Source organism: Thunnus thynnus, chromosome 2 (genome assembly GCF_963924715.1).
Source record: "Thunnus thynnus chromosome 2, fThuThy2.1, whole genome shotgun sequence".
Classification (NCBI taxonomy): domain Eukaryota; kingdom Metazoa; phylum Chordata; class Actinopteri; order Scombriformes; family Scombridae; genus Thunnus; species Thunnus thynnus.
In genome coordinates, this window is record NC_089518.1 from 10,876,678 (window position 1) to 10,948,766 (window position 72,089).

The 72,089-nt window shown below is 39.5% G+C and overlaps 2 protein-coding genes across 2 annotated transcripts in view; one reads left to right on the top strand and one right to left on the bottom strand.

The window, feature by feature from the left end:
• Nucleotides 1-363: 363 nt before the first annotated feature.
• On the top strand, nucleotides 364-46,042 carry hk2 (hexokinase 2). Its single transcript, XM_067602852.1, has 18 exons — nucleotides 364-656; nucleotides 11,313-11,475; nucleotides 14,088-14,236; nucleotides 15,394-15,513; nucleotides 17,671-17,766; nucleotides 20,073-20,172; nucleotides 20,654-20,837; nucleotides 26,562-26,723; nucleotides 27,780-28,013; nucleotides 29,494-29,798; nucleotides 29,914-30,062; nucleotides 31,509-31,628; nucleotides 34,411-34,506; nucleotides 36,745-36,844; nucleotides 36,943-37,126; nucleotides 40,108-40,263; nucleotides 43,555-43,791; nucleotides 44,073-46,042. The coding sequence occupies exons 1-18, from the start codon at nucleotides 594-596 to the stop codon at nucleotides 44,215-44,217; spliced, it is 2,763 nt and encodes a 920-aa protein (XP_067458953.1). The 5' UTR covers nucleotides 364-593; the 3' UTR covers nucleotides 44,218-46,042.
• A 15,580-nt stretch (nucleotides 46,043-61,622) lies between these two features.
• Nucleotides 61,623-72,089, bottom strand: part of npffr1l2 (neuropeptide FF receptor 1 like 2) — a 12,061-nt gene continuing 1,594 nt past the window's right edge. Inside the window, exons 1-3 of the mRNA XM_067602861.1 lie at nucleotides 69,219-72,089; nucleotides 63,679-63,778; nucleotides 61,623-62,965 (exon numbers count right to left, since the gene is read on the bottom strand). The exon at nucleotides 69,219-72,089 is cut by the window's right edge and continues 1,594 nt beyond it. Coding sequence (XP_067458962.1) covers nucleotides 61,957-62,965; nucleotides 63,679-63,778; nucleotides 69,219-69,561 — 1,452 coding nt within the window. The 5' untranslated portion in view covers nucleotides 69,562-72,089 and the 3' untranslated portion in view covers nucleotides 61,623-61,956. The remainder of the gene's footprint in view (nucleotides 62,966-63,678; nucleotides 63,779-69,218) is intronic.

A 72,089-nucleotide genomic window follows, 5' to 3' on the forward strand; every position in this document is an offset into this window, starting at 1 on the left:
AATCCATTAATGGTTTCAGCTCTTCTAATTTTAACTACTTAGGCTACTGTTTGGTAGTTTTAACCCGTAGCAATGCACCGTATTTTATAACATGATCATATGTTTTGTTTAAAAAAAACTGTTTAAAAATGTATAAGTATGAAGTAACATAAAATGGAAATAAAGTACACGTAAACTGAACTTAAATACAGCACTGGAGTAAAGACTACACTACACACCCATGACAACGTATGAACTAAAGTGTCTTTTATTGCAAGGCTCTTGTGGCCTAAGTAAAGTGTTCCTATTATTTTGTCCATCCTCCTGTACATCCATGAGCAGTAAACGGGACCACGCCGCGCCTACTCTGCAGCCAATCAGCGTTTTGAACTCGGGATGACGTCAGCGAGCGACCAACTCGAGGAAGTTGGAAGTTTGTGACAGTACGACTCTTGTTTTTAGCGACAGTTTTAATTCACGTAAAGAAACCGAACAGGCAAAAGTATTGTTTTTGTATGTATTATCTTAAGAAGGCGGCCGTGTAGACAAACTTTGTGTTCCTTGAAGAAGGAGGACAGACAGGACGTAAAGTCGCCACACATCACTGACTAACGATGTTAGCGTCGAGCCTACTTGGGAATTACTGCGCCGAACTCCATGATGACCAAGCGAATAAAGTAAGTACAGGTATAAAACACTCAAGTAGGTTTCCTTTGAGGACATTTGCTGTATCATGACGCAACTCTTCGCCGTTTAACGTTAGCTCTACTGTGAGGAAGTTCAAACAGGGGTTAAGCACGTAGCTCGGCTACTAGCACGTATGAAGCTAGTGACGTCTCCACGTCAATTGTCTGCTAGTCCAAATATCCGCCCCAAGCGACCCTAATTATCATCACCTGTGTGCCCAGAGGTGGAAACGTAGGAACGGCTTACCAGTGGACAAAATGTAAACAATTTTGGGCTCAAGGAGAGGCCATCTTCAGGAACATCTTGGGAAAACAAGATATTGTTGTTAATACTCTCACTTGTAAAGGATTAAATCAGACGCAAAGCCAATAGCTTTGTCTTTAAGTTAAAAGTGTGTTTCTGCAGAGATAGGTTTGGTTTAGAATATATTTTGTGACAAACAAATATATTGAATACTATCTAAATGTAAACATTTAACTTTGGAAATGTGTTATCTGCTGTAACAAAAAATACAAGTTAGTTTGCCTTGAAACTTATTAAAATAATGTAAATAAAACTTAAGGCTGTGATTACTATCACATCAAACTAATTTGGCAGGGCAGCAAACATCTCAAATATTTTAGACACAATAATGTTGAGGTTCAACCAAGACGAAAAAGGTAAACAAGTGGATCACAAAGGCCCTGGCACATTCATACACTCAACTGTAAGATAAAATAAATTCTGGTTTAACATCTCTCAAATGTTTTGGAGGTAGAAATCTAAGTAAAACGTGCAAAATTGTACCTGTGTGTGTGTATATGTGTATATATATATCAGTGGAGGCTGGTCCATAGAGGCAGAGGAGGTTGATCCTCCTCTATTTTTTGAGAGAAAAAAGGGAGATCAAAATATAAAAAAGAATATTTGGTTGAAATAAACCATTACCAAATCTCAGTATTTATAAATTATTTTTTCTCTCTTCTTTGGAAAAAATCCATTATTGAAATTCTGTTTAAAATGCTTCAACAGCAGCAGTGGTGGTGGTGGGGTGGGGGTGGGGGTGGAGGGGTGCAATTGGTGGAGTAGGAGTGGGGGACAGAGGAGGACGGGTGCCTGCTGTCCTCCGCAGGGCGGGATCTCTTACATTGGACTTAATGTATTTCATTTTTTTTCATGCTAATCTGTGATTGTCCAAGACACATAAAATGACGCTCCAAGGGAGGATGTCCTTCCTAACCAACCAACAACCAGAATGCAATATTGACATCGCATTGGTCCAATGATAGTTTCCAGATTTCATCTGTAATTCTCTCCACTGTAAGGCAGAGTAGCAGCAGTAGATAACGAGCAGTTAGCAACAGTTAGCTTGTTTTAGCAGCCTGAAGGACTCTTTATATATCCATGGAAAGACTATTAAGGACTGTTGTTAAGCTAACCGGAGAAATTATCTGGTCTGTGCAGTGCAGCAGCTGCAGGACGCTGCCGTGGAGGTTGGAGAGAGAAACAACCAGGAGAGTTAGCTTGTTTGTCATTGTTGCTAATGATATCAAACTGGTTAAGCAGCAGCCACAAAGTTCTGTTAACTAACAAACAAGATGACCAACAGTCACAAATGGATGTTATAACATGGATACTTCATCTCCATGATAGAAAGAAGAAGACATCAGATAATGTGAGTCAGATACAGCTTCTCTCTCTCTGTCTCTTTGGTCGCTAATTTCATCTCTGATGGTTAAATGTCTCTGTGTGGCTTTTTTTGTGAAGAATGCAGCAGAGATCATGTAATGTGTTGTGGGTAACGTTAGTTTGCTTGTTGAAATTACAATGCGCTATCTGGACTCATTCATTCGTTTTTATTTGAGTGGTTGTTCAGTCACCTGTTGATGTGTGATTAGTGAATGAGTGTGCAGGAGGTCTGGCTGCTTGCTTGTGACAATTTCTTCAGTTTGTTTTTAAGCTGAGTCGTATATTGAGTAATAAGCTTAGTAAGTAACTAGAATAACAAGTGTTAACTAATGGAGTAACAGATCGTAGTTGATGTGTGTTCGGTACTGATCGCCCCCAACGGTTCGGCAGGCATATGAACTGCGGATTAATTACAAAATTTAATGTCTCATTTAAGACAAAGTAAACAAACTGCTGTAAGTACAAGTCATGGGCAGACAGCGTCTCGCTAACAGGGATTTTGAAGAGCAACGATCAAACCAGCATCTAACGGGTCCAAAGTGACATTTGAATTATGTTTACCTGCTGTTTAATGTGCCGCAGCTGAGCAGCTAATTAGCATCTAGCTGCTAACTGACGTTAGCGGTGAATGTTTGTTATCATCAAGTTTTGATGACGTGGACAGAGGCTGTTTCATTCACTGTTTAAAAGAGGAAGGTTTCATGCCTCATATTGCAATAACTGAGCATTAAATATTTTATATATTTTATTTTATTTAAACATTGGACATCTTAAATGTTTGTTTTCAAGACCATGGGCAAAAGTTCCTTGCTGTTTCTGGATGTAAGTCTGTTACAGAATAAATGGAAAACAAAGTTTTATTTGTCTCTCCCTTTTTTTTTCGCTGATCCTAATAATGTTCTGATCCGTGACTCAAATCTGTGATACAATCCGAACCGTGAGTTTTGTGTTCATGTTAACACCCCTAGTGTTAAAACAGCAGCAGTTTCCCTCGGTTCACCTGCTCACAGTTTTTCAGGTACTTGGCAGGTCAGTTGTTCCTGCATCTTGGAGAAGTTGCCACAGTTCTTCTGTTGATTTTGGTGTCTCAGCTGCTTCTATCTCTTCATGTAATCCCAGACTGACTCCATGATGTTGAGATCAGGGCTCTGTGGGGGTCAAACCATCTGTTGCAGGACTCCTCGTTCTTCTTATCGATGAAGATAGTTTTTTATGACTCTGGCTGGATGTTTGGGCTTGTTGTGATGCTGCAGAATAAATTTCGGACCAATCAGATGCCTCCCTGATGGTGTGGCATAAAGGATAAAGATCTAAACATCTAATGTGCCTAAAACTTTTGCACAATACTGTATATATATATGTGATTCTATCTATCTATCTATATATATATGTATATATATATATATGTGTGTGTGTGTGTGTGTACAATTAGTATATTCAGCTATAATCATTTATCTTACTGACTACGTTATTTTCTGTGCTTAGTTCATATATCATTTGATTCGCTAGTTTTCTTTATGAAATGACAATAATGTTAGTGGGTAAATACCCCTAGCTTCAAGCTTAGCCTAGCAGTTAGCTTTGTGCATTCGCAGTCAAAGCAGCCTCATTAAAACAATGGTGTGTGATGACTGTTCCGCAGTTGCAGACAGGATGTCACTACTAGGGAAATGTGTTCGTGAGTTAGAGTAGCTTTTTTTGGCTAACGTCACTTTAGATGTGACGGGCACTCCAGATAGTTGTATCCCTGCTAATGATAGCACTAGCGTAGCCTTGTTGGCTGTGATAGGAAATGGGTGTGTACTTTGACATGCAAACCAAAAACTGCAGACTGACAGGCTGTTGTTGTGTATATTTCTGCTGTTAAATCCATCCCTATCGAGTAAGAAATGTCCAAAGTTTATCATCTTTATCAACATACATTCTATTGCGATCCCGTATCAAGATTGTTTTATCGCCAAGCCCTACATTAAGGACAAGCAAAAAAATGGCTGTGTAATTCTGTTGCCTAAAACTGTGTTGATGACAGACATCTGATGGCAGCCTAATGATAATTTGTCAGGTTAAGATCATATTAATTAGTTACAGTCAGCTCAGATTATTAAAGTTGGAATGCAGAAGTTTTTGGGAGAGTTAGACTTGTGAGAATCAGAATCAGAAAACAATAGTTTACAATAAATCATTTTATCTCGATTATCTTGTTTTCATAATCGTTGGAAGCCAATATCGAAAATGAAATTCGATTAATCGCACAGCCTTAGCCATTTGACATGCCACAATAGGAAAAGCACAGGTGTGATTAGTAACATTAATGATGGCTGAATTCCAAGCTTAATTTAGCTGTGTGTCAAAGAATGTCCGTCGGACAGAAACAGACTCCCAAAAAACAGTTCCATCGTGTGTCTTTTCACACTCGCATCACTTGTCCATGTTCGGAAACATCAAATGGAAGAACTGTGAGGGACTTTTACAAAAATACTTCAGTTAATGTCCATTTTATTCATGGTCACTTCTGTGCTGGAGCGAACCCTTTTATTTAAAAGCTTAATATTTATAATTTAAGAAATAAAAGTGTGCCAGCGTTATTTTGAAGTTATTTATTTATTCATTCACTCATTTTGTTCAAGCTGTGAAGACAAAAAGAAAATTAAATAAAGTCCAAACCATGATCTTCTGCTGTGTTTAAAATGTATACAGTGGAAACCGCTGATAGTGATCACAGTTACAGTGATCAGCTGCCTATATGGATCAAAAAGCTCGGGACAGAATCATTCCTGTACAAAATTTGTGCTGTTTAAATAATGAACCTATAGTAGTAGTTCGCTTACAGTGTTTATTTTGGATCTCTTTATACATGATGGAAAACATATGGAAAAACATTTAAAATTACGGTAAACCTATTTTTTATTACTTTCTTCCGATGATAAGCAGCTGCAGCACCATTATTGCCCACCTGAGGTTGCTGCTGCGTGACAAACGTAGTCTCCTTAAAGCTTACGACAATAAAAGGGGGAAAGACATCTAAGGAAAGGATCACTGCTCTCTTCACCTGTTCTTCTGCCGGGGAAAATAAGTAACTTGTCGTTGGCAAAAGTCAGAACACGCCGCTTCGAAATTGTGCGCACACTGTGTTTGAAACAGCTGTACTGTATTTTGAAACAGTCAATTAAATTCATTAATAGTGAAGCTGTCCGTTTCATTACTTTGTATTCATGTTGGCTAATAAATTTACAGATGTCATTTAGATGGTATTCTGCATGAGAAACAAAGAAAAAAAAATCGGTTATAATAATCATCCGCTTATAGTGATATTTGACCCGGACAGACATGATCACTAAAAGCAATTTCCACTGTACTTATATCCTTCTGCAGTTTCTTGTCCAACTGCAACTTCTTATTTTTTAACTTTCATTGACACTTGTAAATGGACATCCTGCAAAGGAGAAAATGTGTCAAAGAGTAGATGATGATATTGGTAAGTTGGTTCTCTTAAGTTGCCTACACCATAATTTTAAACATACATCTGATATTACCTAGTATAGTGATAATATAACCACGGCCAGTGATCAGAATGCTCATTTATTAACAAATAAAGACAAAACCATGAACAGGGACAAGCACTGCTCTTCACTTTCCCAATCAAGCCGGATGGGGGATCAAACTTCTAGTAATAAGTTCGCTCTTGTAACCTTTAGACCATCACTACCCGCTGACAGGTAGAGATTTAATCTGTCGCCAGTTTTGTGCCAAGCCATCTCCCTCACCTTGTGAATTGCAGCAGTATTACCCTTTTTGGTGAAGACTACTTTATATTCTTCATATAGTTTCATCAGAAGGGTTTGTTCTGCTGCTGAGAAGAACACTGCTCTAGTTTTCCCTTTTTTTGCGACATAATATCCTCTTTTTGATAAACGAATGGTCTGGGCACACTGTAAGCTTATTCCAGCCTGGCGAGAGGTAGTGTTGACTAGACAAGAATAAGCTGCGTTAGTGGAACAGCTTGAGCCTAAAGTGAAAGCTGACTTTTGCACAACTCCATTACATAAATAAATGTCACCAACTGAAACAAAACGTTGCATTTATCCCTGTTCCTTTGGTAAATGCCAGGGCCATGTTTTGTTTTCTTCCACTTATTCTTTACCCCCTAGCTTGTCTGCAGTGTCAGACAAAACATGTCAGGCATAAGCTGGACATTTCAGAATGTCATGACATTAACTGGAAAGGTCTTCTTCTCACCTCATTTTGCCAAGCTAATTCTTGCTAAACTCTCTTCATTATATCAAGGGTTTTTTCATTATTCTACATTGTAGAACAATACCGAAGACATCAAAACTATGGAATAAAACATATAGAATCATGTAGTAAACAAGAAAGTGTTAAACAAATCAAAATATGTTTCATATTCGAAATTCCTAGAAGTAGCCTTAATGACAGCTCTGCGCACTATTGGCAATATCATAACCAGCTTCATGAGGTCGTCACGTGAAATGAACTTCTGAATGAGAAGGTGTGTCCAAACTTTTGACTAGTACCATATATATGTATATGTATGACCTGGCTCAAGTGGCCACAACAAAAGGGAAACACACCATGGCAATGTTTAACAAAAGAAGCCGTATTAAACCAAATTAAGCCAAATTAAAGAAGTAGGTAAATGTAATTAAAGCATGGGGTGTTGATATCAGTAGCGTCAGTGATGCATGGTATGGCTAGGTGTAAGGTGTGTGTGTGACTGTTGTAAGGTACGAGAAAGTAAAACGTATCAAAACTAAGGCAATATAACTAAACCAAACCAAAACAGGTGCCTGTGGAAGTGAAAGGGGGAGATCATGACGATATTTAATTGGTTTGATCTAATTAAATTGACCAAAAGTTCTGGTTGGGGGGATAATGTCATATTCAGACCTCCTACAAGTCAAAGCCAGTCTACCGTTGTCATTGTGGGTCTGATGCGTTGTATGCCACAGTTTTACAATATTACAGACTAGAAGCTACAAATACTGTCAAAAGAGCCAAAACAAGTGTAATATTCCTTCTTTATTGATGCAGTTCTCGAAATGCCTACAGCTGAAGTTTTTTTTAGCATTCTTTATTTCATCTCCAAATTTATCCTTGCTGAGGTTTTGACCACGATGACATGATGAAAATAACATAATAGACTCGATTATCCAGCACTGCCTCATTGGTTAGTAAAAAGTATGTTCTAAATTTGGGAATAAAAGCTCATTTCACTTGATGCACTGAGCCCCTTAATGTTAGTTGCTGCCCTTTTTACACAGCCTGTTCAAGGCGGGAATGCTGCGCCTTTATTCCGCCTCGCTATTCTGTATAAAAGGTATGGACACGCAGCGGGGGGCAGAGTTGCTCCTCCAATAAGTCGGCTACGGAGGTAGTCATAGCCGGCTGGACGTCTGTGTGAAGCTTCAGGATAGCTGGCATGGCTGGACAGGGAGCTGACGCTATTGTGTTACACATCATGCTGGGATGCTATGTAAAAGCACACACGGTGGCATTATGCCGGTTTTGTTCAGTGAAAAAAAAATAAAAATGAAGGTGGCTTAGTGACGGATCTCCTTTACAGCTATAATGCGGTATATCTGTATATAAAAAGTGAGAATATATGAGATGAGAGTATAAAACCGCTTCTGTAAAACTGCAATGAACACCCCACCGGTCGGCAAGACCCACGTATATGTATTAACAGTAACGCCAAATTACTAACACTATATTGGCTAGCGTGCCAGACAAAAGACACTAGCGTTAGCGTTAATATTACTTATCATAAGCAAATCGATTATGTTTGATGGCTTGGTGCCGATGAGCCGAACACTCTTTTGACCTGTTCGCTTCCTTTGATAAAGTCGTGATTATTTCTTCGCGGTTCCAGGCTATTTTTGGGTGGGTGAGCCCTGCATGCCTTGCAGTAGAGGAGAGTCGTCTTATTCATTTATTCGACACCAAGCCAGTCTATTTTCCATTTTTCTATAGTTGAAGCTGCAACTTTCTTTGCCGTCTTATTCGTCTTTATTTTGCTTGCTGGCGGTGGTGTTGGTGACGGCCCAGGACTTAGGTTGCTTTCATCGGGTGGAGCAGTTAGAGTTTTTGTAAGGAGGTAGCGGTCCATCCTGGCAGCGAACTTCACTGCAGGTGCAGCAGGAGTGCAACACCTCTGTCAGGTATCGTAGTGCGTAGCGTGAACAAAAGTGCTGTTTGTGTTTGTGTGTTGAAATTGAAATTAAATGAATTGGATGAAAATAAAATGATGGCATCATGTAGAATTAGGATATCGACCTAAACTGGTAAAGATAAAATTATTTTTTTCGAATTTTGGGGGGCAATTTCTGCCCCTCGATCATGGTTTTTAGGGGCATTCTGAGATTTCTTGGGGCATTTTTGCCCTTGCCCCCCGCTAATTTCCGACGCTGTCTGTTGATCAAACACCTCCTTGATGTTATTGCATAATGGATAAGAATCTAAACATCTGAAATGCCTAAAACTTGAATGGCATTTACTCAGTGTGTTGCGTAGGTACATAGTCAGACCTTGAAAAGTCTGTCAGTTCCTTTAAATCTCGTCCTAAAACCTTTCTTGTGATCTTTCAGAGCACACAATTTTTATTTGAAATCATAATCTCCCTTTCATCTGTTTCATCTGAATGGCTTTTTCTCTAATTAGAAACATAGTCAGGCAAAACAGACTGTTGGCATGTCTGAAGCTGTTTCAGAGTTTCACCAGCATCATAAAAGAAAATGCACCCCTGAAGTGGTGATAATTTGCCTACTGTCAATGAGAATAGAGAGTGTAGAGCAGGGAGAGTTTGACTACTGGAGCTGCAGAAAAAAAAGTCCAAACAAATCTTGAAGTGCTCCATTTTGTACTACATTTCCTGTTTCTCACCTTGACGATGTGTTGGAGATTACTGCAAACTGCAAGAGGAGCTTGATTCTGGCAGCCCTCATCTAGCCATTTCACTGTGGCTGCATCCTCTTTTACCATTCCTCCCTGCAGTATTTAAGACTGATCCACTGGCAAATTAGTGCCCTAAAACATCCATATCTCGAATCACATCATTTTTAACTGCATCTGGTACTGCATCTCCTCTGTAGTTCCCCAGTGGTGGAACGAGTTACCAAACTCTGTTCGATCTGCAGAGTCTAGGGCTGTAGTCAACCAAAGAAAATGTTGGTTGACTAAAATCGTACATAATATTTAACTAATCTATTAGTCGCGCGGGGGGATATAACAGGACAGAGTGCACAGTAAACTCTGCAGCCACACATTTCTCTGTTCTGTATTTCTCTGTCTTCAGGTTATGCTAACCCATTGTTGCTAACTTTGGAGCTAACCTCCTTCACTTTTCCAGCATTTGGGGAAACAACAGACGTGACTTTTTAGCATTTATTAACTGACACACTGTAGTCTGTACTGTACATTTACTGCCAGACTGACAACTTACTACTAACCTTTTCCTCTGCTCCGCTCGCATCCACTGTCATTTCTCTGCCCCTCGCTCTTTCCTGCTCGCTACGCAAACATACTCCTCAACGGAGCCATGCGACCAGTGGTTTCCCAGGCAACGGCAGAGGTTGACTTACGTACCGGAACAGTGCTGCACAGAGACTCCCAAACGCTGTTGATATCAAATATAAAAAAATAATTTTTTTTTTGGCCTGGCGGGAGTTCTCGTTCTGACATTATGGAGAAACACAGATTCACTAGCAGAGTCCCTCTCAATCTTTTAGAAAAGACTAAAGACCAAGCTCTTTCGCGAACACCTCTGCACTTGATGAACTGTAGGGTGAAAAAAAACAAAACAAAAACAAGAAAAAACAAAACATACTTCTGTGCACTCTATGCACTCTAATCATTGCCTTGTAGCACTGCCTGTTGGCATCTATGTCCTATCCGGCCCAAACTTAAGCTTTATGGCGCTTACTCGTGTTGTTGTCTCCTGACTAGATCCTTGCTTGTGTTGTATCAGTCTCATATGTACGTCACTTTGGATAAAAGCGTCTGCTAAATGAAATGTAATGTAATGTAATGCAATGTAATCTTTAGAAGTTAGGTTATAATAATAAAAGCTTTTCAGTGGTTTGCAGATGAGACTTAAGTATTAAGAAGCAGCAGAGAGTGCGATTGCATTAACAGCATAGATAGTACTGCAAATTAGAGTGAAACAGAAAACAGTAAGGCTGTGTTTAAGTAACAGGAATGAAAGAGGGGAAGAAGTAATTTTGCCTAATAGTTGATGCCCACTAACTGCCTTTGGGTAAACAAAAAAAGAAGACAAAAAAGTGGTTTTGCGTCTATGTCAATGATATTTTGTAGGTGCGCAATGCCTCTAACATGCTGCTGTTTTTTGAATACTGCATTGTTTATGCTCCATACTGACATGCCATTGGGTTTTCATCAGCAGAGTAACTTAACACAACTCTGATATGACTGAAAGCAATAAGGCAGATATCTGAAAGTACAACCAGGGATGTAGAAAGAAACTTAACTTCAAACCACAAAAATTTAGTTAGAAGGTACAAAAGTAGTCTTTTAAAACGTCTTTCTCTCTGGTCTCCAGCACAGACACACAGGTGAGTCTGCAACACACTGCTTGTTTGAGGGTGGATGGGTGGGGGGAGCATGCCAGCAAGCAGGGCCGCAGCAGTGTGGCTCGCCACAGTTGTCCCCTGCTGTGAGGCTGTAGTGGAGATGCATTTCATTGTGTGTTGGTTTCAGTTGGCTCGGTGTGGCCAAAGCGGACCGACCTGGGCTAATGGCGAAACCCTATAAGCAAAATATACAGCCGGAACCCATCAAAGGAAAGCTACAATGCAAGTTATTTTCTCAATGCAGATTTGTCAAATTTTAATGTAATTTGTTAATTTGGATGATCACACATTCACTATTTTATTATTCACTTAGTGTACTGCTTATTCCTATATAGGACTTCTTTGCTCAAATGTAGCTCCTCTCAAATGGTTTAGGTGGACAAATACCTGCACTATCTTCAGCTGTCTGATGAGACTTTGATGGACGTGTCAATAAGATTTCGAAGGGAGATGGACAAAGGCCTGTGCAGAGACACCAACCCTACAGCTGCCGTCAAGATGCTGCCCACTTTTGTGCTCTCCACTCCTGATGGAACAGGTAATACACCTTTCATATGGGAAATCTCTGGATGTAACAGGTCTACTGAGCACAGTCAACCCACGTTTGACCCAGTCATATGAAACTGATGTCTTAGGTTATTCTCTGGTCGTTTTCATTCACTCAGGTCAGGAGCTGTAGTTCCATGCATATCACTGCAAAAACAAATGCAGTGTTGTATGCAAATGTATGCAAATACAGTAAATTCAAATAAAGTTAAAGGGTTAATATAAACTTAGCACAAAAAGTAAGGAAATTTGTGTTTGGTAGATTATTTCTTTGTTGTAACAGTGCTTCTAGGCAATAAATCTTACACTGTTGGAAAGCCTGTTTATTTCCCTTTTCCCACTGGCACAAACAGCACGCCCAAGCTGATCCCACAAGTGTTCAATGGGGTTGAGGTCAGGACTGCTGGCAGGCCAATCCATCCTCCCCACTCCCAAATTCTGGAGGTAGTCTCTGATAAACCCCGCTCTGTGGGGGCGAGCGTTGTCATCTTGGAGGATAGAGTTCAGTCCCAGACTGTGGAGATATGGGATTGCCACTGGTTGCAGAATCTCATCTCGATATCTCTCTGTATTGAGTTTGCCTCCAATGATGACAAGCCTCGTTTTTCCAGTGAGGGAGATCCCGCCCCACACCATCACACTGCCTCCACCAAAAGATGTTACTCTATCAGTGCAGCAATCAGTGTATATAGCTTTCTCTGCGTCTTCTCCACACCTTGTCCTGATGATCCAGCTGCCGCAGGCAGAATCTGGACTCATTGCTGAACATAACGTTCCTCCGCATGTTCAGGTTCCAGTGCACGTGTTGCCGAAACCAGCGCAAATGGGCCTGACGGTGAAGGGCAGTCATGGCAGGCCTCCTGGCAGCCCCATGAGACCGGAGATTGGCTGTGTGCAGTCTGTTCTGGATTGTCTGGGCAGAGAGCTGTCGGCCATATCGTCCTGCAAACCTTGACTGCCAATCTGCAGAAGACAGTCTACGGTACCTAAGTGCTGACAGGGTGAGCATATGTCTCTGACATCCCCCGTCATATGGAACTTGGCCTTCACTTTGGAGATGGTACTAGGGCTCACTCCAAATAATGCTGCAACTTGGTTTTGTGGAACACCAGCTTGAAGTTGCTCTATCGCATGGGCCCTATCCAGATCAGTCAAACGTGGCATGTCAATTCTTGGAGCAGACACCTATTGACCACTGTTGCAGGGCCCATGCTCAAAGGTGCCTGATTGGCACCTGATTGCCAGCATGTGGGGCTACCAGAAGCTCAAAACAAGAGTCAATAGCAACAGCAAAATAAGCTGTTTGGCATTGGCAGAGAAGATTTGGCAAATTTTTCATGGGCGCAACCCACATACTCAGCTCTGCTGCTCATCCCACAAATGCATGTTCCTTATAAATGTGGCACCATTTAAAAGGGAAATAAACAGGCTTTTCAACGGTATAAGATTTATTGCCAAGAAGCATTGTTACAACAAACAAATAATCTACCAAACACAAATTTCCTTACTTTTTTTGCTAAGTTTATTTTCTCACTCACCTCCTGTGGTAACTAGCTATGCAGATAGTCTGATGGTCACTTTTGTTCACGTTTTTAGTTGTGACGAGTTCAGTCAAACTGCAGTGGAAAAGGTAGTTTGGGGTTTTGCCAGAATTTCAACATGCTTGAAAGAATCAGCCTCATACAGAGCGAAGGGGCAGCAGTTTTGCACTGTAAAATAATATGATTCTGTCTGGTGATTCAGTCTTTACAGAATACACCAATGCATAAGTAACTTTCTGATCACACAGCTTTTGACAAACACTTACCTTGGCTTGAGTTAGGCCAGAAGTGCTATGTGGTTGAAGGTATTTTTTAAGAGAACAGTGAAACAGGAATTTTCTGAGATTTTCTTTTAGAGTCAGACACTGGTCTTGACTTGAAAATATATTAAATAAAAGTATTGATACTTGTTACTCTATACGGGATTGATAACCATGTTCACAGCATAAAAAACAGTACAATTGCATACTGCTGATTTACATTGATTTCACCAACAGGCTCTTGTTTTCCCATGTCAGTAATGTGTTTTTGCTGTGACTGTATTATTATGTGATTTTAAGGTACTCTGTGGAGTGGAGGGCAAATCACTTTTCTTACTTGTTTTTTGAAGGAAGGAGTGGAATAGAGGATAATACTGAGGTATTTGACATGAGAGACTACTTGAAGAATCTCTCCTGACACACAGACTTTAGAGTTGCAGTCATATGCTGAATGCATCGTTGTAAAGATTATACATTATAACATTTAGACATAAATGTTAATGTATATTCTTCTAAACATTTAGACATAAATGTGAATCTTAAAGCCATTTAGTGGTTGATTGACAGTTGGAGGTGGTAAAAAACGCACCTATGCACCAGCAAAAGGTGGAGAAGAAGAAGACTGCTAGCCTTCCTAATGTTTCATGAGGAAGGAAAGGCATTCAGCATGTTTGTTCTTGGATAACCTTGTTAAAGACTTACCTGCGATTTAAAGTATGCTAACTCTGGTTAAAATTTGAATTCCTTGTGTGTGATAAGTGATGTTGCATGAAATATTTTTTGATTGTTTTTTTTATCGAAAGAACAAGGTGAATTCCTGGCCCTCGACCTTGGTGGAACCAACTTCCGAGTGCTCCTGGTCAAAGTTATGGCTGGTGGCAAGCAAAAGGTTGAGATGGAAGATCAGATTTATGCCATTCCTGAACACATCATGAGAGGCAGCGGGTCTGAGGTTAGATGCATTACACATTACACACAGATAATATGTACTGTACACCACAAACGACAGTATTGTTGTTGCCGGCCACCTGTGGTCTAGATGCACTACCACAGAAGCAAGAAACACAGCTGTGCTGCTCTATGTATGTATGAATGAGACCAACTATAACACAGTCAGCAGGTCACAGTGCAGTCTCAGTTGAATTAAACTGACTATAACCAGACTATAATAAAAAGTCTGTTATCAGCTTCTTAAGTGTGGAGAACCAGGATGTACAACAATCATAACAACAAAAGATGATTAAGTATCACTTCCACATAATTAATAGCTAAGCATTAGTTCATCTGTAGTAGATAACACATTAGTGTGCAAAAGTTTTAGGCACTTAAAGTAAAGTGAGGATGCTTTCAAAAAGAATGCCATGAATAGTTTTTATTGATCAATTAACTTCATAAAAGTTCAGTTAACAGAAGAAACCTAAATCAAATCAGTATTTGTTGTTACCACACTTTGCCTTTAAAACAGCAGCAGTTCTCCTCGGTTCACCTGCTCACAGTTTTTCAGGTACTTGGCAGGTCAGTTTTTCCTGCATCTTGGAGAAGTTGCCACAGTTCTTCTGTGGATTTCGGTGTCTCAGCTGCTTCTGTCTCTTCATGTAATCCCAGACTGCGTCCTTGATGTTGAGATCAGGGCTCTGTGGGGATCATAACATCTGTTGCAGTACTCCTTGTTCTTCTTGTTGCTGAAGATAGTTCTTTATAACTTTGGCTGGATCTATGGGGTTGTGGTCATGCTGCAGAATAAATTTGGAACCGATCAGACTTAAGGCATCATTTTTTAATCTTTCATTGTACAGTTTCAGACAAAAATCTGTAGTTAGTAGCTTAAACTGTGTTGCATGTAAGACCATATGTTGCCTTTGATTAGTTTTATTTCAGTGCAGAAGAATTGGTAGTGGTATTTAAACAACCACACCACATACTATGAATGTTACTACTATTAATAATAATCATAATCATAATAGTAGCAGTGATTGTAGTTATAGCATCTATGCATAGACACACGCACACACACACACACACACACAAGCAGACGCTATACAGAAAATGAAACCTGCAATTTTTCAGCTCTTGGTTAATAAGAAAAGTGACCTTTTCTCTGTCCTGTAGTTATTTGACCACATAGCTGATTGTCTGGCTAATTTCCTGGAGAAGTTGGGCATGAAGGATAAAAAGCTTCCTCTGGGCTTTACCTTTTCTTTTCCCTGTAAGCAGACCAAGTTGGATGAGGTGAGTGATTTTAAAAATCATTTTGTCTCAAGTAATATTTCAACCATAAGTGATTACCATTATCTTGTAAACCTCATGTTGGTGAAAACACTGGTGACGTTAATATAACATAGTGAGTTTTAGTGCAGCTTTGGCCTTGTCCAAAACAACAACTGAAATTCATACCAACTTTCCGTAACAGGTTTTTTATGGGGGGGATTCTTTTAGATCCATCAAATCAACTAGAAACTTATTGGTTGTATCATTGCACATAATTATTTAAAATGTACATCAGCTGTAAAAGACAGGGTTATATGAATAATATACGAATGAGGAGGCATACTTTATATGCACCAGTAGGCAATAGGAGTATACCAGTGGCTACATAATTACATCATGACTGAAGGGATGAGCTGGAAGAAGCTGTTTTATGAAAGTATTGGATCTGAGATTTTGAGTCTTTAGCATTACTGGACTGTCATGGATATTTACTGTTTATATTTTATCCTATACAATATTTTAAATCTTCCTTTCACCTACAATTAATATGATTATTAAATCTTACAAAAACTAAAGAGGGAATTTAACTGTGGTAACATGCTGGTCCGTAAGTCATCATCTTATTACTTCACAACTCAAGTGGAATAGTGGGTTAGGGGTTACAAGTGAATGAATATTAAATTAAATTACTTTTTACATTACACAAAAGTTACACACACACAAAAGTGCGATTACAAAATGGTGGCTGGTAAAGAAAAAAAAAAAGAGTGGCTGGTAAAATTTTCAAATCGTACAGCTGTATATCGTAATAAATTTTCATCTGATACACCAGCATTAGAGTTGGGCAAAAAAGCTGATTACTGTTGTCTATTCTAAAAGATCTGGGAAAATAGTGCTCTTGGTCAGTGTAGTTGCTTTTAAATGTATTGTCCTTACTCTCTTTGAGATAGTTTTGGAAAATCATAGCTGTTTATCTTAAAGGACCAGTGTGTAGAAATAAGTGGCATCTAGTGGTGAGGTAGCAAATTGCAACCAACTGAATACCCCTCCCCCTTCCAAGCGTGTAGGAGAACCCATGGTGGCTGTGAAACTTGCAAAAAACGTGAAAGACCCTCTCTAGAGCCCATATTTGGTTTGTCTGTTCTGGGCAACTGTAGAAACATGGCGGTGCAACATGGTGTGTATCTTTGCATCCCGTCTGGATATTGTGTTTACTCATTTTAGTATGTGACAGTTGTCTTAATCTGTTTATATTGTTTATTTATTGTTGTAACAATGTTTATGCTGCCCTCTTAGCCAGGTCTCTCTTGAAAAAGAGATTTTAATCTCAACAAGACTTTTACCTGGTTAAATAAAGGATAGAAAGAAAGCATCAAGTATTGCTTGGTTTTTATTAAACATGGTTTCTAGATTTATATTTTAATTAGATATTTTTGTATCAGTTTGCTGTTTGAATTTTCTAGTCAACTTTAACTTTTAACAGAAAATGTAAACTTTGTTTTTTGTCAATTAATGATCATGATGTTCACTCACAGAAACCTTTCAATTCAATGGTAAATTGCAATGTCATTGACAGAGGTTTTTTGAGTTAATAATGTGTTATCTACTTTGGTTGAGTCACTCAATCAGGTTGTTAGTTGGTAAGGTCTCTGACAGAAACCATAATATTATCCTATATGAGGGTAGATGAGTGACAGTTGTGCAGCAGCATCATTCATAACTGACACAGTGCAGAGTATTTTGTATGTACTTCAATGCAATTAGGGATGATAGTGTTGTGGCATCATGTTTGATTCCCCAAAACGTCAGGAAAAAGGCTTCTCTCTGTGGTTTTAAAAAAAACAATCACCTAATTTGTTGATTATTACAACTAATGGACTGACCCAATTGCTGATGTGTTTCAGTGTGAAAATTTCAATATACTTGTACCTTCATCATATAGTGGCATTATACCTGTTGTAGCATCCATTCGTTATTATTCTAACTACCAATATATGCTTGTTATTTGCAGTGAAAGTGATGTAGGCTAGATATCCATCTGAAATCCACAATTGAGAGTGGCAAAACAATGTTACTATATTGTCCAATATTTAAATTCAAAACAGATGTTTAGCCTCCTGAAATGAAACTACCACATAGTGTTGATTTTGTTCTGTGCTTTGTTTCACTTATATTCAGAGTGTTCTGGTGTCTTGGACCAAAGGCTTCAGGATAAGTGGAGTAGAAGGACAGGATGTGGTCAGCCTCCTGAGGAAATCCATCAAAAAACGAGGGGTAAGTGTTCCACAGATCATTTTCATACATTTCCTTTCCAAACTTGTGTGCATTTGCACAGTGAGCTAAACAAACCTGGTAGCACTCACTGAGAATCAGCAGGGTGTACCACGAGTCATTTAGGACTCACTTTTGTTGGAAGTATTTCACTGGGAGTGAGTGAACTCAGTCCTGTTTCCAAATCCCACATGACAACAGGACAATTGCTTACATCACCTTAATTGTGGACAGATTTCCTGAGAAGTGTGGATCAATCACTGGTTCCTAACATCACCTCTGAAGGCCCAGCCATTTTGTTCAGTAGGCAGTATTTACGGACACAGTATTTACTTGTCAGCCTGACTTGTTCTGGATCTAGGGCGTGAGGAGCTTAGATCCTTATATTTTTCTTCTACTTGCACAGTTCTGTGTGTAGTTGGCAGCTACCATTATGACCATTGGCTGCACATGTTTGATACTCACAAACACCTGGGGATTAAGGTAAGATGAAGGAATGTGCACAGCATTAATTTCAATGGCAGCATGCCTGCTGTCCAACATCCATTCTTCTTAAGTGATTGGCGAGTTTGCCCACTGTCCAGCTGCTTTGCTACTACTGATCATGTCCCAGCATTATCGCCAGCAATGACCCCCAGGGATTATGCTTTGAGTGCCTGAGTGGACGAGACCATGCAGAGAGGGGTGTTCAGCAATCACCATCCTGCACGGACTGCTGACAACTGCCACCAGCAGTGGTAGGACAATTTTCAACACTTAGAAGTGATGCTCAGCTGCGAGGAGAGCGAGTTGGAGTCCCCCACTCCAGCTAACAACATACTGCCACCATACACTGCCCCTGCGTTCTCAGAGCAGCCGGCGGTGGTGCGTTCACCGACCACCCCACTGTCTCATCTCTAGCCACACCAGCCCCTTCTCTACAGTGATGCCCAGAGGTGTCACAGCACTGTGCTGGTGTGTGAGCGCTATGTTTGGCGTGATGCTGTTGTGGCTGCCATTACTGTTTGGTTTCAGAACAGCACACACAACGCATTTCTCTGATTGTGAATGAGTGTCTGTCGTTCCCACCCACGACAGACAGAATCGCAGCATCACTGAACTGCTGCATCTTGGAGGCCTGTGGTGTCCACACAGACAGCATTGCTGCTGCGGTGCCGCTGCTGCCAGCTCTATCTTTCTATATAGAGTTTGACTTTGATAATGCCCATCAATAATCTCTCTTAATCTTTCATACCATTTAATTATAAATTTCATTTATGTTTAGTTTAGACAGAAAAAGATTAAGAAGTGTGTGTTCAATTGTGAAAAATAAATAAATATGTGAGGTGAAAGTGGTTTTCTTTCTGACAGACATGGTGGGGTCTGGTTGGGGCTACTTCTGGTTTTATTTTTTTTTTATCGACTGTATTTATTATTCCGCTAATTAAACCCCATTGTCACCACTCCAAGTGAAGAAAATCCCTCCAGACGACACAGAGTTCCCCAAACTAGCCAAACACACTCCAACAAACAAGAGCTGCTGCCACAATGTTTAAAGCCCTGTGTGTGCAGGAAATGTTTCAGCTGTGTTTTTCAGTCATCCGTCACATGCGCCTCTGATGGAACAGATGTGCTTCTATTTGACTCAATGCAGCTGTCTACACAGGCCATGTAACAGCTCGCATTTTACTACACTTAGTTTGTTTTCTTCTGTTTTGCACACATAACTCTGGGTTCTGAGCGCTGCTTAAAACGCAGACTCAATATTGTACATGAACGCATCCTGTGTAGACACTACTCTACTTAAGTGCTGCTAACACTACGCCTCCTGTGTAGAGGCAGTGTAAAGGGCAGTCAAAGATGTCACTGATCCTCCCAGCAAAGTGCATCCACAATGACCAAACTCCAATCCAGGTCAACCTTGGAAACAGCCAAGAATTTGCAACTTTTTCCAAAATATTTTTGAGGTCCTTTGATAAACTAAATTATCAATGCTCAGCCCACTAAATTTTTATTTTCACTTGTGTTAAGAACAATTTAATGGTAAAATGCAAAAAATATTTTGAAGATAAAACTTGAATATTAAAAACAAAGCTGAAATTTTTGTTATGTTGTATGATCCAAATCAACCATATTTTGTACCTGTTTGAATGTAATTATTAGTGACTTGTAATCCTATGAAATATTGGGAAAATGTTGTCTATAAACTTAATATAGCCCAGCAAATCATATCTGTAAATCAGGGGCTCTATGCCTATTACCAAACTTCTAAAACTGTATGAACTTTGTGCTGTTTTTAATGTTTCCAATTACAATGAATCTCATTGCAGGATTTTGACGTTGACATTATGGCAGTTATCAATGACACAGTGGGAGCCATGATGACCTGTGGCTACGATGATCGTCATTGTGAAATTGGCCTTATTGTGGGTGAGTTAAGTCTAACTGTGACTATAAATTAAATCACAAAGATTGGCGAAGATCAGTGGATCCCACCACACCACAAGCGGGAGCTTGCATGTGTTAAGTGTCTTGTGAGATGGTTTCTGTTTAGTTTCACATGGTACCTGCACTTGACTGTACTGAAGAAAACAAAGATTAGAATGTAAACAAAAGAAACTGTGTGGGCTAGTTCAAGGCAGCTGAAGCATTGAAAAAGAATTGATTGAATCCATACAAGAGATCAGACATGCTGTCAATGCCATAAGCTTTGCTTATGGCATTGACATATTTGGTTACAATTTGCTTACAATTTCAAATTAAAGGAGTTTGTTTATTTATTTTTACCATTATTGGGTATGATTATGTGAATTGTATAAGTTTGACTTGAACTGTCTTGAAGAAAAGAAAGAAATTTTGAATGAGAACTGGTTAGTAATTAATATGTCAAACTGACATCTCATCCCTCAAGGAACGGGGACCAATGCCTGCTACATGGAGCAGATGAGGAATCTTGAGCTGCTGGATGGTGACGAGGGGCGGATGTGTGTTAATACAGAGTGGGGCGCTTTTGGAGATGATGGTGCCCTTGAGGATCTGCGCGCTGACATCGACCGGGAAATAGATGCAGGCTCTCTCAACCCTGGAAAGCAGCTGTGAGTGTTTTAGACCTTCAAGTAGTGGCTTTATATACTGCAACTGGAGACAGCCTTGTGTTGGAGACACCAGTCTCCCTGATCAAAATCCTTTTTTTTGCATCCACTGAAGCTGTTATATTGCTGGTATATTGGGTTCTTTTAATGTGAATACTGAAGAGTATGAGTCTGGTGTGGCCAGGGTATATTGGGTAGTGATTAATATTTTTAGTTGCAGTGATACTGACCTGCTTAAATCATCTAAATACATTTTTATGTCTGTATTAATGGGTAATGTTCACATGTGTGGACACTGAATCTGTGGCGCAGATTTGCATTATGTTGATAATGCATAATGGAGCTGGAGAGGCTAGAAGTGTTTGTAGCATTCCGCAGTGAATCAGTCTGGGATGTATTCTTAAAGCCAGTTTAGTGGAAACTCTAGGTTGTTACCCTGAGATGACAGAAACATTGGGTTGTCCTGTCCAGAAAGAGAAGTGACTTAAACTCTGGGTCAGTTACTGCAGTAACTTACTCTGTGAACCAAACTTGCTCGCTGGCAGGATTACTTCAACAAACCCTGAGTTTGTCTCTCTCTCTTCCCTCCTGCAGAGCCTGAAGCAACTGTCAGACAAAACATTTCATTTCCTCATTCATTCAGTCCATATCAAAGTGCATATTGAAGCACACCTGCGGAGGTTTACTGTATGTCAGAATCAAAATCCCGGTTGGATATTAGTTTGTTACACAAGGACTATCTAAAGTTACCGCTTTTATGCGCTATCAGTCATTTCTTTGAGCATTGTTCTTTGCCCTCACATTCAAATATTACACAGTGTGAATTCACCCTCAGCTCAGAATAAGATCTATGCATGCCCTTTTATAACACTGTGACTCCGTGCACATTGATCGGATAGCTGTCAGGTTACTAGAGCAGCTCCTGGACTGAAATGTTCAGTGTACATGAGTAACCTTAAGTTCAAATAAAAAAAGTCTGTATGAAGCTTTAGACACATAAGATCAATGAATAATTATCTCTATCACTCATGATGTGATGGTTGCACTAATGTAACATTCCTATCATAGTTTTCATATGATTTTGAAGATTATATGTTAAGTTATATGTTATGTTAATATTTCTGAGTGAGCAGGATTGTGCTGCGCCTGCAGACATTAAGATTTATTTTAACGATCTAAAGCGCACGTCTGAAGCGCATGGCGAAAGTGCATTTAGGGTGTGTCCAAATCCACTTTTGCTATTTTAACGGGGGAAAAATTGTTGACGGGCCAGGCACATGGTTCAAAGGGGTTGTCCTTAGTCTCTTAATTAATCATGGGTGTGTTTTGGGCGTAACATGCAATAAACCGATCAGAGTGTCATCTCCCATTCCCTTTAAGAGCCAGGTGCACTTGCACCATTGTGAATTGCTATTATGACGGCGCACTTGCCAAGTAGTAAGAAGGAACGCTTCTCTGCAGAGGAAACGGATCTGCTCGTGCGCAAAGTGAAAGCGCACGATCCATAACGAGCACACTGACCCCTGCTGCTCCTGGACCCTCCCGTGGCCCCAGACCACCAGTTTAAGATCCTGTTCATTAATTTGTTATGAATGTATTTTCGTTTGATTTTTGAAAAGGTTTATTTTTTTAATTACAGCTTTGGTTTCTTTAAAATAATTTTGTTCAGCCATGGAGTAACAGGTCAAATCTGCAGGGTTTTAATTGCTGAAAGTATGGAAACCTGATCACTGTACTCTCAAAAATGTTAATAAATATAAATATTCAAAAATGAAATCATTAATTTTAATCATGTAAAGAATCATTAACACAGTTATTAGGACTTGATCAGCTCTCCAAGGTTCTGATCTTGCTGCTGGCAGCAGCTAGAAGCTGTGCAGATTTCTTTCTTTCGTTAGTTTGATCATTGTTTTCACCTCATTTATTTCCTTGTGTTCCTCATGTCATCATGTATTGATGCAGCAGGAAAGTCGATCTGTGTCTGATCCGTTGTTGTCCACCTGTTTAAATACCTACGTGTATTGCCACGATTTGGTCATATAATTAGACAATTTTATCCATCATTACTGCGATTAGATCATGCTGATAAATATTATGATTATATTTTTTAAAATATGTTGATGTACACAATAACAATCTTTCACATTGTAATCCTTTTATTTGTCATCTTTTGTATGTTTGTGCACTGCTACACATCCGTGTGTGTGTAAAAAGCAGAGTGCACGTGCCTTTTGCACCCACCTATGTAGGCGTATATTACTGTCTTGATAATGTGCCCTCAAAAATAACAGTGAAACACTGCGCCATTCATTTCAGACCAGGTTTTTGTTGGTCAGTAGCGCAATCACTCTCTGTTGCCTCAAGATAGCAATGCGCCAACAACGCACCTGACCACACCTCATTTTAAGACCAACACGTGCATTGGCACTCTGATGGACGCAAGTGTATTTGCTATTTAAACAACGTGGGGGCTGGATGGGAAAATGACAACTGTGTCAGTCTTTACATAACAAAGACACTTGCGTCGCACTTGGCGCCACTTTGCGCCAGGCGTAAGATAAGGCCCTAAATGTAGTTTGAAAATGAGGTTTTTTTTTTTAGGCTGTGTATAGTCTGAACGTGTTTTAACAATGTTTAAATTTACTTCATTTGGTGACATAGTTGAAATATAGTCACTGAATGCCGTTGAGCCAAGCTCCAAATAGACGTTTAAAACACAGCTGTGGCTATGGCTCAGGAGGTAGAGCGGGTTGTCGGAAGATCAGCGGTTTGATTCCCGGCTCCTCCAGTCTGCATGTTGAAGTGTCCTTGGGCAAATACTGAACCTCAAATTGCCTAGACTAGAAAGGCGCCATACAAGTACAGTACATTTACCATTTAAAAAATGTAGCTACTCTGTTTGAACCTCGATGCCTTTTCAACTGCAAATCACAAAACCCATTATTACTGGATCAGACTGTGATCTTACAATCACTTCTCTACGTAAAATATTTCTTATTGATCTATATAATTAAATCCCCCAACACTCCTGTCAGTACTCTGGATAGCGCCACTTGGCCAGACGTATCAATACACTTAATGTCATTCTTGCAAGTCACTATTTAATTCAGCTCTATATGCAGCGTGCTGCAAACTTCAACATTGAATAGAAAACAATTACAACAGGCAATAACACAACATGCTACTTATCAGACTAACAGTCTACTTTGATGACAGACTTCTCTCTTCATTTTATGCTTTTTGTGGAAGGGTCATCTGCAGCGTGTTGCCCCTCTTTTACCCACATCTCTGCAAATCTCTGAGTAGGGACCCTGCTCCGCTTACTGCATCATAACGTAGCCTTGACGCGGCAACATCTTTATTGTCACATGAGTGCGAGCGATGACAGTCAAAGTCTATTTTTGATTTTATTGTTATTTGCACTAATGACGCTTTACTTAGATTTTTTTAGCCTATTTTTATTACAGATATTTTATATGGTCTGTGGGTGGCAGCATAAATCACTATAAGGAGGATGAATTTTTGTCACCACCAGGGATAAAAATAACTCAGCAGAGGCAGGGATATATTGACCAGAGGGGGGGAAATCCCCACCACCACACCCTAGTTGTAATACAGTAGATTATGCAATAGGCAAACCTCCTCTGGAAACAGAATGACAGCACTCAAACGTTTTTCATACTTATTCATAAAATACAAATCATGTGTGGAGAATCTGAATCATGAATGATTCCTGAAAACACTCATGCATTTTTGTCTACTTTCTCTTTATATGCCAAAAAGTTTTTCTTTTCTTCTTGTCTTATTTCCCGTTCCAAGTACATCTGGGCTCAATCAGGAAAAATATACAACTATACAGTCCCACACAGCTGCACAGTCATGGTTATTATTACTGGTCCTATCATATCAGCCTAAGCCTGAAAAGCTCTGTTCTGTTGCTCTACCTGTTGTCTCTCACAAACTAATCAGGGTGTAGATTTTTATTTATAGTTGCTTTGCTTCCCCGTGTCCATTCTGCTCTTTCACTAATAAACTGATTTTCATCATTCTTCATTTGTCACATTCTGTGACGGCCTGACACTGCGGTAGATGGATTCAAAAATATTCAGGAGGAAACAGATTTTGTGAGTTGTGTGACTGGGGTGAAGTGGAAAGTGAGCCTCATTATCTTTTTGTACTTTACAACTTATGATCATCTAAGAGAGTTTCCCAATTTCCCATGAAATGGCTCGACAAAACTATTAAATATTCTGGTGTACAGATGATCAAAAACTGGAATGGCTGTGTCATGGAAATTGTCTGAAAACACTAAACATACATATAAAGTAATACACAAAACACTGCTGGGTTGAAGATTAAAAGATATTATTATTGTACAATAAGGAGACAGAACACACAAAGATTTGCATCAGTTCGTCTGTCTCACTATACAAAGCCAAACGGACCTTTTTATAGTCTTTAGAGACCAAGAAATGATTATTGATTGGTCAAATCTTACAAACTTATGGATTACAGCCAATGGCAAACAGCCATGAGATATACATTTACATGCACATGTATGTTATACAAGAGTCACATTTCCCCAAGACTCAAGAAACCAAGGGCCCCAAGCCAGATATGGCCCTTGTCCTCTTAGCATGTTTTACTCATACTAGGACCCAACATGTTGCCTTATTTGGTCCTAAGCCAGAGGGAAAGAAAGGTAGGCCCCATCAGGAATAGCAAGAAAACATTCCTTCCCTCAGACACACACAACAACAGAGGAGAGAAGTAATGTTTGATATACATTTTTATATTAAAATGATAAGCCAATCCTTTGGTCTTTCATTACTTTTACAGCTGTGTCAGTAAAGCTTGGATCCAGGTGTTTTCACTTTTTTCGTCAGCACATGTCCTTTGCAACATCAATTCATGACTCTGTTTATGCGTCTCTCAATGGGGAGATGCAGCTGCATGTAACACTATTTGTTAAATCAATAGGATGGGCATTTGATTTTTGTGAGGGGACACACAATGCATTGTATATTTGACACAAGTGGAGACGCATTTTAATACCAGGTGTGAACAGATGTACTTAAAGCTGTCTGCTTGTGATCGGATCACTCAAGACGCATGTTAATGCCAGCTGTAAACAGGGCCTGAGTCTTTGTAGCTTTTGATTGACAAGTGATGTTAATGAAATATTAGACTAACAAGCTTGTGATGCTGATTGTTAGCAAAGATGCAGCTGTGTTCATCAGCGTAATTAATGACATCATTGTTTTGTCTTATTACTGCCAGTCAAATTCTGACTGCTGACCTCTGATACTTGAAGGTCTACTACAGTGTTAAGTATCACTCAGGAGTTTTGATACATCATTTCATACTGATGAAGTAAGAAAAACTGTGAAATGTTGCACTGTCACAGATTGTATGTTTGTAACTGATTGTATATTTAAATGCATCCTCAGATCTTGGTTATGGCCAGTAGAGTGAAAGGGCTTATTCAGAAGTTTCCTCTTTAAGGATACTTAATACTTAACATGAGTGATATGATGAGGATTTTACATGTTAAAAAGTTCATCTGCTAGGCTGTGAATTTCTTGCATTTATGTTTGTATGTGCATATACTGTATATATCCATAGTATTTTGGTAGGTAGGCAACTCCAATAACCTAATTACTTGAAAAAATAGTAAATATGAAAGTGACATCATTTTGTTGTTCTTTTCTGCTTGTTAATGTGCAGGTTTGAGAAGATGATCAGTGGGATGTACATGGGAGAACTTGTACGTCTCATCCTGGTGAGAATGGCCAAAGCGCAGCTGCTGTTCCAGGGAAAGACGACAGCAGAGCTCCTTACCACTGGAAGCTTCAACACCAGCTACATCTATGCCATCGAGAATGACAAGTTAGTTTGTGTACAGTATGTGTGTTTGAGAAACTCAGATGCAGTAGTGATAATAGCGGTGTTGTATGAAGCAGAGTGTCCTCTAACACCCTGGTCACACATGGACTCAAAGTAGCAGGCTGTCTTGCCTTTCACAAGCCTGAAGTTTGCGAATCTATTTAACATGTAATTTACCTACACAGCTCTGATTGTACTTTTTTTTTTCTCCGTTGCCACTACGCTGGGGCATGATGAAGTAATTTGTTTTCTGAGCGAATTGTTTGTGTGGAATGTTTTTCTTATTCAAGTCCTGGTTGCCCATTTAATATATATTTATATTGAGTGTGGCAGCCGTTGACTGAGACAATCAGCTTTTCTTCTATTTTGTTTGAAGTATTTTATGTAGTTGAGTGATGCACAAAACAGCTAGGCTTCTGTTTAACAAGCACGATTGGTTATCTCTAGGCTTTGCTGGGTGACTTTTGACCCTTAGAATTGCAATAGGTGAAACCAGGATGTTATGTAGAGATTCAGTACACAGTGAATGGCAGCCTGTTGTGCCTGCCCTACAGGGCTGAGTCCATGTGTGTGAACAGAGGTTATAACGGAAAAAGACTGCAAAATACCCTCCAACTTCACAACAAAAGTTGTTTTACTCTGACTTGGTTTTGTACCACTTGAATGAATGGTACGACTCCACATACAGTATCAGCATATGGTAGTCAAGTTGGTAATTGCTAACCTAAATACTTCAAGGAACATGCTTAATGTCTTCTCCTCCCTCTGTTTCATATGCAAAAGTAAGAAAGGCCTGAGAAGATTAGTTTGCATTCCTTTAAAATTAAATTAATATCATCTTACTTGTAGGCCAGTGAAGAATCGCAGTAGGCATAAAGCAATAATTTACGTGCTAAATGAGCTTAACGCCAACATTTCAATATAGGGTGTGTTGATAATAAGTTTTAAATTTTCCATCCATCCATTATTTGTAATAACAATAATTGTCTATGGTGTTCAGAATTGCTCTAAGCAGTCAAAGTTACAGAGATAGTGATTTCTATTTTTCTTTACCTGCAGAGACGAGGAAGGTCTGGCGAGTGCTGAGAAGGTGCTCCGGGGCCTGGGTCTGGACCCGTCTGTAGAGGACTGCATAGCCACTCGGAGGGTGTGTCAGATAGTATCTACACGGGCCGCACACTTATGTGCTGCCACCCTAGTGGCTTTACTTCGGCAGATCCGGGATAACAAAGCAGCTGAGAAGCTGCGTGCCACTATTGGAGTGGATGGCTCTGTCTACAAAAATCATCCAGAGTAAGTCATCCTGAGCACCATCACATCTGTGTATTTCATAAATACACACATACAGCTGAGCACTGTTGAGTACAGGGGTTGAAGTTCTTAGGCACCATGCCTGATTTTAAGCATACAGTAGCTTTAAATTCATATAATACTTAATTCAATACATACACAAAACTTTTCAGGCTCACAAATCTTTTCTTGCTTTAATCGTTGTGAGTAGAAGGATCATACATTTCTGCGGAGCTTTGTTCTTAAAGTGAATTTCAGTACAGGTGGGAAATGGAAACAAGATTGAATGTCAACCTCAACAATGTGGTAATTGATAAGTAATTATCGTATGTTAATATTATTATAATATATAATAATAGTGGCAGTTGGTACACAGTATACTTCCATCCCTGCCAAATACTATCACTACCATCACTGCTGAATGGACACATTCACTATTCATTCTGTATACCTACATTTTCCTGAGTACACAGAGGAAACCCATGTGACACATGGTGAACATTCATTGTGTCAGCCTCTGCATGGTCAGAAGTCAATACAGTCAGGCAAACAGCTTATGGACTGTATGAGGTCAGAAATATATATAATGGAGTGCCAAAAGATCCTTATTACTTCCACATTCAGTGTAAAAAAAACAAACAAAAGAAGCACATAAAAATCTATGGGAGGTGAATAATTTTATATGCCAGCTAGATTTCCTAGTTGCCTCGGCATTTTATCAGTTACTATTTCAGTTGACAATTGCCATGTGTCTCTGTCTAACTGTTTATCTATTGCCTACTTGTTGCTGATGCTCTACCTGTTTGCCATTCCTGCTTGCCCAGTATCAACCGAGCAGCAAAGAACACTGTGCCTTACAAAGAAGCGAGCACTCACAGCTAAAGTGTAAAAATCTACCCAGTAGGCTGTTTCACACTCCATAATGTGGCCTGCGATGAAGGCTTATTGACACAGCAGATATTGTTTGTGCAACAAAGGGTTAGAAGGTAAATTCATTTCTATTTTGAAAGGCTTGTGTGATAGTGGAGCGAGAGAGGTCATAGTATAGTCAATATAGCTTTCAGTAGCTTCAATAGCTTACATCCTCTTGCGAGTGTGAAAGTGCACAGCATATACACATTATTTAATACCACCTGGTCCCTTTTCTGTCCATTGGAATGGGTAACTAACATAACAATCAAAGGATGGCACAATGTTGATTTGTCAAGTGGAAAAAAATTAACAACCATTTTATTTTGCAAACAAACTGTTAAAATTGATAACATTGTAAGTTTTGATAATGTTGTATTTTCTGATGAGGAACAAAAGCAGTCTAAAAAGAATAAATCAAAAGGCAGTAGAGTTTAGTAATGCAATTTTTCCATCATAATGAGCTATCTTGTTGCATTTGTTCAAGACGTGATGTAAGTTGGCATTATTACACCTTAAACATTCGTTAACCCTGCCTGTGTAAGAGTTAATGGAACGTATCTCCTTTGGCTAGGTTTCACAGGAGGCTCAACAAAATGGTACGGCGGCTTGTGCCTGACTGCGATGTGCGTTTTTTGAGGTCTGAGGTTGGCAGTGGGAAAGGTGCAGCCATGGTAACAGCTGTAGCCTACCGTCTTGCTGCTCAACATGCAGAGCGTCAGGGCATCCTCGACACCCTGCGTTTGAGTCGTGAGCAGCTGCTGGAGGTGAAGAAGCGAATGAGTGAGGAGATGGTGCGAGGCCTTTCGAAGCAAACCTATGAACAGGCGACTGTGAAGATGCTTCCCACCTATGTCCGGTCCACACCGGATGGAACAGGTATCTTTAAGAGAAAAACTGACCCTCCCCCTGACTTGTTTTAAGTTAAGTTTCCTCTTTTCTTGAAGGCTTTCATATATGTATTCAGGGTTATTCTCTTTGTTGTCATCATCAGAGCATGGCGACTTCTTGGCTTTGGACCTTGGGGGCTCCACTTTTAGGGTGCTGCTGGTGCGAGTACGAAGTGGAAAGAGACACAAAGTAGATATGCACCACAAGATCTACAGTATCCCACAGGAGACCATGCAGGGCACAGGGGAAGAGGTAAAATATCTTCAAAACAAGTTCTTAAGTATTTCACATGTAAGCAAAAAGTAATTACTATAAAAGCTGTAATGTGATGTGTTTAATGTGCAACAGTGGAACACAGTTCATTGCACTGAACACCAATTTGATTGTTTTATATTTGATTTTAAAGAGGACCTATTATACTCATTTCAGCTCTAAGTTTTTATTTTTGGACCCCACTAGTGTAGCTTCGCTTGATTCACGGTTCACAAAACTACTTATTTATCTTATACCGACCCTTTATGCAGCCCCTCAGTGTGCACAGTTTCTCTTTACACTCCATTTTAGGTCCTGTCTCTTTAAGGCCCCCATCCAGATGAGCCCACTCTGTCCTGATTAGCCAGTTTTACGTATCGGAGTTGTGTAAGGTTACCGTCAGTGCAAACCTAACCTTTCCTGCTTCACTGCTTCAAATTAAAAGCTTTTAAATGACTAAATAACAGGAGACGTGTTCCTCACTGAATTAGCAGAGCTGCATTAGTGGCACTAAAAACTGGTCGACCCAACAATATATGGAGATATTTGGAGCTATTTGTTCAGCGGATCAGTTAGAAATAATGCAGGGAGGAATAGTACAAGCAGAAACAGCCATAGTGATGATGATGTTTGATGAAGAGCTGCAGACGACCAGCTCACCTCCAACAAGTAAACTACTTATTTAACTTTGCTGTGCTGTGTAATGGAGTCATGGTTTGGTGTAACTACTCCCGGAGTGGAGCAGCGGACTCGTTCACTGTGCACGGAGCAAATGTCCATATAAAGAAATCCATCACAAGCCGATGTTGGTTTGGGCTAAAAGTAGAAAAAACCTATGGAAACTTAGCATTCAGAGCAGTCTGAAGCCAGTGCTTTTTGCACACAGTGATTACTGCTACATACGTTTACATCATTATTTAACACATCGGCCACTTTTAAGATCAACAACCGACAATGTGACATTATACGTATGTCTGAAAATAAGGAAAAGCATAATAGGTCCCCTTTAAATACAATTTGCTTATAAAGATATTTCTCTTGAGGATAGACATAGTACAGAAAAATGTTCTTATTAATGTTGTTGTTGATTAAGGGACACGTATGGTAGTTATCATTTCACATAGCATGTTGTATAGTTTCTAAGTAATATTGCCTAATATCGATTCATTCTGTGAGATTCTTTGCTCCACACAGTACACTGAGAATAACACTAGAGAGAGAGAATGGAACTCAATAGTCACCTACTGTATAGCAACATGCTTTTCTCCCCTCTTGCACTGATATTTCTTACTTGGTATTTATAAACACCATGTGTAACTGCTTAATACTGTGTACTGTATTTTTTGCAAAACTGAAGGTAACATATGTGATAGAGAAAGATACATTGTTTGTAACCTGCTAATATTTCTGTACATTTTTTTGTATTCTCTGACTCTTGTGTTCCAGCTTTTCAGCCATATTGTGTACTGCATCAGCGACTTTCTGGAATATATGGGCATGAGAGGAGCATCCTTACCTCTGGGATTTACATTCTCCTTCCCCTGTCAACAAAGCAAACTGGATCAGGTAATGTGCTACTCAGTATTCCTTAAAAGTGGAGGATTAGATATCCTACATGCAGTACCAGGCAACAGTTCCCATTCTCTTGGATGAGAAAGTGTGTCCAAACATTTGACTGGTACTGTTTGTCATTTTGAATCTACCTGTATTTTTGCCCATTTTCATGCACTACACACTACTGTCTATCCTCTAAATAAGTGAATCACAATGTTTTTACTGCTGAATTTTAGTTGCACATGTAGCATTTATGTCTATTGCATAGACAGTTGTCCTTCAAAATACTTTGTTTCACTACACTTAGAAAACACAGGGACATGGAGTGGAAATAAGACCTAAAAGCAACATTATCTACCTTGTCGGTCACCATGATTGGCATGTTAAGCTGTTTCATTATTTCTTTGGCCATACATTCATACCATATGGCTCTTGACCTTCTGTAAAAGAACATGAGTCTGTTAGGTAGAGAAACCAGAATGGAATGTACTCTCCTCTTTGAACCTGTCAGCGCACTGTGACGAGGAGCGCAAAAAGCCAGCCTAACACTGTGTCTACACAGAAAGCACATTTAGCAGAGCAGCAGCAGCAGCAAGAGCTTTGTCTGTGTGTCTACACAGGAGGCGTTCAGATAAAGTGTTGAGCATAGGTCACCCGCATTTTGGAAGTGCTCAAAGCCCAATATACAATGACAGCAATAAGGAGGACAAATGGAGGAAAATAGACTTGACAGACTAGAAAGCTGAATTGATTAACATAGAAGCTTTCTGTTCGTCAGATGCACATGGCACGGACGACAGAAAAACACGGCTGAGACACTTTCATTGTAGAAACTGTAAATCGTGCAAGCACGGTTTTCACAATGACACATTAACTTGAAAAGTGGGAGCAATCAGTGAACTATGGGGATCATTTAGCTTATGACAACTATGTGAAGCACTGCACTATGAATTTGAAGTAACCCATGAATCAACACCTCTTAACTTTCTAATGTTTAAAACTCAGACAAATTCAGCCATTTGTTTTTACAGAATAATGGATTGTATATGTGAAATGTAACATTTTCAGATCAGCTGCCTTGTTTTTCCAGCTTGAAAACATGAAGCCAAACCTGAGGACAGCCCACCTCATGGAACATACATCCAGTCAAGTATAGGAAAGGTTCATGTTGATGATTTAGTGAAGGAAAGCACTTGTAATCTGTGGTTTGGTTAAAGGGCTGGTAATTAGCCTGCAAAATTATTTTGGTGAAAAACTAGTTAATTTATTTATCTTAATGACGTTTGAAATTTAACATCTGGGTGTAAAGCAGGTGTAAAATCTGCAACACTGATTTAGCAGAGAGAGAGAGAGAGAGAGTACAGCAGAGAGAAACAGTGAGAGAAAGATGCATTACAGTGACAAGTGACTTTAGCAGAGCTTTCTGCTCTCCAACACAACATAAGACAAAAGCGCAGGAATGCAACAGTCTGATATTTTTCAGGTCCCTCCTGTCTATTTTTCCTGACTTTTAATTGCTCCCAGCAGCTCCAGTCCAGTGTGATTTGATTGAGGCAGCCAGTTATAGTTATTAAGTAGACTGTTAAATTCTTATATTTTCTATTTACAAAAACAGTCCTGTCCAAGGAGTTCAAAAGTTTCACCACAGATTTCAGAACTCACTCAATCACTGATCTTTTTGTTGAGCTGACAACATCAGGATATTTAACTCTTGTTTCCTCACATATAGTGTTTCTCTTGCATGATGGATAAATGCGCTCCATTCCTTTCCAGACTTGCGCAACGCATGTTAAGACAGTCTGGCATTACCTCTTGCTTAAAGGCATTTTATGCAAATCAGATGACCTGTGACTCGTGTCGTTTACATTTGTAGCCTTATTAAATACCCTGCTAAATTAAAAAATTGTGGTGATGCAAAAGTGTGGGCCTTTGACAGTAATTTACAACATGCTTAGTAAATAAGTCTGGCTGTAAAGGCCAAACCCTGTTACCACTGTTTGACCTGTGCACTTCCACTGTGCCTCAAGTCACAAAAATACCAAAAATCTATTGATGAAGCCTAAATAAGCTCCTGCCATGTGAATGCACTACATGTGTCTGCACTTTGATTTATGAAGATAAGTCCAATTATATTGCTTAAAATGCAAAAGTATGTAGTGAGAAAATTCAGCATTTAGAAAATGTTATATTTTGTTGTTAGTGTGCAAACAACTGGAGAAACTGCAAAGTACTTTAATCAAACCACTTTGTACTGGTTGATCAGAAACAAAGACTGTATGTGAACACATCAGAAAATCACAGTGCATGAGCATTATTAGACTGTGGCTACATTTTAATCATTTTTTTTACTTTTAGATGAAATCACAAGGAAAGTAACAAGGATGGACAAACATATCAATAAAACGGAAAGTAGACAATGTGCAGGCTCAATGAAAGCAATCACAAGCAGGCAGAGAACAATTATTGAGTTTCTTGAAGTTACAGAGGTACAGGTGTTTTGATTTTGATGTGACATTGCAGATTATTCCATGAGATTGCTGCGCTAACAGCAAAGGAAGTCTTTCCTACATGTTCGGGATTTCTGAAGCGTCAACCAGTCACTGGAGCATGTTAAGTATGGGCCAGAAAGCCAGAGCAGCAGGGATGAGATATAAAATGTCAATTTACCACTAATGGCCTTGTAGATAAATAAGTACCAATGATTATGACGGCTCTCAGTCAGGGAAGGCCAACCAACTTTATAATAAAGAATGCAATCACACACACACATAATTTAATGCTGTCCTTTTTCCAGGGCATTCTTCTGAACTGGACAAAAGGCTTCAAAGCTAGCGGCTGTGTGGGAGAGGATGTTGTTACATTACTCAAAGATGCTGTCCGCTGCAAAGGGGTTAGTACACACATCACAAATACATTCTCAGGAATTTTATTGAGAAACACGGCCTGTGAATGTTGACACTTCAAGAAAATAATACAAAGTTTATCCACAGTAGAGAATATTGATTACACTGACTTACATTTACTCACACTACAACAGTGTGTACCCTGTCTTTCATGTAGCCTCCTTTCTCACATTGATTATAACAGTAGCAATCCACCTACCTAAAGATTCACATACACTAGTCAGTGTCAAGGAGTGACTGCAGCAGAGTGCATGTCTCAAGACATTGTAGAATTGCTGTCATTGAAAATGAAGTATACACTGCTCTCAGTCATTTATTTCCTCTTTGTTTGATCATCTCTATTTCCTTATAGAACTTTATTTTAATTACGTTTTCCTAAATGTATGCCACCAGTCAAAAGTTTTAGGACACCCCCATTTTTCAAGTTTTTATTTAAAGTTTAAGTAGCTGAAGTCCAGTGAATAACCTTAAATGGTACAAAGGTAAGCGGTAAACTGCCAGAAAAAAAAAGTTTAGATTACTAAAAGCTGAAAAATAATGTAAATTTTGGAGTATCAAGTAATGGGTTAACAACTCACAGCTTTCTGTAGCAACGGATGTAAAGTAAGCTTTGAAATTTGATGCAAACAATTCCTACAAGTGTCCCGATCTTTTATTAATTACTTACAAAGCCTCTGTCTGTATAAAAACATGGAGGAGGAAGCATGATGGTTTGGGGCTCTTTTGCTGGATCCAGAGTTGGCGACTTGCACAGAGTAACTGGCATCCTGGACCAAAAGGGCTACCACTGCATTTCTGAGAGCCATGCAGTCCCCTCCTGTCTAGGCCTAGTTGGTCAGGGTTTCATCCTACAGCAACATAATGATCCCAAAACATAGTTCCAGGCTGTGCCACTGCTACCTTGGAAGAAAAGGTAGGCTTAAAATCATGGAATGGCCTGCACAGTTGTTGAGCTGGTTTGGGATGAACTAGACAGAAGGGTGAAAGCAAACCAAACTGCAAGTGCATCACATTTCTGGGAATTTCTGCAGCAGTGTTGGGAAGAACTTGCCAAACAAGATTTGATTTCCATTGTAGAAAGAATACCGCAAGTGTGTTCGGCTGTTATATGTGAAGAAGGTGGCTACTTTGATGAGTAAAAAATTTAGATTAAACTTTGTGAAACAAAAAGATTCCATGATTTATTTATTTTTTTAAATCTCTAATTGTTTATTTGTTGTGATTTAATTTCAGTGTACATTAAGACATTTAACAATGTACATTTAAACCTCATTTTGTCTTTTCCCCATGAAATAGATCTTAAGTTGCAAACTTAGAACTCTTTTTATTAATCGTTAATCTGAAACTCTTTCTTAGGTTTCAATGAAGAAACCGCTATTGATTTTAAAAGTCAATAGAGGTTAAATTTAATCGGTCATTCATCTGAGTTAAAGGATGAACCCTTGCCATAAATGGATTAAGTCAGCAACCAGCCTTGAGGGTTACTATATTGTACACAGAACCCCATATAACTCAGGAGATTATCTGGACCTTCCAAGCAGGTTTCAGGATGTCTATCAACATATGCAGTGTTTATTTATTTATTCATTTATTTTTACCAAAAATCCTTTATTAAAGCTACATTCAACTGTTTTCAGATATTTTGACTTATAGTACCTCTGCTCAGATTTAGGTAAGGTATAGGTATGCCAGGAATGACCTGAGGCCACCAAACACTATGTAGTAATAAGAATGATAAAAGTGTACTAAAAATAACAATAACAAAACAGCAACCAAAACATGTAAAAGAGGAACTAATTAGAAATAAAGAAATACAGTATATGCATATACATACATACATTTACAATCACGACATTCTGTAAAACTAAAGTAATTATCAGGGCAAAAAAAACAAACTTCTGTTCACAAAGTCACCTCCTGTTCTCCAGTGATGAGTGCAAGAGGCTACACCAAACCAACAGGATGAATTTCAGTGCATTTGATATGTAACTACTTAAAATGATAGGCCTGCTATTCGTTAGCAGTCCTGAATGATAGCTGGAGTGGATATTAGTGCAAACAATTAGTCTTGTATTACAATTAGTGTGTTTCCAGTATAATAATTTCCATGTAAGCAATCGTCACTGTACTTGCCACTTTTACTTGTAACAGTTTTAATGTTTTTTTAATGTGTTTTAATGGAATTGATCGACAGTTGTCAGCAAGTCTTTTGTCACTGCTTCCAGGAATTTGACTTGAACTTTGTGGCAGTGGTTAATGACACGGTGGGAACCATGATGACTTGTGGCTATGAGGATCCCAAATGTGAGGTGGGACTCATTGTAGGTAAGTCTGTCTACTCCCCACCTTCCTTTGGAAGCAAGTCTCTTTGTCTCTTTATAAATATGAAAGTAAATGTAATAACTCTCCGGCCTTTAAATCAGGCACAGGGACCAATGTCTGCTACATGGAGGAAATGCAGAACATAGAAGTGGTGGAGGGTGATGACGGTCGTATGTGTGTCAACATGGAGTGGGGTGCATTCGGTGACAATGGCGAACTAGATGACTTCTTCACCCAGTTTGATCGCTTTGTCGATGATTGCTCTAACAACCCTGGGAAACAGAGGTACTGGATGGGTAATCTACTGTCACTGTATGTACATGAAAAACAACCAAAAAGTGCCAGAACTCACATCAAACAGCATCACATGTAGTCACAAGCACTGTATATTTGAGTTAGAGTATTAGAGAATTAGAGCAAAGGTGCCCAAGACAGACAGATACAGACAGCCAGAGAGACAGTAATATTCAGTAATATTTGACAATAAAAACTTCAGTAACAGCATCAAAGAATTTTGCAGCAGTAAAAGATGTGTGAATTGCACTTTATGGAAGCTGTCCGTTCAGCACCACAGTGCTGCTCTGATACATTGTCTGATTACCTTAAGAATGCAAGACGGAGTCTGAAAGTGCGTTAGAGTTAGTGACACTACTTAGGCAAATACTTTTATGGTAGTGAAGCCCACAGCTCTCATCCTTTTACGGCTACATTGCCCAGTGAGCGCTTTCGAACTTAAATTCTCACAAAATGTTGATAATACTACCTCTCTTGGCAGCTATCTTTTCTTTTTAAGGTTCCTTCTTTTACCTTTCCTCAAGTCTCAGTGTGCATTGGTTCTTGGTGAGATAATAATTAATGGCCATGCATTCCATTGACCACTATATGATATCTCCATGGTTAAAGAGAATTTGAATCACAGACTTTCTTTTCTGGAGTTCCATGAGTATGCATGTGCTCTACATATCAGGCATTACGACCATTATTGCCTTAATAAACATTAAGGCAATACACAGCAGCAACACAGTCAACCACAACATATTACTAGAACAATTCGAAAACTGGGTGGAACTTTCTGGCACAATACTAAATTGGTTGAATACTACTTAAGGGACAGGGACTACTTTGCGCCTATAGGTAATTACATCTGAGTGGACAAAAATGACATGCAGAGTTCCCCAAGGCTCCATTCTGGGGCCTCTTCTGTCGACATCTACATGCTTCCACTAGCTCAGATTATGGAAAACAACAAAATATGTTACCATAATCATGCAGATTACACACAAATTTACATAACTATATCACCAGGGGACTATGGTCCAAGATAAGCACTGATTAAGTGCATTGAACAAATCAATGACTGGATGTGCCAGAATTTTCTTCAACTAAACAAAGATAAAACTGAAATAATTTTTTTTGGAGCCAAGGAAGAACAATTAAAAGTTAGATCGTGTTTACTCTCCTGTTTGTCTGTCTTATTCTATTTAACCTTATTTTTACTACCAATTTAACACTTTTTAATTTTAATTAAATGTCTTTTTTTATTGCCTTGTGTTGCTTTTACATTATGTCTTGATGCCTTTTATGCTTAATGTAAAGCACTTACATTAAGCATTGTTTTTGAAATGTGCTATACAAATAAACTTGCCTTGCCTTGCCTAATGTGAGTAAGGCAATAACAGTTGTAATATAAAGTGTGCTGAGTAAGATTAAAATCTTACCAGTATCATCTTTAACTGCATGTAAGATGCGTGTAAATGCTCACTTAGTCATTCTGATAAGATCCCTGGAAGGCAACAGGACAGGGACACTATAGGTGTTAATTAGAGGTAGCAGCATATTCAAAGCAGGACCATTAAAGAATGTTTATCATTAAAAATGTGGTTGACCAGGCCATGTTGCCCAAGTGCTGGTGCTTTTGGGCAAATTTGCTTTTTTTTGCAACACAAAAGTTTTCAGAGTAGTTTATCCAGTAGTTAAAGTAGTTTAGTACGAAGTACCCAGAGTACCAAGAGTTTTGGCAGTAGTGAAATTAAGATTACAAATAGTGCTAGTCAATTGCCAAAAAAAGAGAAAAAACTAGTAGAGAGCAATGCTGCAATATCAATGGTGTGTGCAGTGGGTGAGAGAGGAATGTTCTGCAAAGTAGAACAGAAATAATCCCAGAGGACATAAAGAAACTCACTCCACCAGCTTATGTTGCAGAGGAGTCATCCGTTCCAATGATAGAGCTATTGCCAAAGTCCCTATAGCAACAAGGTCCTTTAGAAGCTGCCAACACAATTGTGGGCAGATTCATTGTGCTCAATCCAGATGCAGTTCACTTCGTGGCTCAACAGTTGTTCCTGTGGAAGTTCACAGATGATACAGATCGTTGCCTGAGCTGTATTAGAGTTTTATTCCAGCAGTTAATAATAACCTACGATTTCTATTTATATACATTCATTGCACAACAGATCTGCTGTTGGCTACCGGGTCACAGTTGATGTATTCAAACTTTGCGTTAACTCTGCCTGCCCATACCTGTCCACCTTTGATCTTGTCACATCCTCGAGAGATTTTCACTTTGTAGGCTTCATCTAGTTTGTCACTTTCTGTGACAACACATACTACCAAGACATATTACATTATTAACCAGAAAAATAATTGAAATACATTTGTTGTATCAAAAACACAGATGTAACTGTATATAGAATCTGTTATTCAAAAATGAAACTTTTGAAGAGCATCATCACTCACAGAAAACACACTGAGGAGGATTTCAGTATTTCCAAGTCAGTTTCAAATGAGCATTGCCTGCACTACTCAGCATATTTGGCATGTCACATATTAATGTCATGGGCGCTCTTCATGACAAGAACATTGGCTTCCTCTTGAAGGAAGCTGGTCTGGACTGTCTTATGAAATTGTCTTTATGAAATGTCATCGATGAGAGGAGCTGACACCACTGGACATAATTGATTCCAAGCCATCACACCTCCTGATAGTTTCCTCCAATTAAACCCACCTCTGTGACAATTAAGCTTCCAGTATACCTTTGTTTGCTTTCCGAGCTTTCATTCATCAGAAGAGCTTTCATTAGATTTTTTTCTGGGGGAAAAAAAAGTGATGATCGATTGTGGAGTTTGTACAATTAAATCAAGTTTTATAGTATGATAGAAACTGTAAACAGTATTATTAGTATGTATGTTGATATTACATTTTACATTGATATTATTACCAATGTGTGGCTGTGGAAAGTTTTCAGTTTGTGTGTCTTTTTCTCTTAGGTATGAGAAGATGATCAGTGGCATGTACCTGGGAGAAATAGTGAGGAATGTTCTAATGGATTTTACCACTAAGGGCCTGCTGTTCAGAGGCAAACTGTCTGATCGACTCAAGACCTGGGGCATCTTTGAGACAAAGTTCTTGTCACAGATTGAGAGGTGCGTGTTACAGATTACTCTAGGCTCAAATCTCCTCAGCTCACCCCTGTTTACTGTGTTAACTGTGTGGTAAGAACATAGAATACATGTGAGATTTTGCAGTGTACTCACAAAACCACAATTACAAGACTGGACATTAGTGATGTGTCAGAGCCAAATGAGACCGAATGACATGAGTTGGAAGTTGGAAGTTACATGTAAATATCAGGCACTCTCTGCTTCCTCTCTGCACACTTCTGCCAGCCCCAGAGGCTATGTAAACAAACTGTGCAAAAGTTTGGGCACCCTACATAGTCAGTATTTAGTAACAGCCTTCTGGCAGATATTACAGCTTGCAAACACTTTTCGTAGACAGCTAAAAGTCTTTCAGTTCTTGTATTTGGGATTTTCTCCTATTCTTCCATGCAAAAGGCTTCGAGCTCTGCAATATTCTTGGGCCATCTTGCATGCACAGCTCTTTTAAGATCTACCCACAGATTTTCAGTTATATTTAAGTCAGGGGACTGTGCGAGCCATTCCAAAACCTTCAGCTTGCGTCTCTTGAAGTAGTCCATGGTGGATTTTGAGGTATTTTTAGGACCATTATCCTGTTGTAGAAGCCATCCTCTCAGCTTCAGCTTTTTCACAGACGTTATGATGTTTGTTTCCAGAATTTTCTGGTATTTAGTGGAATCCATTTTCGCTCCACCTGTGCAAAGTTTCCTGTGCCACTGGCTGCAACACAACCTCAAAGCATGATAGATCCACCCCCATGCTTAACAGTTTACAAGGTGTTCTTTTCATGATGCTGCTCCTTTTTTCTCTAAACATACTGTAATGGGAAATTGCTGATTACTCAATAAACACACAAAGAGAGCATTGTCAGGTTATGAAATAATGTAATCAAATAATACAATCAGAAGTATAATGCATCATAGTTCTAGAGACAAAGATACGTACCACCTAGCTATCTTTTCTTTGTCTGAAAGGTTTGCACTCAACCAGTCCCTTAAATACTACTTGTACAGAATTTAAGACATCTGTTTACTAACCTTACAGGTCAGCAACCAACCCTCAGATAGAAACATAAGTCAAAAGTTAACCTAGGAACAGTCTTTCTTCACGACCATATATGACAGTACATAAGCATGCACCAAGTAGCATCACAAAATAACATTACTACCATATTAAATTAAGGACAAACCACACTATCCTCTAAAGCTTATCAGTTTTACACATAAACATCTACATAACTACAGTTTATCTTATCACTGGCTCAGGTAAGGGTATAACAGAATGAACTTAACTGTTAAACACACAACTGCCTCATCTTACACAGCAAAGAACTAAGTTTAGAATAGACATGGCACAGAGGAATTTAGAACATGTGTGAAACACAAACTAACACTAAACTGAACTTAAACACTATCTGAAACATGTATGATATATTCAAGGAATACATCAAATGATAACCTATTATTCAGTTTTCTTTTACAATACCGTTGCTCATTGTAGCCCAAAGAGTTCTATTTTAACTTCTTCGGTCGACAGCACAAAATTCATCAGGCTTCTGTAGATGTTCCATTGCATATTTTTGACATTGGATTTTATGATGAGGATGCAGGTAAAGTTTTCTTCTACTGACTCTTCCATGAAGGTCTTGTTTGTGCAGTGGAAAGGTGCCCCACCACTCCTGAGTCTGCTAAATCTTCCTGCAGGTTTTTTTGCAGTCAAATTAGAGTTTTGATTTGTCCTTCTGACCAGCATACGAGCAGTTCTCTCAAAGAGTTTTCTTGATCTTCCAGATATCATCTTGACCTCTGCAATTCTCCTAAACTGCCATCTCTTAATTAAATTTCACACTGTGGAAACTGCAAGCTGACAACACTTTACTATCTTCTTGTAGTCTTCCCCTGCATTGTGGGCATCGGAAACTTTCATTTTCAGAGCTGCTTAGACCCATGGTTGCTGAGTGTTGGCAAAAGGTTTGAAGAGTCAGAGTATTTGAAACTGGCACCAGCTGACATTTCCTAATGTTGACATGACTCAGGCCTAATGAGCTGATTGAGGTCTGAGACCTTGTAAAAAGAATCTGAGACTTCAGAACTTAAGAATACAACTATATCTCTAATCTCTGAACACCTGTCTGGTGTATAACTTTTTAACTTATGTCTGGTGTGTAATTCTTCTTTTCTAAGGTGTATCGAGCCAGTACGACTCCAAATCCACAGTTACAACTAAATAACAATGCGGCACCATGTTGTGGTGTAGGGCTGTATTCATACAATAATAAGTTACTTTAACACAGAATTCAAATTCATTTAAGTTCAATCAAGTACAGTTATCGTGCATTGAGTAAACCTTCAAAATGGGTTCCATTGGTTTTCCAATGAACTGTGTTACACTCAGACACATTTGTCAACATGCTCAATATGTAAATCTTTGGGTGCAAAACTGCCAACAGTCACAACCTTTCAAACATTTTTCACCAGTTCCTAACATTTTACAGACTGACTGACGAATCGATTAATCGAGAAAATAATCAACAGATTAATTCAATGATGAAAATAATCATTAGTTGCAGCCCTAATCCTAAAATTAATTCATTAACAAGTACATTCTGAAATGTATTTGTGTAACCTTTCAGAGATGTTAAATTTAGCTTACAGGTGCAGCTACTGAACTATCAGTTCTCAAACGCATTTGGACCACAGGGGGCCAGACTGAGTTTTATATAGATACCAGGTTTCCTGAACATGGACCAGGCAGCAATCAGAGAGGCACAGCAGCTCACTCATGCAAAAGGAAAGATGAAAGAAACTGTTTTGAGTGAAGTAGGTATTTCAGAAAACATGCTCAAGTAATTGAGAAAGAACCTTTAAGCTCTGCTCCAAGGCAATAACTGAAGAGTTTTATTTCTAACCATGATGTCCTTGAGTCTATAAAAAATGTTCTATTCACAGAATCACCTCAGTTATCTCTGAGCTGCAATGATAAAAGTACAAAAAAAATTCCAAAAAAAGCATCAATCTGTGAAGAATCCTTTCAGGAAAGAAACTATTTCAGTGCTGTAAATCAGTTAACTAATTAACTGCTGCACATCTTTTAAGATGATTTACATGATAAGGTGTTTTTGTCCACCGCAATAAGTGGACAGTCATATGACCTAACCTTGCAGTAGCAGTGATTCAAAGTTATTTAACTTGCTTTAATGACAAAGTCCTTTTCAGTACAGTAGGTGTGTCAATCACCCGTTGATTAAGCACACCTATCTCATGTGTATAACCCCCATCACTCTCTGTGATCCCAAAGTGACCGCCTGGCCATGCGACAGGTCCGCTCCATTCTGCAGCACCTGGGTCTCACTAGCTCCACATGTGACGACAGTGTACTGGTGAAGGAGGTGTGTAGTGTGGTCTCCCGCCGTGCAGCCCAGCTCTGTGGTGCTGGTTTAGCTGCTGTGGTTGACAAGATACGACAGAACCGCAACCTGCAGCAGCTCTCCATCACCGTGGGAGTAGACGGCACCCTCTATAAGACGCACCCTCAGTAAGAAATGTTTTTTATGTTTTTTAATGTTTTTTTTCAAACATTGTTCAAGGCTACATAAATTGACTTAAATCCTGGGTTCAGAAGTTTTCTATTTAATGAGGAGTTTCCACAGTTACTGCCTGTGTTTCCATCCATTTGAACAAGGTGTACATCAAAGAGTACACAGAGAGATTTTCAAGTAACAATTGTTCAAATTTAGGTACCCCTTTAAAAATCCTTCTGTTGTTCTGCTCTTTCCCCTCTCAAATCCCTCCTACCCTGCCACCTTCTCTCCAAAGTTTCTCCAGTATCATGCAAGAGACATTGCAGGATTTGGCACCACAGTGTAAGGTGACTTTCCACAAGTCAGAAGATGGAAGTGGGAAGGGAGCAGCACTGATCACTGCAGTGGCCTGCAGGATCAAGAGTGGAGGGCAGCACTGAATCCCTGTTGGTGGACAGGTGGAACCAGAGCCACTATCACTGATCTTATATACCAGGTTACACTGAATAGTTAGTTGAATACACCTTGGTCATATTAAGTTCTGCAGTACTGAAATGTTTAATCTGAATTATTTTGTGTTTGTGGGTTGAACATGCACATATGAGAAATGCATAGTTATGGTGTGAGCTGAGACAAATTACCTTCAGAAATGACAGTTTGTGTGCAAGAAGAGTTGCACCTTTTGTGAAATGTGACTTACAAACTGTGGGGCTCATTTTTTATTCTCAAACCCCCAGGTTTCCTCTTAGCTTGACTGATGGCTGTGACCTGTGTTGAGTTTCTAAACATCTGCAGAAGTAGTGTTTATTCATACAGCTCCCTTAAACATCAAATATCACAAAGTGCCACACAATAAAAGACAAAAGCACAAAATAAAATTGAACTAAAAGAAAATTCTAGGAAGTCGGAGCCACTACTGGGCGGTAGAAGAAAATCGGAATGCTAAAAAAACACAATTTCATTTGTAAATGATCTGGGCAACAAAAATTATTTTTACATTTATACATTCTTCCATAATGCTTTTTATAGTTGAGCTCCATCCTGTTATAAACCAGAATAAAATGGTGCTAGTTTGGAGTATACTGTAGTCAGTTAGAAATGACTACAGTATACTCCCGACTAGCACTGACAAAGACCAAATATATAATTAAAACCAAAGCTTATACATATGTTATTTCAGCACAGGTCTAAAGTCTCCTGTCATATGGTCTAATGACTGTAACAAACTTATTCTGATACAATGAAAAAAGAAAGATGTACCAAAATTAAACAGTACATTCTGTACATATATTTGACGAAACTTACATTTGACAAAACACATAGACCCTTAATTGCTTACCTGGAGGGGAAGTTAAATAAACCACATTGGTCAAAATGTAAAGGGCCAGGATTAGTGGAACTCCTGGGGCCGGGTGGTTGTGGGAATAGAGGGTAAATGGGGTTTGGTTCTACTCTTTATAGCCTTGTTTGTGTTATTTTATTTATTTTTTTTCCTTTGTATTAAATTAATTTGTTTTGTCTTTTTTGGATATTGCATTGTTTGAAGAAAAGGAAAGTGGACTTTAATCTATGGAACCTGGTGGTTCTGCAAATGTCTGTAAAGGTCTGTAGCTTCAGAGAGAAATTCAGATGATTAACAAGTCAGAGGGTAGTTCAGTTGTGATAATCTGTTGCTTTCCTTGAAATAATGTTTTGTTAAAGCCATAAACGACATCCAGTGGTACAATCACAACAGTCAGTCTTTGTTTGTGGAACATATGTTTTTTTGGAAGAAATGTTATTAAGATTTGCACCAATACCAAAAATATCCCAATACTATATCCAATGGCAAAATGTTTTTACCCCACTGATTACACCATAATGTTTGATTCAAATCTTTTCGCTGTGATCTGAAATTAAAACTGAAATTTTTCTTTTTGTTCTGTTGTTTTTTTTTGTTCAGTTGTTTGACCATGTCTGATTTAGTCATTATTAGGGTGCCTGCTTTGCAATGCAAAGGCACACTTATCCTCCATACTTATTATTCTTATTTTTCTTCATATTCTGTATAAAATTTTGGCAAGTTACGTTTTATGACATTTTTGGACACTCTTTGTCCAGACCTAGAATGTGTGATGTTGAAAATTGCACCAATCTTTTTTATTATCATCTTACTCCCACAGCTTCCACTCTACAATTCTCTAAAATTTTCTACTTATAGTGCTGCTTTCATAAATAATTTCATCAACCAAAGACTATCACAATAAAGTTGACCTTGAAATCTTACTGTTCACCATTCAGTGGAAGTCATTTTTTCTTGTATTCAGGCGAGCGCAAGAATAAAAGATTGACATGACAATTTCTGTCAGCCAAAAAAGATGTCTCAGTGTCTGGTACAGGCAAACTGTTGCAAAAGTCATCTGCTCTACCTGAAATGCAGACATGATAGTTGTTTTATTTTGAAAATTTAAGGTGCACTGAAACTAGCTACGAAGTTATACTAAAGGAATACTCTCAAACAGCTGTCACAGCAGCCAGTACTGTCTGCAAGTAAAACTGACTTACGTGTCCAGTGAAAAATTATCCTTATCTTCTCTGACTTAAGCTTTGTCCCATCAGGAAGAGCTGCACAAATATTTGCACATTTCTACTTTATCATTCTGCTTTCTCCCTTCAGTGTTCTAGCTTTCTTCTCCCATCACCTTCTCTGTTACACTCTGTTTCTCTGCCAGTCTGCCACCTCAAGACAACTGGAAATATCCCACTGCTGCTTCCTTTACTGCTGGACAGTGCACCAGCAGGCCACGCTGTCAGCAGCACACCCACTAAAGCCCAGAGGGGTGATCCGCAGTGCACACAACTAGGATTACAACAAACGAGTGTGATTTGCAAGTGAGTGACAATCCTAGGATTTTCATTTCATGACATACCACACCGTCATATTTTACTCATGAGTCCTATGAATAAAATATGTACCATCATGGAATGAGAAACGTAAAGCATACAGGCTAATCTGTTACACTGCCATACCTGCCCCAGATATCATAAATGTTGCAATTTAATCCGGAAGTCTTTATTTGAGCCCTTATGTTATTTGGTACTGGTCTATATTTGAAGAGAATTACATTTATGAAGAGCATATTTAAAGAGTTTAAGAAAATACAGGGACACAGGGGCCCTTTATTGCTTACTTGGTGGGAAAAGTTAATTAACCATGGTGGTCAGAATGTGAAGAGCATGGATTCGTAACTCTCCTGGGGCTTAGTGGTTGAGAGAATACAGAGGGCAAAAGGCGGAATTAGCTCAAGTCCTTGTAGTCATGCTTTTTTTTAAATGTATTTCTCTGTTTCTCCCTGTTTGTCTTAAGTATAATTGTACTTCCTTCCTTAAGATGATGTGTATCTGATGTAAAACAGAAAAGTGGACATGTAAAGAGTTGCATCCAGTAGAGAGAGTTCTGCAAAGGTCTGTAAATTTCTCTAAGGGGAAACTTTAAATAATTACTGAGCCAGAGGGGGATTATTTTGTGAGAATCTGTTGCTTTCTTTGAAGTGCTGTTCTGTTGAAGCCATAAACAACAACACCCAGTTGTATAATCACTAAAACCAGACTTTCTTGTGAGTTTAATACATTTTAATCTAAGTTATGCAAAAATAGCATGAATATCCCCTTACTGTATCCAATGGCAAAACATCCCATAAAAATACATTACAATGTTTCATCTGTTTGATAGAGCAGATGGAAAAACATTCATAAGCATAAGAAAACCATATATTATTGTAAAAGAAAAAAGTGAGCTTTGCTATTCGCTCCTTTGAGAACACTTGACATTTACAGAAAAATAAGAACAGGATCCAGCCGGTGAGCTTTGAGCTGAGTCTGTTCCTCCAGCAGAAGATTACCTGCTGTGCATTTAAATTTCTCCTCCTCTTCAATTTAGAGTGCATAATATGCAACCTAATCAGTGTTATTCTGCTTGGCTTTACCTAACACCATTATCACTATGGTGATGCCTTTGGTTCTTTGAATGGCACATGCCATGCAAGGCAAGTTGATGAGACACACTTCATAGAAATGAGTGAGATTCTTCTTCAGTTGAAATGTAGAAGAAACAATTTACTTGGAACTAGTAATTAGGGAAATGTGGCATTAACTAGAGATGTATTATCTGTTCAGTATGCATGTTCAGCTTAAGTACCACTGCACCACATGGACCAAATACATTACAGTTTCATTAATATGGGTACTAAAAATGGCTCATTACTGTTCTGTCCTTTTATATATATATATTTATTTATATATATATATATATATACACACACATATATATATATATATATATATATAAATCAGTGGAGGCTGGTCCATAGAGGCAGAGGAGGTTGATCCTCTATTTTTTGAGAGGCAAGAGGAAGATCAAAATTATTATTGAAATTCTGTTTAAAATGCTTCAACAGCAACACCTACAGGGCAGGAGGAGAAAGGAAAGTCTGTGTGAAGTGGTGGTAGGGGGCAGAGGAGGACCATGGATGTATAAAGAGAACTGGAGCCAATTTGACATAGCGGCCAAACCGTGTAATTACGTCATGTGATGCACACTGGCCCAAAACGACTTTTTCCCATAGACTTACATTGTGAAAGAGACATCTGTAAATCAGCGGATGAATTTTTCTGAGTGTCACAACCCCCGCGAAATGACTTGTCTCACTATCAGAATTAAATCCGTTTGGTCCAATCACATTTCAAAAGCCTAGAAGAGCCGCATGATTGAATTGTTTTATCCCCATTCAAGTTAGCCGGAGGGCTAAACCAGAAGTGTGGCCACATGCGGCCCAGACCACCTCCGAATGTGGTCTGAGTGATCGGATCTCAATCCGTCCTCAATGCATCTTGGGTGCGTTTACACCTGTATTTAGAGCTGTCCACTTGTGATCGGATCACCCGAGAAGGATGTTAATACCTGGTGTACATAGGGCCTTTAATTCTTTGGTGGATTCATTTAGCCAGGGTTGCGGTTCTTTATTTGACTTTTTATCCATGTGGGGGGTGACTAAGTCCAGGACAGACTGACAAGTGTGATTAAAAAGAGGGACCGGCTCCTCTGTATTAAAATGAGGATGAGAGGCAGTTAAAAATGCAGTAGTAAAAAGCTCCGAAAACTTGCTAGCAGACATAGAATTAAAAACACAGCGGCGGATGGGTGTACTGTGATTAAAAGGTATTTGGGTTAAAACCACATTGAATAAAACTGCTTTATGAGACACACAGATATCCTTAATCTCAAAATTGTCGGGGCTGAGACCGCTGTACAGAACTAGGTAAAGAGTATGACCCTTGGAGTGTGTGGGTTCTTGTATTGTCTGTGTGAGGTTAAAAGATTCTAAAGTGTCCATAAAATCAGTTACAAATGTCTGAGAAAGGCAGCAGATATGGATGTTAAAATCACCTAAAATGAGAATTTTGTCGTACTTTGACATGAAGTGGGATAGTAGCTTGGCACACTCTTGGATAAAAACATTGTTTGGTTTGGGCAGTCTAAAGTAAAGTGAGTGAGTGAGTGAAGACCCAGATTTCTCTTCTTTAAATAAGGCAGGGCCTCCCAGACTCACACTTGATTGTCATCCCATTGATTGAAACACCCAACTGTAACTTCCCCTTCAAATGAAATGACAATCCTAGAGGTTCACATACTTTTGCCACACACAAATATGTAACATTGGATAATTTTCCTCAATAAATAAATGAAAAAGATGAAAAAAAAAAAGATTTAATTGGGTTCACTTCATCTAGTTTTAGGACTTGTGTAAATATCTGATCACGTTTTAGGTCATATTCATACAGAAACAGAAAATTCTAAAGGGTTCACAAACCTTCAGGCAGCACTGTATATCTGGTCTTACAGCTGTTTCTATGGTTCCTGTTATCTAGCTTCTTTCCAATGCTATATAAAGTTTGAGATTGTTTTATATAATTCTTCAAACCAGGTTTTTTTTTTATTGTGAAAGGTAGACATACTACTGTGTTGAAACGTTAGTCTGTTTGCACAATTAAAGGCTGCAAATTAATCAGTGTGCTCCAGTGCCTTCTGTTTTTCGAAATGACAATTCTATTTTTGAATGTTGACTAGCACAGGTAACCATTGCCTCTATGTACAGTACATTAAAGGATAAGGCTGGCAATTTTTCATCTTTATCTTATTTTCAACAAATCTCATGTGCAGAGCCAAACCAACAGTGAACTGATCCCACTTTCAAGTATTGTGTGTGCATCCAAAGCCTGATATATCTTATTCCTCTGTGCCGTAGACTTTTGTTGTTGTCCAAAAACTATTAAAAACACGTCAATGAGCTACACTGCTGCACTGGGTGACATGTTCCTTTGCCCTGAAGACTATGGTTACCGTAGTTTGTTTAGAAATGGCTCCAAAGAGTAACAACAGTGATAAAATAGTAACCCTATGGAGAGAAGTTCCTGCAGAAGCAGACTGTGCATGCACCATAATGCGGTTCCGTTTACAGAGCGTCGCTAGCTTGTTGTGCTACATATCACAACCTCTTGTCTTTGAACTACATTGTAAATTTCTCTAAGAACTTCAGTGCAAAGTCAAGTTTGTTGAAGAAAATGTAAATTCAGAATTTCTTCAAAAGCTCAATAAGTTAATATAACAAGTGTTACAAAAATGAACAGAAGAAAAAGATCAGTATATTTTTAGACCTCTTCAAAAGAAGGTGATGAAATGGATTATTATATCTTTGCACATTATCTCATGATTTCTGCCCAAGTTAGTGGCAGAAAGAGCCAGTGCCTATTACAAGCTGGGAGGACATGATAAGCATCAGCTACTCTAATGCCTTTGGTAGTAGACATAACAGGAGATTTGATCACATTCTGACTTGGCAAGGTGTTAATGTTACAAATTGTACAAAATGGAAATGAACTACATTACTAACCTGTACTGACTTTCTTTTAGAAAGTCTTTCTGCCTGTGTGACGTGAACTATGAGCAATTTAACTGTGTAATTCTTATTACAAACATCTTAATTACAACATAAGGGCAGTAACTGTTGCAGGATTTCCTAGTATTAGCAATTAGTTGAGGACGAGGCACTCATTTACTGTCTGCATGCAGCAAATCTTTCCTCTGGATAAATGTAAAGCAGAGCAAAGAGGGAGTCCTGCCATGATGGAGTTGATGTTTGTTCTTTGAGTACAGAGTCTATTTCAAGCTCAGGGGCACTCAGAGACACACAGGTACCACCACAAAGCTCAAATTCTTCTGTTTCCAGCTGTCACCATGAGAAATGATGGAGAGCGTCTCAGAGTAAGCTTTGTAAGCTGTGTTACTAAGGACCCAAATGTTAGTATGAGTTATGCTGCAACAAATTCCTTTTATTCATATGGCAACTGAGTCAATACAGATAATCTCTAAGTTACCTGTACTGCCTCATAAGCAGTACACATGAACAGAAGGACTTTGAATGAATAATTTATTTGGTAACCATTACACAAGAAACACAAGCATATAAAACAGCACAGATAATGGGCACTTTAAACATGAACATTTACTGTAGATTGCTGCATACAATCTGACACACAAAAGGCTTAATTTATGTATGCATTAACACTAAAAAACCAAGCTGTGGTGGGATAGCACACAGTACAGCATATAATACCTGCCAGTTTAGCAGCTAATGGTTAGCCACTATATATGTCACACATCATTTATCTTTACAGCTGATTGTACATTGCGCTTCTCCTCAGCTACACCCACAAACAAACGCAGCAAACGTCTCCCATCGCTCTCTTTCACACCTGCATACATAATTTGTGTGAGGTACAGTGTAAGTTGAAGACCATCACCTAAAGAGTGATCCATCTGAAGGATACTACAGATTGCTCTGGAATATAAATGATTACAATATAAAATCTTAAACCTGGTATCCACCTTCTCTGATATCTCTGAAATTGTTTGCTTAGAATTTGGTCCAGATCTGATCCAGACTGAAAGTGACCAATGGATTGCCATGAAATTCAGAACAGATATCCATGGTGCCCAGATGATGCATCCTTGACTTCCCCTGACTTTTCATCTAGCACCATCATGGGATTCTTTGTGGTTCTGAGTAAAATCTCTCAACAACTATTTGATAGATTGCCATGAAAAGTGCTACAGACATTCAGGATGATTCTATACTTCAAATCTTTCACTTTGATGTGAGGGACGTTGGCAAGGCCCTTTTTCAACATGCTTCATGTTGTATTCACATGCTGACCAATCAGAGTTCTTGCATCCCCATGTGGTATCTGCCTGTTGTACCCCCTTTGTGTACTTTTCACACTACTTACTTACTCTTTACTACATCTTTAGGAGTTGCATGTCAGCTAGGGTGAAGGCTCTGAGGCTACGCCCTAGCTAATATGTGACCCCTTAATGCAGAAGTATAAATCCTGTTCCGAGCTGAGTGATGTTAGCTCTGACTACGCTAATGAACTGTAGCAGTCACATTTCTCATTTAAACATAATAAGACAATCTTTGTTTAAAGACAGGCTGAGTCATCATCTTCCATCACTACATTTTATTCTGATGGTTACACCGTAGAGAGGAAAACCAAATGCTTCTGGTTTGTTTGAGGTTGCAGCTGAATAGAGAAGAGTTTTCTCTCTTTCTCATACACTTTTACTCAAACTGGCCAAAGTCGAATCTCAAAGACAAATATCAGAATAAAAAACTGAGAGTTTCAAATCATCAATAATAGCATTGGCTTTCAAAAAACCCCATATTGGTCGAAACCTAGTACAGAATTAGAAACAGAGCTACAGTATTACAGCCAGTTACACAGCATGAGAAAAGCATAAAGAACAACAATATAAGTAAAGGCTTTGTATTGCAAGCCACAAGCATAGTCTGTTTTGGTTCACCTGACATCAACACTGAATCATTTCACTAAAATGAGCATTCTCTTCTGACATCAGTAATACATTCAAATGAATTCAACAATAATAACAAAATTACAACCCTCTGTGTGATAAACATCCTTTGCTGATGGCATGCTTCACATTTCCAATGCAAATTTAAATACTTGAAAAGAAGACATGAAAGCATTTCATTTTCTGTTAGCACAGACATTAGTATGTTTGCATATGTAAACAACAAGCTTCCTTAACTAACAGGAAATATATATAACTACTGATAATAATAGGCTTCCTCAAGCCTCTTCTAAAATACAATAACAGTACTGCACATAATGTTGACAAGCGCACAACCAGGGAACACATTCAAGTTACACCACGCCAGTGACTCAGCAATAGTAATGACAACAAAACACAAGGATTCCAAAGATCAACACTTCAACATAGGTTAGGGATAAATTCTTCTTCAGTTATACCCAAATCTTTGTCTATGGCTCTTACAAATACATTTGTTGTTGTTCCAGCACTACAAAGCACATCTGTATATTTTTGGGTTTATAAATTCTAATTAGTATTTTATATGGTAGTGGTGGTACAGTATCTCTGTCACTGTAGTGGACTGCAACTTTTGAATGCAAATACTGCACGTTATTTACTCATAAAATAGCTTTGTTCCTCTTACACTCTTATCAGGTGTGAGTATCATGGTGAAGGATTCAACAATTGTTTTTTTACATCACAGTCATAAACAAAATACCTCTAATCTTAAAGAAACACTGTATCTTGAGATAACAAAAGATTTAGAGTAGAAAGACATTACAAGTCATTTACTCTTGAGTAACAAAATGGCTTCTGAGTTATGTAATTAACCGGTTGGTGTAGAAAGCATGAAAACATACAGAACATTTTTTTTATTGCGTTAATGAAATACAATAATTGTTTTGTATAAATTAGTTAAACGCACAATATGTAATTTCAGCCGCTAGGGGTCTCTCAATCAAAACAATAACAAAAGACGGAGTGTGATGACGGTGTGAAGTAGCAAGGGATCATGGGAGTTGTTGTCTTCGTTGTTAAACAACCAGCTTCACCGGGATAGGATTACTCCAGTGTTAATCATTTGGGATGTTTTTACCGGGAGCCGAATTACCCGCAAACGTCTTCTCCTCTCCAGAACAAACGGACCCGGAGATTAGAGGTAAAAACACTGAACAAAGCTGTTTCACCTAAAAAATCAGTGTTTCTTTGACGATGTACGGCGACCACCCGACGTCCGGTACAGGCTGTTAGCCGAGTTGTTGCTAACACTTGTTCGGTTTGTTTCTCTTATAACTTTAGATCCAGACGTTCGGCCGGTTTCTCCCAGGAGCCGAATTATCCGCAGAAATCTTTTCCTCTCCAAAAAGAAACGTACACGCAGATTAAAATAGTCAAAAATACTAATTAAAGCTGTTTCACCAAAAAAAAAAAATCAATATTTCTCCGACGATGTTCGGTGACCACCAGATTTCCTGGAGGGGCTCTTAGCCAAGCTGTTGCTAACGTTTGCCCAGTTTCTCTGATAACTTAAGATCCAGACGTCCAATGACTAAAATCCTTCTTCCAGCTTAAAGATATAGTTACAAGCGACCTAAATTGATCATGAAAATGAGGCTTAAAACTGAATGAAAGTCAATTTATAACAGTTTCTGTGGAACAACCACAACGCCGATGTATTATCTTGTATGTGTGTAAGTTACTCTTTGGTAGACAGCATTGTAACGGACAAACACAGCGCCGCTGATCATCTAGTGCGTGTTTACTCTTTGGTAGAGGAGGAATGACGCCATTGTCATGCGACCAAATGAAATGGTCAGTTACTTTGATTAAATTACAGATTTCTCTGGGTTTGAAAATTGTTGGAAACATTTGGGATAATGTAAGTACACAACTCAACAAAATATATAACATAGGTCTAGCTGTTTTTAGACATTTTAATGTGGAATAATTACATATTATACCTTTAAAGGTGCTGTTCGTAAGATGGCTCTTTAGAACATTGACTGTCATATGAATCTACAACACCAGCAAACTTGACAGTTGCTAATGTTTTTGAAAGTAAAGTATGTATTGAGATATCACTGGCAAATATTAATGTTACCACCTGTTAGCCAACTAGTACATTACTGTAGAAATGAGACCTGAGGCTGCATATCATAAGGTTGAGTAGTGTGAATTTAAATCCTGATATTTCCCGGGAATTCTCACGAAAATCTACTTATTTGTAAAATTTGTAATCTTGACCTATGAAGGTAGTTCAACAAGTTAATCAGACCAACTGATTCTCATATGGTTGTCATTGTCTTTTTCTCAAACCCCAAAGACTGTGTTCTGTAACAAATTGTTGTTCACCTAAAAATATTAACGCATAATCAAGCATATGAAATCAGAAATGTCAAATAAATTGATAAGAAAAAACATTTTACGATTATCCACAGGTTGTGTTTTAAGGGGCACTCCAGTGATTTTAGTATTTGAACTTCCATTAAGTTGGGAGACTCACAAGAGACAATTCAAAAAAAGAATGATCAAAATCAAAGCACCAGAAGCTGAGATATCCTGACTTGCAACTAATACAACTTGACACCACACTTCTAGTTTGTCATGCAGGCCTTATGTTGAACATTTCAGGCTCATACTGGGATAACCCCGGTGACATCATCAGGGTTATGTTTCTTAAAGTTTCTTAGAGTTGTTCTCCTATTGACAAGAAAACTTAACTTCATGTGTAAAATCAGTAGAATGCCCCTTTAAAATCCAACTTCCTTTGTGGTGAGAAATCCTGAGTTTCCCTTGCAAAGAGTGACATTGTATTCCAGGAACGAAATCATTTTAAAATCACAGGAAAACGTTCAACCCTAATAATGTTTAGTGTAGCTCCCCTAAACACCCATCTAGCAGTAAAGAGAGATTAGCAGGCTAGCCAGTTTATGCATCTTTGGGCTTTATTCAGTCTTTCTGCTATCAGGAGACTGGTGTACTTTAACCCACGACAGGGTAAACAGCCTGGATAAAAGAATTTGTACCAAAGTAAGTTTTTAACAAGTAACAACAAGCACAGAGCAGCATATTTACAATATTCACAACCATTTGTCCACTCTGTGTTCAAAGTAAGATTTCTAAAGACATTTTTAATGACTGACATTTAATACATTCATTGTGCAGATCTTCTGATATTGATTGGTTCAAGTTTAATTTATTGTCATTTGCATGCTTACACATGAAATGAAATTTGTACTCAGGTCCAGCAGTGTACAATACAATAAATCTAAAAATCTATTATTAGTCCTATACTAAGAATAAATAACAATAATAAGCATATCTATAAATGCCGTAGTGCAGTGGATTAAAAAAACTGAGCAGCATGTTAAAAACAGAGCATGTTAAGTTAAGATAATATGGCAGCATGACAGATAGCAGCAGAGCAGGCAGAATGGTGAAAGTGCGTTCAATGAGGCATGGAGTTCACCAGTCTGTCAGCATCTGGGTAGAAGCTGCGTTTGAGCCTAGTAGTTCTGGTCTTAATGCTCCGCAGCTTCTTGCCCAAGGGGAGGGGGTCAAACAGTCCATGATTCGGGTGGGTAGGGTCCCCCATGATGGGGGCCGCACTGCTCCTGCACCTGCTGATATAGATGTCCTCAATGGAAGGAAGGCTGCTGTGGGTGATATTCCGGATGGCTTTCACCATCGTCTGCAGCGCCTTCCTGTCAGCAGCAGAGCAGTTCCCATACCAGGTGGTTATGGAGAAGGTGAGTGTACTCTCCACCACATACCTGTAGAAAGCTTCCAGCACGGAGGCATTGTGGCTGGCCTCCTGAGAAAATAAAGGCGTTGGTTGGCTTTCTTTAAGATGTTCGAGATGTCTATGGTCCACTTCAAGTCCCTGGAAATGTGGACTCCAAGGTACTTGAAGCTGTGGACCATTTCCACAGCTGCTCCACTGATGAACAGGGGGGAGGGGATGTGGCTTCTCCTCCTAAAATCCATGACCAGCTCCTTCTTCCCCACATTGATGCAGAGGTTATTCTCCCCACACCAGTCCACCAGATCTTTCACCTCTTGCCGGTGCGACAACTCGTCATTGTGGGATATCAGTCCCACTACGGCCGCCTGGTTGTTTGGCTGAGCAGTCTTATGTGAATAGCGTATACAGCAGGGGGCTCAGGACACATCCTTGGGGGAGCCGGTGTTGAGGATGATGGGGGAGGATGAAATCCGAGCAGCAGTACTTTATTGGCAAGAGTCTGCGGGATGATCGTATTAAACGCAGAACTGAAGTCCAGAAAAAGTAGCCTGACAAAAGAATCCCCACTCTCTAGGTGGGTGAGAGCAGTGTGGATAACTGACAACACTGTATCCGATGTAGAGCGGTTCTTCCTGTAGGCGTACTGGTGTGGATCTATATTGATGTCAGTCAGCAATGTCAGTCATTGTTCCTTATGTGGACCATGACTAGCTGCTCCAAGCATTTCATGAGTATCTGGGTCAAAGCCACCAGGAGATTGTCATTCATGCTTTTTGCTGCTGCACTTTTAGGCACCGGGATGATGGTGGAAGTCTTAAGACACACCCACACCACAGCCTGAGAGAGTGGGATGTTAAAAATGTCTGCCCATACTTCTGTGAGTTCATAAGCACAGTCCCTCAAAACTCTTCACGGGATATTGTATGGGCCTGCTGCTTTCCGGGGGTTGATGTGCTGCAGAGTTCTCCTCACATCCACAGCAGATACACGGAGGGGCAGCTCACCTGGTGGAACAGTGAGCCTGGAGCTGGGGGAGGAGTTGGAGGCTTCAAAGCAGGCATAAAATGTGTTAAGGGCATCTGGGAAAGATGGGTTCCAGGGGCATTCAGCATCTCTCTTGCTGTAGTCAGTGATGGTTTTTATGCCCTTCCACATCTTCTGGGGGTCATTGGTGGAAAAATGACCCTGAATTTTAAGAGCATACTCCAACTTTGCTCTTTTAATTCCAGCCACCAGATTCCTCCTCGCTGCCCCTCAGTGCAGGTGTGTCTCCAGATCGAAAGGCTGCATCCCGTGCCTTCAGGAGACACCGCACATCTCCCTTCAGCCAGGGTTTCTGGTTGGGGCAGATGGTGATCTTCCTGGTGACTGTGATGTCATCAATACCTTTACTGATGTAACCGCAGACAGCTGACGCATAGTCCTCCAGTTCAACCCTGCCCTCATTGGTCGCAGCCTCTCTGAAGATCTGCCAGTTGGTTTGCTCAAAGCAGTCCTGAAGCATGGGAACAGCAGTACTGGGCCACACAGTGATGTTCTTCTGTGTGGGCTTATTGTGTCTGAGCAAAGGATGATGAGCAGGAATCAGCATGATAGAAATGTGGTTGGAGAAGCCCAGATGGGGACGGGGCACTGCTCTGTATGCCTCCCATCTGTTGGTGTACACCTGGTCCAGTGTGTTGATTCCCCTGGTTGCTATGGAGACGTGCTCATAGAACTGAGGCAGAGTGTCCATCAGCTTAGTGTGGTTAAAGTCCCCCATTACCACAAAGAATGCTTCCGGATGCTTGTTTTGGAGCTCACAGATGTGGTCATGTAGCTCCCCAAGAGCCACGTTAGCATTAGCACTCGGGGGAACATACACAGTCACAATGACCACAACTGTAAACTCCCGCCGCAGGTAGTGTGGCCGGCACTTCAGCGTCAGATATTCCGCTGCTTCAGAACAATTGCTGCTTACCAGAGAACAGTTGGTACACCAATGCTTATTGATGTAGGCACAGAGTCCTCCTCCGCAGGTTTTCCCTGACAGTTGATTGCAGTCAGCTCAAGAGAAGAGTAGCCCCTCAATCTGGCAAGCTGCGTCAGGCATGTTGTTGTTTAGCCATGTCTCTGAAAGCAGAAGTGTGCAGCATTTCCTCATCTCATCTCAGTCTCATTAAGTCCATTTTGTTATCCAGCGAGTGGACATTTGCTAGAAAGAGTGTTGGCAAAGCGGGTCTGTTGGTAGCTTTTAGCCTAGCTAGCAGGCCAGCTTACTTGCCCCTCTTCTGCCTCTGGGCACACCGCTTCCTCCTTCCTCTCAGCTGGTGTGTTTCCCTTCTCCAGCCTGCTGTTCTCAGGAGCCTCAATCTGCCTAACACTACCTTGAGCTCTGGTTTAGTCACCACGCTGGGATTCACAAGTTGAAGTACTTCCAAAAAACTGTACTTTACCGCGTATCCTATGTTATTACGTATGACCGCTGGTAGCTGAGAAGCCGCTGCACTGCCGTGTGCCGCCATTGTGTCCATTCATAGTGGAATGGACTTGGCAGCAATGTTATATCATATTCATAAGTATGTTTTAATTAGTGTAATCACTTGAAAATAAGAATCGCTGCTTTTTCATTACCTTAGAATGAGCCCTTTACATCTACATAGGGAGCAGGTCCTCTTCCACGGAGCCCACCATGTTGAACTGCCATGATATTACAGTAGCCCAGAACAGACAAACCAACCACTGGCTTTAGATTTTTGTGAGTTTCGTGGCTACCATAGGTTTTCCTACATGCTTGGAATGGGAGGATGTGGGAGGGGTATTCAGTTTATTGCAACCTACAAGCTCACTCCTAGATGCCACTGAATCCTACACACTGGTCCTTTAATGACTGATACCGAACATGTTGCTTGTCCCGCTTTTAGTATTATTGCGTTTTGTTTTGTTTTGTTTTTTTACTATTTTCCTCTTACTCTAACTAAGTGCGATTTTACTGTATTTCTTCTAACCTCTTGAACATTATCTTCCCCTCTGCCTCAATAACCTTTTTTACCACGGGTATCAACTGCTTCATCTTGTCTCATATTAAATATTCCACTCTTGATCTGTGGTTGTTGCATGAAATTGACTTGTAATCATAATCTGTCATGTGAACACAATCTGGTTTGGCTCTCATCAATAGAGGCAGTTGATAAGCAGCTTGGTGATATTGGTAATAAAGGATCATCAGTGTTAGGCTGACTAGGCTTAGTGAGGCCAGGTACAGTAGCCCAAAGAGAGGCAGCCTGTTTGGAGTTTATAATTTAAAGTCTCAACAGCCACTGGCATTGACCAGCAACACTTACAAACTCCTGCTCATGAACAATGACCTTTTAGCTCAAAGAGGCAGTGACATTAATGATTATTATTACTGATGTAAGGATTTGCGTGTTGGGATTGTAGCATGTTAGTTTGGGATTTTTTATGCTCTTTCTGTGCTATTTACTTTGTATTTCGTACTGCTTGACCTCTTTAAAGGTGGTGTTGTGGAAACATATTTTCATATGCCAAACATTTATCTAGTTGGAAGTTATTTATTGTGTGCTTGGATGGAAATTTAGGTAGTTGACCAATAGCTTTTGTGTGAAGTGTACAAACTTATTTTATGATGTGTTTAATATGGACAGTTAACACTGATATTTATACAGTTGCAATGTTGTGGAGGTAGATTTGTATTGTTATGTGAAGGCACAGTTTTTCAGTGACTGCTGGATGTCCTGTATTATGATATCCCTCATATGACTTTGCTAAAGAGGCATTAACTAGTATACCTGTTTTTGTTTTACAGTCATGTTGAAGTTACCAACGTAACTATGCAAGATCATTCCAGGCAGGACAGTTGTAATGTAGCTGTAGAACTGAAATAGAAAGAGGCATGGCAGTCAAAATTAGAAAGTAATATGCATTATGGAATGGCTCCATATATTTTTTAATGACATAGTGGGTATGGGTCACTTCTCATTTTCTGGCCAGTAAGAAAATTGATTTCTTGATTATATGGAATATGATGGTGTTGTTGTAAAATACAAGGTACACTTGGGGGCCAACATAAGGCTAACCACAAACAAGACTAGGTCAAAACCTAGTATATGGCTGGACCGTGTGTGGTCAATGTGCGAAACTGTGGCCAATTTGTTACAGGGATAGTCAGTGGTAGTAGGCCTATCTACAACATGAATTCCTGGATATTAAATGTTCATCTGCGATTTTCTGTTGTGGTCCCAGTAATATTTGTTGTTAAAGTGTAGTGAAGAAGCATATCACATGACATGTTTAAGCTACAAAGGGTTTAAATGCAGTTGCAAGAACAATACCTTCCATTCATATCTTGGGATGTTTGATTTGAAAGGGAACTTATTTCAATTCTAACTATTACTATTCTAATTACCTATCTGTTAACTCTCGCTGCTCTTTCATCTGTTTCACTCAGCGGAGTGTTTGTGTCTGCATTAAGTGTTTTGTCAGAGTGATGGTTATATGGGCTTTAACTGTGCGTTTTCCCTCATGCCTCTATGTGCCTTTTTTCTGCCTCTTTCCTGGTCAATGATCATGGAGGCTGGGGTGGAAATTTTAAATGAAACTTTTGACAGCATTTTGGTTGCAAATTCAGGAGGCTTATCTCCAACTGGTTAACGCAGACTCATGTTTTAATGCTATTGTTCATCATTTGTGATGTGAAAACGTCAGAGAAATAAAAAAGTGTGCGTCCTGGTATTAGTCCAGTTATAAAATCAAAACGCACCGCGGAGCGTCTCCCCTGCTGGCTGCTGACAGTGCTTTTAGCCAGAGAGTTGATCACACTGGACGGTAGAGGAGGAGACGGTAGAGATGCTGTTTAAACAGGAGTTTAGCCGACTTGACTGCTTTTAACACCGGAGCTGAGAGCGTCAGAGCTTGGAGCAGAAACACAGTCACTCTGCGTTGTGCTGCTGTCCTCCACTTCCATCATCTCGCTCCAATTCATTTTGAAAGAAACACTTGGCCAACTGAACAATGGTGTAACGTCATCACTCACTCAAGCACTCAGTCACTCACTCACAACTGCAGTTATAGGGCTTGTCTGTGTCTGGTCCAGCCAAAAATAATTATATATATATATATATGAGCTAAAGTATTGTAATGGGTTTTTTGTCTGTCCAGTACTTATACTTGGTTTGCCTCGCTGAACTCTACTTTCTCTGTCATGATAGGGGTTAATACATTGTTATGGTAAAATGGGACATATGGGCAAAAATTACAGTAAGCCCAAGGTACATTTTACTAGCTCCTGTGGAGTCACCTGTGCTGCTCTTGATTGGCTGAGCATGAGCATTAGCAATTTTCAGTGCTTATGTTAGATGCTGCAACTAGTGTTGCAATGTGTAATTATCCTTCCAAACAGTAAACACATCACATATGTAACATCTGATAATTGATCATTCCTTCCTTGGACTACAATGCAACATACTATGGCTTTGTTTGGTTAATTCTGGATAACTTTGTGAAAACTCAGTTATCCCACGCCTGATACACTGAAACTGCCAGTGAACTAACTCTCCCTGACTCTTCACCATTACTGCCTTTCTTACTCACAGCTGCCATTTCTAAGCCTTGATCTGAAACACTTCTCTTTGAGTGGGCTGCCACAGACCCCACCTTTGCACTCCTATTGAGCACAGCTGTGTCGGTCAACTTGTTGTCATTGTGGACTCGATTTCTCAGTCCAAGTATTAGGTGGTTGTGATTACTAGTGGCATCTCTGAAATCAGTACCTCCACAAGGTGCTTGCACAGACATTCCTCTCCTACCCCACCTGGCAATCCTCCTCCACAGCTGGCACTGCACTAGGCAGGAGAAGGTCCTGGACTTGCACACTGCCTTGAAGCCCCTCTTAAAGTTCTCATTGTAGTAGCCGTAGATAATGGGGTTGACGCTGGAATTGGAGAAAGCCAGCCAGTGGGCAAAAGGGAAGATGTAGCTGGTCAGAAGGTCCAGCTGGTCTCTGTCCAAGCCTGCATAGTCCGTCATCATCATGAGAGTCCAGAGTGGCAGCCAGGACAGCATGAACAGCAACGTCACCAGGATCAACATCTTTATCACCTTGATCTTTTTCTGTGATATCATTTGCTGACCACCCCTTCTACCCCCGACCTGGACTGTGGCGTTGGCCAGCTGGGGCTCTCTGTTTGCAACCACAGACGAGCACAGTTTGACTCCAATGCTTCCATACATCAGTGAGATGACTGTGAGGGGCACTAGGTAGATGTGAGCGAACAGAACTGCTGTGTAGACCTTTCTCATCTGTGGGTTGGCAAAGTTTTCATAGCAGGTGTAAAGGGGGAATGTATGGTTGAAGTCATCATTGTACACCATGTAGTGGAAAGGAACTTCCTCCACAGTCAATGCCACTGCAGCAGGACACATGATCACCACTGCAAGCACCCAGATTAACCCAATAGCTGCCTTGGCAACAAGTATGGTCGGCTTGGGTTGTAGAGGGTACACTATACAGCGAAACCTAGAAAGAAAAGTGCAGTGCCATTAGTTAGCCATATAGCTTTACGTAAACACCAACCATAAACAAAAGAATAAAAGAAACTGAAGTAGGTACATCATTTTCCATAATAATGAAAAACAGCTGTTTTTTGAATTTTTTTACTTACAGTATCCAGTAATTTAACATAATGAACATGCAATTGAGATCACTAACTTAACTTAGTCTGTCTGCTTTTTGGTGCTGGTGAGTTAGTGTACTTTAAGAGCTTCCTTCTGCTTCTTAAAACAACGCAGTGAGAGTGAACCAAAACAGTAAAAGTTGTGGACCATAAAACCAAAACAATGAGCCTAAAGATGCTAAGTAGTACTGACAGGAAGTGCAGAGTTGGGTGATAATTCTCTGTGGGTTTGTCACTGCAAGTGACCCAATTTACATTACACGAAACCATTTGATCCATTATTAAAATAAAAATATCCATTATAGCAGCTTTAAGTTGTATTTTAAAGTTGCATGTCTTGTTTTTCAAATGGTCAACAAAATCAGAATGTTAAAAGGAGAGCCAAGCAAATATAAAATTTAAATATTTGATTAGCTGTAATCATCAAATATTTGGTATTTTTACTTCACAAATGACAAAAATAATATTTCAGTTACTCAATCAATTTCAACTAATTAGTTATCATTTCAGCACCAACTATAACTGATATTAGGTATCAACCAGAACATATACTAACCTTTCGACAGCAATTGCCACCAGGGTGAAGACTGATGCAGACACGGACACGCCCTGCACAAAGCCACTCATCTTGCACACTGTGTTAGAAAAGGGCCAACCTGTTAAAAAAAAAAAAAAAAAAAAGAATAGAAAAACACTCAATAGAGTAATACTCAAGCTAGGGGCTGGATGTTAATGGGAATTCAGTGATATTATTGTCACTCTTTAACAACAGTTCACAGCTAACTCATTAACAACTTGTAATGTGCATAAATAGAATTGTAATAATGTAAGTAATAATGTAATCAGTTTACAGATTCAGGGAGTCTGCAGATATTCTTAAAACTGGAATTTAAGTTCAGAAATGGATGAAGATTGGTTTTGAACTCGTATTTAAAAATGGGTCAGGTTTAGATTATATTTAGATTTAGGATTAAATTGGTCAAGTGACACTTAGATTCCCTCCAGACATGTTTTAAGACATATAGAAATACTAGGCTATATGTTTTGTCTCCTACTTCTCTGTAATGTTCATGTGTCTGTGTGCACTTGAGTTCAAATTTCAACATCACACTTGTGTAACTTGCATACTGGACCTCGACTGGGTCCAAACTAGTTGTGATGTCACAAATCATGCTCGTACGTACAAGCCTTAAACTCAGATTTTAGGTGAGCACAAAGAAACTTTCCTTCTTCAGCAAACTTATGTGAAAACAGCCTTCTAGTGTCAAACTCTGCACAGTGAAGCTCAAACATCCAACTGACAGAACAAGAGGAAAAACACATTTTTAAGTGGACGGGAACTTAAAACATATTCATTTCACTTGATACCCTTTCTAATTTGTATTGTATGTTGGGCACGTGGAGGCATGCCACCTTGTATTTCTTTGTTATTGAATGGCAGAGGAAATGCAGTGTGACAGTTAGGACATATGACTCACACCTTTCTTCCTTCCTTTCAACATGATCATTGTTTCATTGTCCCTGCCAAAGCAGCAAAGGAGCCTTTAAACGCACAATATGTCATTTCTCCCGCTAGGGGTCTCTAAATCAAAACAATAACAAAAGACGGAGTTTGATGACATTGTGAAGTAGCATGGGATAATGGGAGTTGTTGTCTTCATTGTTAAACAACCACCATTGCCGTAATTGCAGTCAGTTTTTCCCAGTTAGGATTACTTTAGTGTTCTTTGTTTATGAGATTTTTACTGGGAGTCAAATTATCCGCAGAGGTCTCCTCCTCTCCAAAACAAATGGACCTGGTGATTAAAACTGGTAAAAACACTGAATAAAGTAGTTTCATTTTAAAAATCAGTGTTTCTCTGACGCTGTTCAGCAGACACAGGACGTCCGGAGGGGCTGCAAGCTGAGCTGCTGCTTATGTTTGCTCAGCTTGTTTCTCTGATAACTTAAGATCAAGACATTCAGCAGGTTTTTACCAGGAGCCGATTCTCCACATAGTTCTCCTCCTCTCCAACACAAACATACATGAGGATTAAAACTGGTAAAAACACTGAATAAAGCAGTTTCACATTAAAAAAATCAGTGTTTCTCTGAGGCTGTTCGGCGGACACAGGATGTCCAGGATGGGCTCTGTGTGAGCCGAGCTGCCACTAACGTTTACACTAACGCTCAGCTTGTTTCTCTGATAACTGAAGATCCAGATGTCCGATGACTAAAATCCTTCATCTGAAAAAAGTTTGTTGTAAAAATGTGGCTTAAAACTGAATAAAAGTCAATTTATGACAGTTTCTGGCGGACAACCACAACGCCTACGTATTATCATATTATATTGTATGCGTGTACTGTTTGGTAGATGCCATTGTAGTGGGCAACTACATTGCCAACTAGGGATGCATGATATTGGATTTTTTGCCGATATGCCGATATTTCCAACTCATTGTGGTTGCAGATGTCGATACCGATATATGCACATATTTTTTCCAGCTGGCTGAAGAGACTATTATGCATGCAAGCATAGATTATAGGCTACTATGATCAAGAAAGACAGTATATAAGGGAAGAACTTAGGAAGACTAGAGTTCAGTAGCTCAGCATTAAAACTTTAATGAACCTGCCAAGTTGGTGGTTAATCTCTGGTCCACACTCCAGAGCAGAAGGTGGCAGTAATGCACCTAATACGCTGGTTGCCAACTGCCGGTATAAACCAAAAAGAAGAAGGGTTTTTTTTTCCAAACAGAGTGGTACATCCTGGCAGCCGAAGTGTTTCCTATCTGTGCAGCTGAACACAGCAGCTCCTCCACGGACCAGTGTTTCCTCCGCAGGCTCCACTTCACTCAGCTGCCCAACAGACCCGCTGCTTCTTCCCACTTTAACCTGAATAACTAACCGGGGCTCGGTGCTCTGGTTGAATCCACCTTCAGAGCCAGGGCTAATGTTAGCTCCGGCTCTCCATGTGGATCCAACCGGAGCACCAACATTTATTCATCTTATTTTTGTGCCACACCAGCAGCAGAAACACTCTGTAAATGCAACTTCTACAAGTTCTATAAAATAAGATAAAATATTATGATTTTTTTAAGTTGTTAGCAAACAATGGCTATTTACACATCCAGCAGATACAGACCAACATTTATTTGGTAAAGGCTAAAGTTCATTAAGTTCACCAAGAGTTCACCTGCATGTCTCACCAAGGGACTTTCCTCCCCATCACAGCCTTCCTTGCAGTCACATGATTTGGCACAGTGGTCACAGCAGTTATGTTTTGGAGATATGGGGGTTGCTTCCTGTTCGTCAAAGAGGCGCATCAATGTCAACCTCCTGCAACATGTCCAGACACATGTTGCCGCATTTTGTCTGACACTCCAAGCAATTGTCTTCCGTAGAACAATATGATTGAGTGTAAACTTGAACCATCCCGGCCTGACTTCCCATACGCTTGCATGCATGCCTCTAGGTCTTGTGGTGGTCCTAAGTTCACAACATGACACACACCCTTTAAGTCAACATCCATTCCAAGAGTTGTGGTGGCTATTATAACTCTGAGAACAGCTGACTCATCCCCCAAAGATTTGACGATGTCTTGCTCGACATTCTCAGATGTCTCAGAGTGGCAACAAGCCTGTTTTCTGGTAGGTCTCTTGCTCCCACTGGATAGAGAAATTTCTTCCGAAGATAACGTTTGAAGACTGAACTGTAGAGCTCAGAACAATCTCTAATGGTCTTGCAATATATAACAGTCCTTTGACTGTCAGGCCCCTTTGACTAAAGTTCTTTCAGTAACCATGAAAAGGTCTGAGCTGGATCAGACGATACCTTTTTCACAGTAAGTCTTATGTCGTCCCCGTCAGGACTTTTGATGACCTCCACATCAACATGATATTTAACTACATTAAACCGATAACTTGCCCTGCATAAACTTTTACTGGCCCTTGGCCATTGGACCATGGGTTATGTTGAACCCTGGCTTTAATATGATAATGCTGCTTAAGCAGCAATGCATCTACAACACATAATCAGCACTCTTCTAACACTACTAGATGATAGTGAATGATGATACATGAAAAATCACGTATTAAAAAATCTTTAAAATGATACTCAAAATTCAACTATCTTGCCTCATCAGGACTGTGCAGGTGTGGTTTAATCAGATTTGATTGACGATGGCAAAACAACCCACCAATTGTCATATTCTGGTTCAAATGCTGATAAGTCCTTATTAGTTCATGGGCACACATGACATCATTTTTTTCTAACTGAGCCCTACCCACTTCAAACCAAGGAGAGGAGAACTGAGGCAAAAAAAAGAAATACTGTAACAACCAAAATTGCTCCAATGTTGGCAGAAAATAGTTTGTGTACATGCAGGACCCCATCAGTCATACTATGAAACTGATAAGAAAATTGATTTTCAAGGCCTTAAAGCAAGTTAAAGAAAGTCTCAGTAACTTATAGTAACGCATATCTAGGAAGGCCATGTCCACCACAAACCTGCTTACCACAAATGCTGCTCTCTATCACAGTGAATGAAATAATGTAAACAGGCTGATTCCTCACCAGTTAGTACTAAGTAATAAGAAAAGACAAAGTATGCCACAAACATAATTACTGTGATGATGTGTGATTAACTGTGATATAATTTAAGCACTATATTGCATCATGTACAATACAGACATCAAGTGCCGTAGTGCTACCAAAAGGTGAAATCCAATTAATCAAAACCTATACTGAATGCTTCTCCTGCAAGACTGCTGTAACCCCCCTCATCAAGTGAAAATCCAACTTTAGGCAAGAAATAATAGAACACAAGGTTGGGCCAACCTTTTAAACTCATGGGAGACCTTGCATGCATAGGCTAGGCACCAGCCACCATATGGCCATTTCCTAGTTGGCATAAGCTGATAAGACTATGAAAAAGTTACCACCAAAAACTAGAGAATGTGAAAAATAATGAAAATTGTTTATTGTGCAACAAGCACTATATCAGCAAAGGACACTTACAACTGACATCCCAAATGTGGATGCGGCCAAGATCAAAGCCTACTGAGGATCAGGGTTAGAGTCAGTCACTTTATTTTTTATTATATTAGTTGGAGACACTCGAATTGTCTGCAGAAACTTGCAGGGTTTCATCATGAGCTGCCTGGAATACAGTAGAGAGGCTCACATGGCTAGAGAGAGCAGGACGTTTGAGTAGTTTTTGTTACTGAGGACTGAGTGATTTTTGAAATCCGGTTGGAGCTATTAGCTAATTGAAATACTGTCATACTAACTTGATTAGCTTTTTTCTATCACCAGTGTAAATTAAACCAAACTAAGCAATGCCTGACCAACACTGTTGAACAAGCATGTAGTGACATGATAACCTAGCTGTCACTGAGGCCAGAAAAAAAACTAAAAGTTTGATGTGATCTGTTTGTAGCAATAATCAAATGGACAGGTGACCTGTGTTTGAAATCACTACCTATTTAATATATAGTATAGTGCATTATAATTACTATCCACCACTTTGTGCGAGTGTCAGAAGAGTGTGTACATTTATCCACTATCTTGTCAGCTACTTGCCCTCTCTCCTCTGGCTTCTACCCTGTTTGGTTTTGTTGGTCTTTAGTTTAATTAATCTTTTAGTTATGTTCTGTACAATGATCCTATTTTTAGTTTTTCTTAGTTACAACTCATGTGTGCTCTCCCCTCCTTTGTCCAGGTTTGTGACAACCTGGGGGCTCATCCAGGATCAAATGAGACATTTTTATAAAATCAAATTTTGTCTTTGTGGTAATTTGGCCCACTTTTGTTTTTGATATCTCCTGTGATGACAGAGTTTGTGGATTCTCTTGAAGGTATTTGTTTTTTGGTAAATCTGGACTTTTGCCAACAATTGCCTATTACTACTTGAGGGAGTATCATCTATGAGTTTTGTGTTTTTCTTTTGGGGTGAGAGCAATCTTCTAGATCATTTTCAGGACAAGCTCCAAATATGTCACAACTCAGCTCAATTTATTAGTTTATGAAATTCATTTTGGTACATGTATACATTTATGGCCTGAATTGACTTTCCTGCAATACATTGCTGAGGAGTTATTACGGGGTATTTATTACCTGTGATGAGGTTGTCCACCAGTGTTGTCGGGATGCAGAAGATGCCCACCAGTAGGTCACTGATAGCCAAGTTGAGGATAAAGAGGTTGGTGACTGTGCGCATACGGCGGTTTCCCAGCACGATCAGACACACCAGGATGTTCCCCACCATACACAGCAGGAAGATGAAGAAGTATGCCAAGATGTAGCTGGCAGCCACACACAGAGAGTGCTGATAGAAGGGTAAAAAGGTAACGTTGGTGACATTGGCAGCGCCATCTAGGCTGGTGTTTATAAGAGCTGCTGTGATAGCTGATCCCTCCACTTCCATCCCTTCGTCCCCCATGTTGTCCAGCATCTCCATCCTTTGCAGGAGAAATCAAATAGTGACAAGAAGAGACAAACATTTTTTTTCTCTTAATTTACAGTTTTGCATTTAAACATGATATACATAACAAAAAAAAATATAGAACACCAACTGGGGGTGTAAAAAATTTCCAACCTGATGTGTGTTTGAAATTTGACAAAGCTCACTGCTCATCCACCTCAGCTTGACAATGTCTGTCAGGTTTCTTGTTTCATAAGCTTTATATTTTGGTGAAATGCTCATTTTTTGTATAGGTGCACATGTGGAAATTGTGCAATAATGCCTACAGAGTCTGAGGATATATTCTGCTAGGAAATACCACAGGTAACATTTTTATTGGCTACACTCATTTGTCTGTTTGCAGATAACAGCAGTTTGTCACATACCATGACACTTACCTTATGTAATTCACATTAGGTTACAAGACGGCTGCACCAGCTTGAGGACAATTTTTCATGTATGGTAGACCATCCTGGGTTAGACCCTGTTTGCCTGATTGTGTTCTACCTACAGAATGCATTCAGCATACAGAGCTATGGGCCTTTACAGCTAAGAGAAATAGAGCAGTAAGTGTTTTTTTTTAATTATCATAATTGCATTCTGTATGATTACAGCTAATGCTGTTTATGCAAATAAATATGTAAGATTTTATGCAATTTTGCTTTACATTACTTCAGGTAGCTTGACATTATAATGGTCACAACACACCATTAATGGCTTAACACACCCTAAAATATAGTTGAACAATGCCCCAAATTCAGAACGTAATTGTCTTTGAGTATATGGCCAAGTTTTCATCAGCAGATACTGTGCATATTAAATATGAAATCACATGAAACATTTTACAGATACTGTAAAACATTTATTGTCATCAGTCATGAATAGTTGCACTATGCAGTGTTTTGTCACAACATCTGATAATAACCTAAGTCATGCATCAATCATCCATGATAATAAAAAATAAAGTAGAAAAAATAATTCAAGTATTCACGGAATCCATAGTAAAAAAAGATCTTGAGACAAACCATAGATAGATATTTACATGACATAGCTGTTGACTAAACATCTTGTTCAAGTCTTTCAGTCGTTACAGGTATCTAGCCTATCAAGCTGGTGATGGGGCTTCCTTGGACGGAGGATACAAGTGGTCATTCCAGCATGTGTGGTTCTTATTCACCAGGAGTTTCCTGACGCCCTAGGCAGATATGTGGGTTTCAACCCTCCCTTAACCAAGATACATAGCTGGTGATGACCTCCTTGTCTTGCCACTCATACTGTGGACACAGGTTAATACCTTATCCATGAATGGTACTGGGTCCACAAAGACTTTCTCAAAGATGACATCCATCAAGTCATCCACATACCCTGTGCAATATTCGACAAAGACTTTGTTTAAATTTTTTCATTTTTATGTATGTGTCAAAACAAAGACTGAAGGTCTGTTTCAAATTTTCTTATAACAGCATGTTACACTTAATATAATTTACATTTATATTTAGTTTTGCAATGTCCTTCAGGATTTTCTTGTGTATTTTTCAAAAAGATATTCCCTCTTGATGTTTTGCTGATGATGATGGAGAGTGCTGTCTAACATGTCAGTCTAATATCTCCCATAGGTGTTCAATTGGATTGAGATCTGGTGACTGTGAAGGCCACAGCATATGATTCACATCATTTTCATACTCATCAAACCATTCAGTGACCCCTCGTGCCCTGTGAATTGGGGCATTGTCATCCTGGAGGCCACTCCCATCAGGATAGAAATGTTTCATCACAGGTTGATCACTCAGAACAATTTTGTATTAATTTGCAGTGACCCTTCCCTCTAAGGGGACAAGTGGACCCAAACCATGCCAGCAAAATGCCCCCCACAGCATAACAGAGCCACCAGATCCCCTCACTGTGGGGGTCAAGCAATTAGACCTGTACCGGTTTTTCCTTTAATTTGTAACCCCTCTGTATATGGTCGGTATATGTGAAGGTAGATTCTGAACAAATGACAATAGTGAGTGGAAAGTGTTAAAGAACAACTAATCTAGGAAAATTGTTCTGTGAATTTGACCCCTGGTGGGTACACTTTTGAAACACCTAGGTACTCACAGAGAATGCACAATGCTGCATGTGTCACAGCCACTTGCATGTACACAATGTTAAAATTGATACTTTGATATTTTTATCTAGTCTACACTGGGGGCCAGATGTACTGTATGTAGTCAATTAAAAGCCAGGTCTCCGATAATGGTCGGGGGTGTGGTTGACACAAACAAATAAAGGCTGGCCCCAAAAACAGACCAGGGAAAAAACAAGAGTGGATGACCTCTTGGTGCCTGTTGTATAATGTGCATGCCAGTTAAGCATAAATAGTAGTTACCTGGATGTAAATCTGAGCGGGAGACTGAGCAGCCACACATTTCTCCATTCTCTATTTCTCTGTTTAGTCTGCAGGTTAGGCTAACCCATTGTTGCTAACTTCAGGGCTAACCCCCTTCACTTTTCAAGCAGTTGGGGAAACAACAGATGTGACT

Excerpts from the sequence above, each read along its gene's own strand:
- hk2 (XM_067602852.1), top strand. The coding sequence starts at position 594 with ATGTTAGCGTCGAGCCTACTTGGGAATTACTGCGCCGAACTCCATGAT. Across the intron at positions 657-11,312 it reads ATGATGACCAAGCGAATAAA|GTGGACAAATACCTGCACTA; the intron begins GTAAGTACAGGT and ends CAAATGGTTTAG. Across the intron at positions 11,476-14,087 it reads CTCCACTCCTGATGGAACAG|AACAAGGTGAATTCCTGGCC; the intron begins GTAATACACCTT and ends TTTTATCGAAAG.